The following is a 72,089-nucleotide window of genomic DNA, read 5'->3' as shown; positions in this document are numbered from 1 at the left end:
TTCCTTCTCCAATTTCAGTATCTCCCATATGATATTTATAATGCACATTTTTATTGCCTGCGTGCGGTACCTTACACTTTTCTCTATTAAATGTCATTTGCCATGTGTCTGCCCAGTTCTAAATCTTGTCTAGATCATTTTGAATGATCTTTGCTGCTGCAACAGTGTTTGCCACTCCTCCTATTTTTGTGTTGTCTGCAAATTTAACAAGTTTGCTTAGTATACCAGAATCTAAATCATGAATGTAGATTAGGAATAGCAGAGGTCCTAATACTGATCCCTGTGGTACACCGCTGGTTACCACACTCCATTCTGAGGTTTTTCCTCTAATCAGTACTTTCTGTTTTCTACATGTTAACCACTCCCTAATCCATGTACATGTGTTTCCTTGAATCCCAACTGCGTTCAGTTTGAGAATTAATCTTTTATGCATACTTTGTCAAAAGCTTTCTGGAAATCTAAATAAACAATGTCTTATATGCTTTGCAATTATCCATTATTGATGCTGCATCCTCAAAAAAAAATCAAGCAAGTTAGTTATACAAGATCTCCCTTTCCAAAACCATTTTGGATCTTATAGTTTCCATACGTTTTCATATAATAGAAGTCAGGCTTATTGATCTGTAGTTACCTGGTTCGGTTTTGTTTCCCTTTTTGTGGATTTGTATTACGTTTGCAATTTTCCAGTCTGTTGGTACATATATACCCCCTGTGTCAAGAGACTGCTGCATGATCTTGGTCAGCGGTTTGTAAATTACTTCTTTCATTTCTTTGAGTACTACTGGGAGGATCTCATCCGGCCCAGGGGATTTGTTTATTTTACGAGCTCCTATTCCCTTTAACACTTCTGCCTCAGTTATGCTAAGGTTCTTTAAAACTGGATAGGAACAGGTTGACGTGGGGCATGTTGTCTTTATCCTCCTTTGTAAAAACTTGTGAAAAGTAATCATTTAATATATTTGTTTTTTTTTCTTCGTCTATGATTTTGCCATTTTTATCTCTTAGACATTTAACCTCCTCTTTGAATGTTCTCTTGCTGTTGTAATATTAGAAAAACATTTTAGAATTCATTTCTATCTCTCTTGGCCTTTCTAACTTACTTTTTAACTTGCGTTTGCAGTTCCATGTACTCTTTCTGGGCCCGATCTTCGAAAGGTTTGTGCACCGCAAATGGCTGTTGTGCTGAAATTGTGTCAAGTTGCCATATTCGAAATGTCTTTTTGCATCACAATCCATTCTGCTCTGTGCAGAAATAAAATGTATGCTTTGTGCAATATGGGGGGAGTGGCCAACAATATGTGTAATCCTGATATATTCAAAGGTATATGCGCCAAGCACATACAGTTTGTGACCCGCAGAATAGGGATTGTAAAATGACTGCGTTAACTCCGCTCACACTACCATTCCAGCACAGACTACAAACAGGCAACAATGGGAAACGTGGGTAGCATGCAGCATGTCCATCGACATTTGGATGTGAATGATGCAAGGCACACCCAGCAACAGCAACCCCGACATACGAAGATATGCTGAAAGGGTGTACTGGGCTCGGCACACATGAGGAGCTCAGCAATGAGCAAGTAGTGTCAAGGTATAGTCTCGACTGAGACATGCTGACTCATCTATGTCACATGCTGCATGATGACCTGGCCAGAACAAACCTGCGCAGTCATGCCTTGTCGGAGCAATTGGTAGTGTCTGTCTGTATGCGTATCCTGGCTACTGGGACCTTCCAGAAGGTAGCAGATGATACAGTGGGGATCACCCAGTCAGCCGTGTCCTGCCACCTCGACAGGTTCATAACCGTGTTGCTGTGACGTGCTGAGGAACATATTAAATTCCTTAGTACCAGAGTAAACCGTTAGGAGATAATGCAGGTTTTTTATGAGGTCCCGCACCTGCCATGCGTGGTAGGTGCAATTGACTGCACCCATATTGTTATCCGGGCACCTGTTCCAGTTGCTCTGTTCTATCAGGATTCTAGTTGTATTCGGAATAGTGGTAAATTTGAATAGCTATTCCACGTCATGTAAACAGGGTATTCTGTATGAATCCGTCCGTATTCTGGATACCAGTTTTCTGAAAACGTGATACCAAGTACCCACTTAGTATTAGGATACTATCGGAATACTAGCCTTTCTAGTCACCTTATTCAGAAAACCTGTTTTTTTCTAGACACGAGTCATCGTTTTATAATCTATAATACATAAGACGACGGCTTGTGTGCCCAACAACAACAAATACACAATAAAATACAACTAAGACACAGGCAAATCACATTTAAAACAAAATACACAAAAGTAGTCAACTATTTAAAACAATTACAACTCTCAGTCATGAAATCATGCAGTTTACTCTTAAATTGCAATAAAGATATCTGGGTCTGCAGCTTTAGTTTGGACTGGAACTCATTCCAGGACCATGGGGCATAATAAGCAAAGGATCCTTTACCAGATCGATATTCAGTATTTTATTTTTAAACACTGAAACTCAGAATCAATTATTGTAAGGTGACATTGGTTTTATGTTGGGAAATATTTTTAAGAAAAAAAACTGAAATATCTTGCTTGCATAAGTATTCAACCCCTGTGCTGTGGAAGCTCCCAGTTTGCACCGATGAAAGAAATTACCCTAACAAGGACACAATTACCTTGCCATTGGCCTCCACCTGTGAACCATTAAAGTTGCTGTCACATTTTCTGGATAAAAACCCCACTGTTGAAGGATCATTGGTAAGGCTGTGAATCTGAAGGAAAATGAAGACCAAAGAGCATTCTACAGAAGTTAGAGATAAAGTAATACAAATGCATAGATTAGGGAAAGGGTACAAAATAATATCCAAATGTTTGGATATCCCAGTGAGCACAGTTGGATCAATAATCAGGAAGTGGAAGCTGCATCACACCACCCAGACACTGCCAAGAAAAGGCCGTCCCTTAAAATTCAGCGCTCAAACAAGAAGGAGACTTGTGAGAGAAGCCACAGAGAGGCCAACAATCACTTTGAAGGAGCTACAGAGTTCAGTGGCTGGGAGTGGAGTAATGGTGCACCAGTCAACCATATCAAGAGCTCTGCATAACACTGGCCTGTATGGGAGTGTGGCAAGAAAGAAGCCGTTACTCAAAAAGTACCATCTGAATGCACGTCTGGAGTTTGACAGAAAGCATGAGAGTGACCCAGCTGCGATGTGGGAAAATGTTTTGTGGTCAGATGAGACCAAGATAGAGCTTTTTGACCAAAACTCAAAGCGCTATGTGTGGTGCAAACCTAAAACTGCCCATGCCTCAAGACACACCATCCCTACAGTGGTATGGTGTTGGCAGCATCATGCTGTGGGGATGCTTCTCATCAGCAGGGACTGGGCATCTTGTTACAATTGAAGAAAGAATGGGTGGAGCAAAATACAGGAAAATACTGCAAGAGAATCTGCTTCAGTCCACAAAAAAACAGAAGCTTGGGAGGAAATTCACCTTTCAGCAGGACAATGATCCCAAGCACAAGGCCAAAGCAACATTGGAGTGGCTCAAGAACAACAAGGTGAATGTCCTACAGTGGCCCAGTCAAAGTCCTGATCTCAATCCCATTGAGAATCTGTGGCACTATTTGAAAATTGCTGTCCACAAGCATCGTCCAACCAACCTGAACAACCTGGAGCAAATCTGCCAAGAAGAATGGGCCAAAATCACTCCGACACTGTGTGCAAAGCTGGTACATACTTACCCCAAAAGACTTAAAGCTGTTATTGCAGCGAAAGGTGGCTCTACCAAATATTAATGTGTGGGGGTTGAATACTTATGCAAGCAAGATATTTCAGTTTTTTATTTTTCTTAAAAATATTTCCTAACATAAAACCAATGTCACCTTACAGTAATTGATTTTGAGTTTCAGTCTTTTAAAATAAAATATCGAACAGAACGAAATTTCAATGTACTATTTGTAATTCAGTAATATGAGAGAATTGGTCAGGGGTCTGAATACTTTTACAAGGCACTGTGTGTATATATATATATATATATATATATATATATATATATATATATATATATATATATATATATATATATATATGCCTACAAGTGAAGAAATCCTACTGCACAAAAAGCAGTCAGTCGGCAAGGTTACCATTTGCAGATGCTGCAGTGCAAAGCACTATCATCACGAGAGCCACAGCTCTGCAGAGCATCTTCATGCCTCAACACCACCCACTTCCTTTTGAGAGTCGTCTCCTGAGGCAAAGGCAGACATGTCAGCCGATTGGTTGCACAGTATTTATAGATGTGGCTGAAGTGATGTGTATACAGGCAAGGGGGAAAATTTCAGAACATAAGATGATGCCGCGCAACGGAATTTTACGTGGTTGTTTATTGCATGAATACAACAACAATGTCCGATGCAGTTCTATATATTAGTATATAAAACAATACCATATGATCTGCATAAAGAAACAACTCCCTCTTATTAAAGTCTCTTCTGCAGTAGGGTTTATTATTGAATGATACACCACCAGTCTGCCATTAATAACACTATGTAACACAATTTTTGTTCCTGGGTAGTAAGTGTTATTTCCTAATTGCTTATGCCTCAAAAGTATAGAAAATGGCTATTATTCCCCACAAACTTTACTTTTGTGACCAGGACAGTGATATTTCAAAATATCACTATTTCCAATGGGAAAACGGGCAAATTTGTGTCTTTTCGTTCACATAAAGTCAGAAAAAACAACATATGAATCCAAATTAACATGTATTTATACTAAAGTAATACACAAAATGACTACAAAAGTTTTAGAAGTGAGTAGTTTTTCGAGATTTACGATTAAACTGTAAATACAGTATTATACATTATTATTATTATTATTCCTTTTTTTTTTTTCTTTTTACTTGGTGGTTCAGACGTCGATTTGGCAGAAATACTAGTAGAATTATAACTTGTTTCGGGCGGCGTACTTACACTTGTAATTGACATAGATGGATTTGTTTCCGAACTTCTTTTTCTGAAAACAAAACGATCCATTCTCCGTCAGTTACCCAGCAACAGCAAACTGACAATGTTTGGATTCAGAATGCAGTCTCTGTGACGTCGTTAGGTGTGATTAGCTACATTGTTTTCTTTGCAGCCAATCACAGTAAGAATAAGAAAGTCTAGCTACAAGTCCAAGTGGCACCTGCTAAAAAAAAGTGCCTATAATCTTAAACTGCTTTAGAACTTAATGGATTTCCTTATTAAATGTATCTGTATGGTGTTATATTGAAGTTTTAACATGTTCACTGAGTTTAAGAGTGTAATTAATTTGCAGCCAGTGTGATACCTCAAATGCATAGAACACATTCGTGATTGTGCAGTTGTTCAAAGTAGCTTTGCAGTTGAAACGGAATGCCCTTTTTTATTCCTACTGCATTACCGTTAAAGATTGTACAGTACCTTTTATCGAGATTGCAACATTACCTTGAAATGAGTATTTTACCCCCTAAAAATATTTTACTCTGTCTGTATTAAAATTAAAGGGTAGGTTACTCCTAGACCAAAAATCTTATCTGGAGCATGAAGTACAGTAGTATTTAATGTTAGATTTTGTAATGTCATTTAAGTGCAGTTTTTCAGTAAGTATATGGGAAAACTACAAAGCGGTGTGTAATCAGTATGCTAACATAACCTTATTCAGCAGGTTTCATTCCACTTCATGAAGCAACATTGGTTCATTGTATAGGGTGATGCAACACTTTTGGCCTCAGCTGTACACTGTGGCCACTCAAGCTTGAATTAAAACTAGCGTTCAATAAGGAGCGTTCTCGTGGCGCCCGTAACACATGTTAGCAGTTATTGGACGGACAGATTTTTAAGTTTTATAAATAGTCCATGTTTCCTTTTCTAATACAATCGTCACTTTAAAATAAATACCATAATCAGTTTTAAAAAGCCAAAAAGGACAACAGAAATATTACTTATCACACATGTGTTGGTCATACAAATCCAAATCCATTCTGTCTATGAACACACCTGTGAGACTGGAGAGACACTGCTATGCAATAAGAGTCTTATTTCCTTCTCTGAGAAACTGCTAATGTTTCAAATCCTGAATCTGCCATGGGTTATTCCCTGTGTTTTACATTGGATCAAAAGTTCAGCAAGTCTAGTCTTGACTAGAATGTAGAACACCTGTAGAATAACTAGCACTGCACTTGGAACCCAGTCTTTTGTCGTTTTTGTAGTTCCTTTCTCATTATCTTGATACTACTATTGTAATTTTGCTGGTTTCTTTTTTTTAGTTTATCCTGACTTGCCATGTTTGAGAATAGGCTGTACCAAACCTCACTGTTCTTTAACAATGCTTACATGTGCTTTATTCCACTTTTGGTTTTTATACAGGGGAAAGGGTAGGAAGCAGTGCTGTGCCATTGAGGAGACCCCAGAGGACAGTGAGGAGGAGCCCATGATCCACAAGGAGCCCGAGCTGGAGAACAGCGCGGGGGGCACCACAGGAAAGGAAGGGTGGCGGTGCATCGGAGGACAGGCTGATGAAGATGTGCATGATGCAGCTACTGGCTCGCACCTCTGGAACTGGGCTTCCTCGGGGGGGAGGTAGTACACCCTGTATGGTTTTGAGGTGTCCACCACCTATGTGTGTGATCGCAGCCCCTGCTCCCACAAGGTGGACTGCTTTGTCTAGCTACCCACCGAGAAGACCATCTTCCTGTTCATGTACACAGTTAGCCTGGCCCTCAACCTGTGGGAGATGCTGCACCTGGGCTTGGGCGCCATTCACAAGCCCAGATGTTTGAGGATTCCAGATGTTTGCTCAGTTACAGTACAAGCACATTTAAATGCACGGTTATACCTCTGTTCGGCAGGGGTTGTGGGTAGCCACCGCTTCAGTGGATGCCAGTTGTCCCCTATCAAGCAGCCTCTCTGCCCTGTCGTCCCTGTTGAAACGCAGCTGACACCTACAAATTAGCGAGGATATAAGAGTCGTGAGCAGAGCCAGGATTATTTGCATAGACATTTGTGATGTAGTTGTTGGCATCACACACTATTTGCATGTTGACAGAATAGGTCCCCTTGCGATTTATGTGGAGGTGCCCTTGTGTTGGTGCACGTACATAAGAACATAGTAGCTTATTGATCCCAAAATCTCATCAAACAGCTTCTTGAAGGATCCCAGGGTGTCAGCTTCAACAACATTACTGAGGAGATGATTCCAGACCCTCACAATTCTCTGTGTAAAAAAGTGCCTCATATTTTCTGTTCTGAATGCCCCTTTTTCTAAACTCCATTTGTGACCCCTGGTCCTTGTTTCTTTTTTCAGGCTGAAAAAGTCCCTTGGGTCGACACTGTCAGTACCTTTTAGAATTTTGAATGCTTGAATTAGGTCGCCACGTAGTCTTCTTTGTTCAAGACTGAACAGATTCAATTCTTTTAGCCTAAAAGAACCTACGTAGCTGCACGTTTGCAGTCGATGGCTCCCAGGAAACCCGTTCCCTCCCATGAGAACCTTACTTTGTGCCCCCATGTGCACCTGATTTTGGTGCACTAACTGTCCGCAAAAGTGTTTTGCGATTGTCTTAGGGTTTTGTGAATGTTGCTAAATAAGGTGCCATGTGTGTCAATGTTAAACGTGTGTTTTTTTTTTTTAGGGCGGGGGGGGGGGGGGTTGTGAAAGCGTTGTTGTCTTGTTATCTCAAATAATTTTATTCAGTGTGGAAATGTATCCATTTTAGTGTCGTACGACCACAAAACTTTTTGTCATATGGCTACAGAATCTCCTGTGGTGTTTTTTTGCATACTTCTTCAAACGGGATTCAAGGTGGGCTTTCTTGAGTAATGGCTTCCTTCTTGCCACCCTACCGTACAGGCCAGATTTGTGTAGTGCCTGGAATATTGTTGTCACATGCACACATTTTGATATTTAATAAAAACATATATATGCAGCAATACCCCCCTTTCGCAGCTCAATTCTCGTCTCCTCTCTATGCAAACAATGCTTACGTAAACTCAAATGGGCGGAACCATTTGCATGTCAACTCTGGATTTAGCAAATGTTATATAATGTGCTTGCCGAGTGTAAAACATATTTAAAAACTGACATTTAGCTGAATGTGCTTGCCGAGAGTAAAAACTGAGCTCTTTTTCTCTGATTTATTTCACATGCTGGATTTCATGCGTGAAGAATATGGGTTGGTATTTAGAGGCTTAGCTTCAAGTGAATGATGATGGCCTGCGGGCCAAGAGTGCTTATTTTGAACTGTTAATGGTCTGTGGGCCAGGGCAAAGGACAGGGTCCGGACTTTATATCGCAAGAACCTCGTACCTCGGAGGCTGGCCCCATAGGCCCCCGGGACCCCCTGAAAACATAGAAATCCTCTGACACTGCAGAGAATCGGTGCTCGATGCTCGGCGCGTCGCTGCTTGATGCTTCGGCGCTCGACACACGCACCTTAGGTGCTCGATGTTTCAGTGCTCGGTGCTCGATGCACCTTCGGTGTTCGTTGAGCCACGCTCGACGGAGATGTTGGGCTTTCATCACTGCGTGACCTGTCAGGCAAAGCTGCCTGCCAGCGATCCGCACGATGATTGTGTGGTGCGTCTCGGGCCAGAGCAATCCGCATCCGCATTGACGGATAGGGCTTTTTGCCATCTCTGTGCTGGCTTCCAGGCATGCACCCTCCACCAAAGAGCGAAGAAAGCAGTCGGTGGGCACTCTCCTTCCTCGGGGTCATCCCATACCATTTCTGCCCCGCCGTCATCTACGGCGACTCCGCCAGGTCGGCTGCAGCTCTCCAGGAGCCTGTCCTCCCAACTAACAGCTGGTCAGAGGTCCCCTACCAGACTTGCTCGGGAACGCAGCCCTTCCCCGTGTAGGGTACGCCCCCGTCGGGAGTCTAGCTCGCACTCCAGATTGCCTCGACAGAGAGGACGCTCTCGCTCTATTCGTCGGGATAGGTGATAAAGAGACAGGTCAGGGGTGGTGGAGCTAACCTCCAAAATGTCTCAATTTATGGAGGTTATGATGGGACAGCAGTCCTTCCTCATGTCCCTAGCCAATGCGGTGCCCCGAGTCCCAGAACAACCAACTGGGCCCATTGTTAGCCAGCCAGTGGCTCCTCCACAACCTACACCGGTCGTTCCCCTTCCACTGCAACCTCAAAAGGAGTGGGATATCGATGCAGTTTCCAGGGACGCATCTGGCATCCTGGAGGGGGACAGTATAGAGGCTGGTAGCCTCCCAGCACTCTGAGCACGACACTGCATGGCCGTGCCTCAGTGGTCTTGTGTGCTGCTGTGCATGGCCGCGTCTCGTCGATCTTGTAATCTAGAGTTCCTGTTTTTAATTCTGTTTGATATAATTTATGGCAGTATTCTTTTAAAGGTGCTATTCATAGACATGGTGTCTGTATGTAGCTGTCCAGTCTCCTGTAATTGCTGGAATACTGGAGTTCATTTCTATATTTAAGTTGGCGTGCTGGTAGTTTGCTTGCTTTTTCTGATTCATAATGGGCTTGTTTTAATATATATAGTGCATATTCTTTTTTTTTTTTTTAATATACATTGAAGTGATCTTTAGCCTTTGTCATTTTATGACGTTTTCTACAGAAAGATTGCTTCCATATGCTCACTCTGATTCCTTGATTTCTCTTTCAAGTTTGCATACCTTTTCAAATGTGTCATTTTAATCAATTCATCCTATTTATATATGCTTTTAAAGGTCCACATACCACTAAGCTGAATTGTTGAAACCTTTGTTAATATTATAATAACATTTCCTTTTCAAGTCTGGCTGTTTCAGCCGAGTCCTGTTATATACTTGTATTTAATCGCCATTTCTGTAATTTTCCTGGCTTTTTCCTCACATCCATTATAAGATCCACATTCGCATGGTCAACTATTGCAATAACGTGTGTGTGTGTGTGTGTGTGTGTGTGTGTATATATATATATATATATATATATATATATATATATATATATATATATACTAAATGACTGTCGGTACTGATCTAAAAAACAACTAATTTTTTGTTGAGTCAAAACAGTTACTGTGAAACAAATGACTCGTTGTGCGTAGCAATCGCATGGGAAAAACCCTTTCCATAATTACGATAATGCGTCACAGTGTTCCCTTATATACGCTGTAGCTCGGGAGCCCTAGTCCTTTGCAGTTTGCTGTTCTGCCTTATAACGGCAATACAACTGATAGTGTAATGGCATTATGGGGCAAATGGGAGCCTTATAAACTGTTCCACAGTACAAAGGGGAACACTGTATCTAACAGACCTAGCTCTCTACTTAGTTCTGCCAGAGCTTTACAGTTACTGTGGTTGAGGTTAAAATCTCCTTCTATAACTACGGACAGGTCTCCCAACTCCAGAATAAGTTTCCCTGCATTAGCAAAGAACACTGGGTCCACCACATTTGGCACATATATATTTACCAGAATTAAATTATGATTTTTTACTGTTGCCACTAATATCAAGAATCTTATGTCACTTATTTCCTTCTGGATTGCCACATTTAATGACCTTGCAAAAAGTATTGATACTTTCTTAGTCTCATATGTATTATGATAGAAGGACCCTAACCATGACTGACTGCGCCCGTGTACGTCTTCTTTCATCAAATGTGTTCTTGTAAAAAAAAAAAAAAAAAAAAAAAAAATCTGCTTTCTAATGTTTAAGGTAGGTTAGTACTTCTTTCCTTGTATCATATGTATTGAGACCATTAACACTAATTTTAATATTATTGTGTAGCATTTGTTAAGCATCATAAATGGAATTACCACTCTTCTGGGAATCCACCACACTGGTATCTCTCAGACTCATTGCTCTTGCATAAAGTACTAGACCTTGTGTAACAGGGTTAGGAGCACTGTACATGTATTTGTTTATTTATTTTTAGAACGGGGTCTCCCCCTCCGCCTGTGTCGTATTTGTGTTTTGTATTATGATTTATTTGTTTTATATATATATATGACGGCGTAGCCATACGTTTGTTTGTTATTGTTTTGTTTTTATTTAAACATGTTCTGGCAGAGGCAAGGTAGGCAGCTCGTCCTCTGCCAGGAATAATAAAAAAAACCCTAATGCAGAAGAGTGCTATCTCCCAAATTAATTAACGGATTAATTTGTTGCTAAATTGGGAGATGGTCACCTGTATAAAAACCTACAGCACTCTGCTGAGGGAGAGGGGATTCTGTCAGAGTATTCAAGACAAAACACAAAGTGTGTGTACTGATTCTGTCAGAGTATTCAAGACAAAAGAACACAACGTGTGTGCACCGATTCTGTCAGAGTATTCAAGACAAAACACAAAGTGTGTGCAGATGATTCTGTCAGAGTTAATCAAGGAAAACAAAATGTGTGCACTGATTATAAAGAGTATTCAAGACTACAGCACTCTGCTGAGGGAGAGGGGATTCTGTCAGAGTATTCAAGACAAAACAAAGTGTGTGCACTGATTTTGTCAGAGTATTCAAGACAAAAGAACACAACGTGTGTGCACCGATTCTGTCAGAGTATTCAAGACAAAAGAACAACGTGTGTGCACTGATTCTGTCAGAGTTCAAGACAAAAGAACACGACGAGTGTGCACAGATTCTGTCAGAGAGTATTCAAGACAAAAGAACACAGTGTGCACTGATTCTTCAGAGAGTATTCAAGACAAAACAAAGTGTGTGCACCGATTTTGTCAGAGTTCAAGACAAAAGAACACATGTGTGTGCACCGATTCTGGCAGAGTTCAAGACAAAAGAACACAACGTGTGTGCACCAATTCTGTCAGAGTTCAAGACAAAACACAAAACGTGTGCACTGATTGTCAGAGAGTATTCAAGACAAAACACACGTGTGTGCACTGATTCTGTCACAGTATTCAAGGCAAAAGAACACAACGTGTGTGCACTGATTCTGTCAGAGAGTATTCAAGACAAAACAAAGTGTGTGCACTGATTCTGTCAGAGTATTCAAGACAAAAGAACACAAAGTGTGTGCACAAATTTTGTCAGAGTATTCAAGACAAAGAACACAACGTGTGTGCCCTGATTCTGTCAGAGTATTCAAGACAAAAGAACACAACGTGTGTGCCCTGATTCTGTCAGAGTATTCAAGACAAAAGAACACGTGTGTGCACTAATTCTGTCAGAGTTCAAGACAAAGGAACACAACGTGTGTGCACCGATTCTGTCAGAGTATTCAAGACAAAAGAACACAACGTGTGTGCACTGATTCTGTCAGAGTATTCAAGACAAAAGAAAACAAAATGTGTGCACTGATTGTCAGAGAGTATTCAAGACAAAACACTGTGCACTGATTCTGTCATAGTATTCAAAAGAAAAGAATACAAAGTGTGCACTGATTCTGTCAGAGAGTATTCAAGACAAAACAAAGTGTGTGCACTGATTCTGTCAGCGTATTCAAGACAAAAGAACACAACGTGTGTGCACTGATTCTGTCAGAGTATTCAAGACAAAACAATGTGCACTGATTTTGTCATAGTATTCAAGACAAAACACAAAGTGTGTGCACTGATTCCGTCAGAGTATTCAAGACTAAACAAAGTGTGTGCACTGATGCTGTCAGCGTATTCAAGAGAAAAGAACACGTGTGTGCACTGATTCTGTCAGAGTATTCAAGACAAAAGAACACAACGTGTGTGCCCCGATTCTGTCAGAGTATTCAAGACAAAAGGACACAATGTGTGTGCATAAATTTTGTCAGAGTATTCAAGACAAAAGAATACAAAGTGTGCACTGATTCTGTCAGAGTATTCAAGACAAAAGGACACAATGTGTGTGCATTGATTCTGGCAGAGTATTTAAGACAAAAGCAAAGTGTGTGCACCGATTCTGTCAGAGTATTCAAGACAAAAGAACACAAAGTGTGTGCACCGATTCTTTCAGAGTAATCAACCTAACCCCATCATAAGTCTATTTTAAGTAAGCAATAAATCATGAAAATCCCTTCCAAACATTAAACTGAAACTCATACCTGTCCTAATCAACCTAACCCCATCATAAGTCTATTATTATTATTATTATTATTATTATTATTATTATTATTATTATTATTATTATTATTATTACTGATATGAATGCTTTCTTTGGGTATCTGTATTTCTGTGGTTCTGCCCTGCAACTACATGCTTTCTGCTTGGAAAAACATACTGGCAGTGTTCCAGGTTAGGGTGTGTTCCTGCTGTTCCTACATATGTACAGAGCACATACAACTGTTGTAAACTTATTTCTTTATTCATCAAATTAAAAACAACTTTTATTTTCAAGATATCCAGCAAGTATGTTTGATTTGAAGACACATACCATCATACAAGATAACTGAGTGGCAAATTACTTAGACTAAATAAACTTAAATCAGGAACAAGAATTTTAGTAAAATATAAAACAATAAAACACTATTTATTTTGATTTGTTTAATACATCATTGAAAAATAAAAACAGATTTAAAGTTACTGTGATAACTGCATAATATTTTACCGGTAGCTCATTTTCCTGCTAAGCAATGTTAAAGTACATGCTTGTCCTGTTCATTTAATATGTTCGCTGCATTTTAGTAAGCCCCCTCAAGAAATGTGTCCCAAAATACGTACAAATATATTTATATAGCTTATCCTTACAATCGCAATTGTTGACATACATATATATTCATTATTGTGTTTTATGTTAAAAGACAATACGTGAAAACAACATTTAACCCCAAGACACAATCCCCATTCACATCCAGCGACGCTCTCCAGTGTTGGAATTAAAGAGATACTGCTGGCCTGTAACTAAAACAATACAACAGGTCTGTTAACAGTTTGTATAACTAAACTAATATTTTAAACAGAAAGCTTGTTAAAAATAATGTGAAGACTCAATCCTTTCTTATTTTTGAAATCTTAAATGAGCTCACAGGATAGAAAGTGTGTAGGTTCAAACCTGGAACACTAATTTCCATCTTTCACTTTGCCTTCTGTAAGGTGCATGAGGCTAGGTGTATAAAACAATCCTGTTCAGGAGTTCAAGTGCAAACTGCACTGGTTTATTTTAATGCTTGACACATACCCACACACACACCAAATAAATCACAATTATAATTCTGACAATCCTGCAAGAAAACAACAAACCAGGTTTCCACAAGTACTTCCCTTTCAAGTGGAATGACAACCATTACTGAATGTGAAGAGCCTCTCTGACCCATCAATCACTGAGCATATATAAAAAAAGCTGCCCTATCAGGGTCCTGCTGTGAGGAAGAAGTGCCTCCCACCTCCTGCTGAAGAGGGGCATCCTCACAGTAGCATATCACTATTTTCTCCCTCACCTCACTGAGACAACACATAGATTGCCTTGTGCTCTCATTTGTGTTGGAAATTGGCTCATTTGTACAGTTTTACCTGCAAATTGGATTCATTACGGTAAGCTATATTCTTAGTGTTTTTGAGATTGCTAGTGGCCTTAGTCTCACTTCGGTAGATTCTACTGATTAGAGTTGATTTTGACCCCTTTACAGAGATTGGCGCTAAGCTTTTATTTTCTTCTATTACCTTGTGTAGTTTAAAATACCGTTTTCTGAGTCGTGTGAACTACTGTTGCTGTAGAATGACCCCACGGGCTCGTGGCGCCGTCCCCTACGCCGACTGACTCAGCTCCAGCTACCATCCAGCTCGGGCCTACGCGTTCTTCTCAGCCTTGGGCTCTCCTAGTGTTTACCATGCTTATCCTCGATGCCAACACCAACTGACTCGGCAATAACAGCTTGGCACCGACCATGCTCTTCTTCGGTGCCGACACATAAGCTGATTGACTTGGCGCCAACTACCACAGCTCGGCACCGACGCCAATTGAACAGCGCCGGGCGACTGGTTCACATCGATCAACCTGCAGGATGCCTACTTCAATGTCCCGATCCGTCCCACACACAGAAAATATCTACACTTCACCTTTCAAGGCAACGCGTACTAATTGATAATGGATAACTGCAAAGCATATGACATGGTTTATTAGTCCCTCATAAAAGATTAATTCTCAAACTGAACGCAGTTGGGATTCAAGGAAACACATGTACATGGATTAGGGAGTGGTTAACATGTAGAAAACAGAAAGTACTGATTAGAGGAGAAACCTCAGAATGGAGTGTGGTAACCAGTGGAGTACCACAGGGATCAGTATTAGGTCCTCTGCTATTCCTAATCTACATTAATGATTTAGATTCTGGTAGAGTAAGCAAACTTGTTAAATTTGCAGAAGACACAAAAATAGGAGTGGCAAACACTGTTGCAGCAGCAAAGGTCATTCACAATGATCTAGACAAGATTCAGAACTGGGCAGACACATGGAAAATGACATTTAATAGAGAAATGTTTAAGGTACCACACACATTATAAATATCATATGGGAGACACTGAAATTGGAGAAGGAATCTATGAAAAAGACCTAGGAATTTTTGTTGACTCAGAAATGTCTTCATCTAGACAATGTGGGAAGCTACAAAAAAGGCCAACAAGATGCTCGGATACATTGTGAAAAGTGTTGAATTTAAATCAAGGGATGTAATGTTAAAACTGTACAATGCATTAGTAAGACCTCGTCTTGAATATTGTGTTCAGTTCTGGTCACCTCGCTACAAAAAGGATACTGCTGCTCTAGAAAGAGTGCAAAGAAGAGCAACCAGAATTATTCTGGATTTAAAAGGCATGTCATATGCAGACAGGCTAAAAGAATTGAATCTGTTCAGTCTTGAACAAAGAAGACTACGTGGCAACCTAATTCAAGCATTCAGAATTCTAAAAGGTATTGACAATGTCAGCCCAAGGGACTTTTTCGACCTGAAAAGAGAGAATCGTGAGGGTCTGGAACCAACTCCCCAGTAATGTTGTTGAAACTGACACCCTGGGATCCATCAAGAAGCTGCTTGATGAGATTCTGGGATCAATACTAACAAGCAAACGTGCAAGATGGGCCGAATGGCCTCCTCTCATTTGTAAACTTTCTTATGTTCTTATGAATTCTGGGTGCTGCCGTTTGGCCTCTCGCTGGCGCTCCGCACATTTTCTGGCTCCACTCAGACTGCGGAGTATTCAGATCTTGAACTACCTGGATGATTGGCTAGTTTGCGCGCGTTCCAAAGCATGTGTTGAGGCGCAGACCAGACAGGTCATAGATCATGTGACTAAGTTAGAGCTCTCCATACATCAACAGAAGAGCAACTTCGTATATCTCAGTCCACAGTGTTCCTGGGAATCAAATTTAACTCTGTGAGCATGCTTGCCTCTCTGTCGGAAGACAGGATTCGGTCATTGGAAGTCATGTTCTCCCAATTCAGAGAGGATTCTCTTCTACAGGTCAGCATATTTCAAAGGTTGTTGGGGCTGATGGCAGCCACCTTGAGAATCCTTCCCCTAGGGCTCATGAGAATGCGCCCGCTTCAAGCTTGGGTGAATACACTCAGGGTGCACCCGGTCCGTGATCAATACCGGCTGGTGCGAGTGTCCAGACAATGTAGGAAGACATTGGAGTGGTGGCTCTGCCGTGGCAATCTGCGCCTCGGATCTCCCCTCGGCTCCCTTCACAGAAGGGAAGTTGTCACTAAGGACGCCTCCAGCCTGGGCTGGGGAGCGGTCTGGAATGGGAGGGGAATAAGAGGTCAATGGAAGGGACCTTGGCAGCAAGCACATATAAATGCCCAAGAACTGCAAGCAGTAGCCTTGGCGTTATTTCATTTTCGCCAGCAGTTACCGCACAAACACTTGCTGTTCCAGACGGACAACACAACAGTGGTAGCCTAAATAAACCACCAAGGCGGCCTGCGCTCATCGGGCCTTCACCATGCAGCAGACAGACTCCTGTCCTGGACACATAGAAACTTGCGTTCCATCAGGGCGGTTCACCTGCCCAGGGTGGATAACAGAGCAGCAGACCTCCTGTCCAGAGAAGCTCCAGACAGCTCGGAGTGGAGGCTGCACCCTCAGGTTGTGAAACAGATTTTAGAGAGGTTTCGTACAGCACAAGTCGACCTCTTTGCCACAGCCAAGTCCACTCATTGCCCCCTATGCAGAAAGACGGGGGCTCCCTGGGAGTAGAAGCGCTAGCTCACCCCTGGCTACAGGGGCTCTTGTATGTGTTCCCACTGCTACCGCTATTACCGCTGACACTAGAGCTGCGCCCTGTTTCCCTCAAACTGCCAGAAGAGTAAATTAGCTTTATGCGCTGTCCATCGATGAAACATGTATGGCTTTCACTAGTAATGACTCGCGAGTAACATTAAGAACGCAACCAGCCTTTTTGCCAAAGGTGGTCTCCTCATTCCATATTAACCAACTAGTGGTTTTAGAAGCTTTCAGACCTCCCCCGCATCCCCAGTGTCAGAGGAGGACCGTAGACAGCACATGCTTTGCCAGGTCCAGGCTGTTACCTGGTTTGGACAGTGCCCTGGAGACAGTCCAACCAGCTGTTTGCTGCTATGGGTCCCGCTCTAAAGATCAAGCCCTGTCGAAGCAATGTTTAGCGCACTGGGTGGCAGATGCCATTCGCTTGGCGTATAAACAGATGGAATCCACAATATATGCTCAGTGATTGACAGGTCAGACAGGCTCTTCCCATTTGGTAATGGTTGTCATTTTTTTTCAGTTAACCAGGGTTATGGTAATAACCTAACGTTCTGTTTACTGAAGTAATACCTCTGTTTCTCTGGGCTGTATGTGTAAAGGTTGCTGGTAACCTAATGCTGTCATGTATAAACCTGTCTTATTTCTGTAGCGGTTACTGTAAGTTGTGAAGGAATATTGAACAGCAATATAGCGGTTCATGATACACTAGCTTGCTTTATTAGCATATATTAATTGAGGTAAAATAGGACCATTCTTCTATTCAAGTACGACTTGGCTCCCAAGTTTGTATTATATTGCCTTGTAACAAATGCCATGGTGTATGTTTTTATTTTTGGTGCTGGGACCTTGAAAGTGGGAGCAGGACACATTCTAGTTCCCAGCCTAAAACAAACCTCTCATGTTGGGTCATAAATAAAAATCCCCAAATCTATTTAAGGTTGACTCAAGGACTGATATTTATAGATCACACAGGTGCCATAATTTATACATCTCTATAACCTGAATGGGTCTCAGATCAACCACTCTTCACTACCTCCCCACACCTCTTATATCGTCTCCTATGGATTTTAATGCATGGAGTCACATGACCACCCCCCTTAATGGTACAGATCACTATCCTAACAAACAAAAACTTCACATTTCACTAAATAAAATCTTAACAAGAAAAAAACTACTGGCCAGATCTGAACAAAGAAAAGATAAACAAAACATGTAAGGATTACATAGAAAACTTACCAGGGTCTTCTGCTTTTCCATCAAATTTCTAAAAAAAAAAAAGGATATATGAATAATAATTTAAACCACTCAAACAACAACACATAATAATCTCAGTTTTGTTGTGCTGGTATTGATCTACATTGCGTTTTTTTTGCCTTCTGTTCTAGTCTTTAACTATACACATTTGCCTATTTATTATGTAGATTGCTCCTACAAGTTTAGACAGCAGGATAGCAATACTCCCTTACAAATGTCACCCCTAAAACATGTTATTAAATGTAGTAATGGCATGCAGGTATAGTAAAAGGGCAGTGAAAGCATGGTAGCGTGTAGGCAAGCATGGTGTATCATTGCAGCTATGGTTAACCATGGTAAACCATAACCATGGTGCTGATATGCCAACCTGTCCTGTAGGTTTAAATGTATACAGAGCCCTCTAGAGTACCCAGTGTACAAAATGCCCTTAATAATTATCTATAGAAGTAGCGCCTGCAAACAGAAATGTAAATCGTTTCCCAAAGGAAATGCAGCAAACAGACTGGTAATGATATGTTTTATGAATCAGACACTTACTGTGCTCTGCTGGCTCATAGACTGCATACTTGATTTCTCCATCAGAGTGTCATCTGGTTTGGGAGGTAGATCTGACAGACCTTTTGGATCAGAAGACCTAAGAAAATGTAAAAAAAAAAAAAAAAAAAAAAGTAATATTTAAATAGCTGTTCCTAGTAGATGATTGTCAAGTTGTGTCTCAAAGGATCCAAATGATTCTGCCTCAGCAAGATGACTAGGTAGCCCATTCCATAAACTCACAACTGTGTCTCCTTCCCTCTGTCCTATTATCCCCCAATCTAAGAAGTTTATAGTAAAAAAGATAAGAAACATCAGCAGTCCACGTGGCCCAAGTAAGAGGTTTACCCTCTCACAAGTAATCTGCTTCCTGTGTTTTATTAGATTCGCATTCATTTGTTTTACCTTGTATTCCCAAGAAATGCAGCTTGAGGATCAGCCCTTTCATGTGGCACTTTATCAAAGGCTGTTTGGAAAATCAAGTACATACAGTGCATGATGTGTATAAGAAGCCTAATAGGTTTGTCAGTCAGGAGAGTCTTTTCTCATTCTGTGTTGGCTGTCTCCTATGATGGCATTCCTGTATAGATACTCCTTTCGTTTCCCTCACAACTTGTTTATGGTATGTCACAATGACATCAGAAAAAACAGCTACTCTGCTTTCTTCTATGACCTAGCCCACCATCCGGCTCACTGCGGCCCAGCACTCTTACACACTTACTTAATTCGCAGAATTGGCTTAGATTCTTCAACTAGAGGCTTCCTACACAGGGAAGACCTGAAAATCAGAGCCAGAAACGGGGTGGGACAAAGATTTGGATTAGTAACTAAAAATACAGACAAGATAGCCACAAAACACAATTTCCAAAAATGTACTTTAGCAAATCAGTCCTCCTCTTAATTGACACACACAGCGTCTGAAGTGACCCTTTTTAATGTTACTGGATTATTGTGGTTTAACTCAAACAAGAAAAGTGGATCTCAGTTGAAAGACCTCAAGGAAAAAAAATAAAAATAAATTAACAACACAAAAACCTCAAAAAATATCTTATCTTTATTAAGACAAAATCACTATCCTCTTACAGGAACATATATTATTGTTCGCTTTTCCACATAATGCACAGTAAAAGAAAACAGTAACTTCTTTGTCAGGCAGTCAAAAAGTCTATGAACAGACTTCCTCTTTCTTTTCAAGTCATATCCAACTTGACATTTTCAGTGACCCGGCAGTTGGGATTCTCAAGAAAAGCTCAGCAGGTAAAAACAGATTTTGAGAAAAAAATATAATTCTGTATTGGAACAACAAAACCTAGAACCACTCAGTTAAAACAGCAAACAAAATGCCATTGAGGATACTTATTGTCTGTAAACATCAGGATAACTTTCAGTTAGCAAATTAAAACTATGCCTTAATTTAAGAATATGAAAAGGAGTAAACCCTTAAGAAAATGATAATAATACCTTTTGAAACATTTCCAGATCAGCAGTGATAGAACCAAAATGAGGAGAGCTCCAGTTACAGTCATCACTGCCACAAACCAGGGGTCCGGAGCCCAGTAATGCTCCATCACTCTAATGATCCTTGTTGTTCTTGTGGTTGTCTGGGTGATAAGACGAGTCCATGTTAGAGGAACAGACAGTCCCAAGAGAGGGATCTGAACAATCTGCATCTATAAAGTACATTTCACATAATATAACATGCTTTGGTAACTGTCTTTTTTAACATTATTTAACCAGGTGGATGACTTGAGATCATCTTTTTTCCAAGGTAAAATATCTGAGGCAAGATGCTTCAAGTTCCACAGTGAATACATATAAAACTCAGAGACTCGTCCCCCTCTGACGTGTGACTCTCTTGGTAGCTGTTCATACCGCAGTAGTGGTAGTGGTAGTGGTGGTGGTGGTTGTGCAGTATGCCACTTGCACTAACACTGTTGCCGTGGCGGAGAGCGTTGAGGCTGTGTCAACGGTCACTCTAACTAGCAGCTCAAAGGAGGTGGGGTCAACCACCCCTGGAGTGTAATAAGTGAAGGCGTTCTTGGTGAATATTGTAGATCCTCTCATAGAAAATTGTTCATTGGTGTTACCTAGCAATGACACATTTAACAAAATGCATGTATTTGTTTAATTGGAAGATGTTTACACAAACCCTTTTACTTAGATAGCACATGGTTTAATACATAAAAGCATTCATGAAAGTGGACTAATAAATTAAATTCAAATTACATGCATAATTATATTTGATTCAATTAGGGATTAATAATATATAGAGCAAATTGCCTAATTCTCACATAACACAATAGAAAACAATACTCAAGATCCTGTCCACCTTTCAAAGTTGTTTATGTCTGGTAAACAGTGTACAGTATATTACAGGTTCATGTACTTGTACATATTTCATTAAGGGAGGTCACATTCTTAGGTAAGAAGATGGTGGCTCCTGTGTTGAACATACTTGGTATTTTTATTGCTTTAAAACAACACTGTATTGCTGCACTTTATTTTGCTCAGATGCATTTGCAATAACAATGAAAAGTTCTACAGATATGTTTACAATGCAACCTCTATGTGTACCTGAAACTGCCATCATTACAAACCATGGGAATTCATGCATCTACTATCACTGTTTGACGGAACTCAACTTTTCAGTAAAAAGTTCTGAAACAGCATCTTATGTGTGTTAATTATTACATCAGGGGCTAAATAGCAAGCTTGTACATTTTGCATAGACCAAGCTTGAGTGTAAGGAATGGGTTACCAAGCCATGTTGCCAATGCTGAATCTTTGGGACGCTTTACGATATACCAGCAGCCAATATATACACACATACAATATACTTATGAATATCTTACCTCCCACAATTTCATAGGAAACAGAGGCGTTTGTAGAAGTGCAATAGAGAGTTACCACTTCACTTTCTGGTGAATCTGTGGAGCAGATGGTCTTTACATAGTACCATGGTTTACACACAGGGTTGGTATCCTGCAGACACAAGTAAAGCATTGGAGAACTTTGATATATGTGTTTACTATGAAAACTGTTAATGTTACAGAATAAGTAAGAAGCCAAGATTTATACAGGCCATTTTACAGATATGAGACAGTGATTTGTAGTTTGTTTTCTTAATGTTATATAATATACTTGGGTGACTTGTACTTTTAATGAAAATAAACAAATGTCCATAATAAAATTGCTGTTGCATTGTAACATTTAATGTTCATGTCTTACTAAAATGAAAGGGCCTCACATCCAATCTAGTTTCTTATCAAAATTCACATTTTTTGTTGCATAAATATTTTAACATCTTTTTAATAAAGAATGTTAATCCCTGATGTCATTGTGAAGATGCCTGATGACTGTGAATATTATGGAGTAGATTACCAAAGAACTGGAAATACTTAGGGATGTTTTACAGATATCAAATACATGTTGAAATGTTGTCGATAAAGAGTGTCATCCGCTATAAATAAAGATGCCTGGTATGCTACAGTGTATTTGCTGAGGGTCGTGGTAAATTGTTGTACCAATGATGATTCATGTGTATTTGAATATGAAATATTTACAATTTCTGTACAGTTTTTAGGGTATGGAAGCCTGTATAATAATCCTGTTGATTTGTGCTTCTTTATATATACCACGTGGTGCACATGGTATTCAGTGCACCCGGTGCGCATTATACTTGGTGCTGCACGGTACTCTGTGCATGTGGTGCTCGGTGCACTCGGTGTTTGGTGCGCATGGCGCGGTGCTTGAGTGCACGCGGTGCGCACAGTATTTAGCATTGCACGGTACTCAAGGCATGTTGTGCGTGGTACATGTTGAACGCAGAGCACATATACCCAGCTATGACGGGCAGGGATGGGTACCATGCTTGTGAGGCCTGTGGGACTAATATCCCACAAGAGGACAGGCACGCCATGTGTGAGCGGTGCTTAGGCCCTGAGCACGCTTTTCAGCCCTGAGTGCTCGCCAGTCGCCTGGAGAGAGTTGCACGAGAGCATTCTTTGTCTCCTGCAGTGGGCCCCTCCCAGCCACGCCTCCCTACGCTGTCACAGAGCCCCTCCTGGGAGATCCCTTGTGCGCAGGCGTCGGTGTCCACCCGCAACCGCTCTCCGTCGCCTATGGCGAGATGGATGAAGAAGTCCCGGTAAGCACGGGATATTATGGACATAAAGGCTCAGATCAGCCGCATCTTGGAGCTTTTAGAGAGGCAACAGGCTTTGCTCTGACGGGGATGCGTTCTTCATCGCTGCCTCATGGGGGGAATCTTCTTTTCCAGTGGAGATGGAGGTCGAGGCGGAACCGTTCCCAACGGACGCCGTCCCTAGTTCCCAAGGTCACCTCGATTACTAGCGTGCCACCGCTGTCAGTGTCAATGCCCACGTTTTTGGGGTGCACGGCAGTGTACCTGCAGGTCCCCTGGACAACAGAGGTAGAGCCACGTCACTCTGTCTTTTGGCCGCATGATGTGGCTACTCGACCCCAACCCTTCCCCGCTTTCCTTGATTTTATGGAGGAGGTGCGCTCCTCCTGGGACCACCCAGCCATAGCGCCTACCCAATTGAGTCACGGTTCTCAACTGGCCTTGCTGGAGGGGGCTGAGATGCTGAGTCTGGCAGGGTTTCTCATTGTAGATTCCACTATCACAACTTTGGTGAAGGCTCCACCAGTCAGCCCAGGGACCCTATGTGTCCGAACCTGCAATGCAGGGTTACGGAGACACACGTCCGGAGTAACTGCTTGGTCAATACATCCAGTATGCTGGTCACATACATGGATGGTATCTTGCGTGACACCCTGGTCCCAGAGCCGGTGGCCACGGAGTTGCGATTACTATTGCACACGTTGCTCCAGATGTCCAGCCTGCAGGGGCAGGCCCTGGGCCGGAGCCTGGCAGGCCTAGTAGTCGCGCGCAGACAGATGTGGCTGTCGCAGGTGCGGGTGCCTGATGTCGATAAAGCTGCCCTCTTGGACGCGTCTATATCACCAGGCCACACTTTTGGTCCGGCAGTGGAGGAGATCCTGCAGCGATCTCTTCAATAACGCGAGGGGTCTAGGCAGGTAACCGTGTTGCTCCCTCGTGTCGAGCCGCTGGCACACACCCCCAACGCGGACAGTCACCAGGATGGTGCCAGTTGCCACAGCCCCTCTGGGTGACCTTAGGCGTCGCCTACCTTGCCATCTCAGGCAAGGAACGTGACTCTCCTGCAACGTGGAGGGCGAGGCTGTGGCCAGGTAACGCATCAGCAACCATGAAGGCGGTTCCAGGGCACTCACCCTAGGCAACCACCTCAGCCTCAGCCACCCCAGCAGGGCCTCAGAACCAGTTTACGGCACAACAGCTGCACTACTGGCTTGCTTGCACCTCCGATGCATGGGTGGTTGCAACCATAGAATACAGTTACACGCTTCAGTTTCGCCTGGGACTACGTTCGTGACGGATCCGCTTCAGGCCTCGGTACTCCAGACCGAAGTGGCAGCCTTGCTAGACAAACGCGCCATTCATCTCGTAGACCCCACCTCTTTCGGGGAGGGGTTCTACTCGCGATACTTTCTGGTCCATCCTGGACCTGCGGTTCCTCAACCGGTTTCTGAAACAGAGGAGGTTCCAAATGCTGACTCATCGTCACATACTCCAGGCTCTCTGGCCGGGCAACTGGTTTACCATGGTGGACTTGTGGGACGCATATTTCCACGTCCCCATTCATCCGCAGCACAGGAAATATCTCTGCTTCGCCTTTCAAGGCAGCGTTTATGAGTTTTCCGTTCTGCCGTTCAGCCTCTCCCTGGCTCCCCATACATTCTTAAAGTGCTTAGGTGTTATCCTCGCCCCCTTGCAACTGCAAGGGGTCAGAGTGATGACCTACCTTGATGACTGGTTGATCTGTTTCCAGTCGTGGGAGGGAGAGGTGGCCCACACGGCGCTGGTGACGGAGTATCTAGTGAGGCTGGGCCTCGCCCTCAATGATGCCAAGAGTCGGCTGACGCCGGTGCAGTGCACAACGTATGTGGGGCTCCGGCTGGACTCCACTACATACCTGTCAGACAACAGGGTAGCAGCTCTCCAGCACCACCTCTCCCTGTTTTGACAGGAATTGAGGGTGCCCCTTTTTTTGTACAAGAAGTTACTGGGTCTGATGGCAGCAGTGATATCAGCCATCGAGCTGTGCTTATTGCACATGCGCCCGATGCAGGAGTGGCTCAAACATCCCAAGCACCACAAGTACCGTTGGCTGACAGCGTGTCTTGTGTGCGCATCGGCCCTGCACTGGTGGAGGATTCCCTCTCACCTGCGCCAAGGAGTCCGAATGGGAGTGGTCTAAAACCGCAGGGTGGTGACGACGGACGCCTCCAACTCAGGTTGGGGAACGGTCTGCGAAGGCAGAGGAGTCAGCGGACCCTGGTCGGGTCGTTGGACGTCCCTGCATAACAATATGCTGGAGCTTGCCCTCCAGCGCTTCCTACCCGTAGTACAGAACAAGCATGTGTTGATCCGTACGGATAGCACATCTGTGGTGGCGTACGTCACCCACCAGGATGGTCTTCGGTCCCCCGGGTTGCACCGCATCACCTTCAGGCTTCTGATTTAGGTCCAACGGAACCTGCTGTCCCTTTGGGTGATGCATGTCCCAGGCGTGGACAATGGTGCGCAAGACCTCCTCTCGAGGGAGGGTCCGTATCTAAGTGGCGGCTCCACCCTCAGGTGGTGGAGTGCATTTGGAAACAGTTTGGGAAGGCGCAGGTCGATCTCTTCACCTTGGCGGAGACAACGCATTGCCCCCTGTGGTACTCCTTTCACCGCTTAGGAGGTCCAGTCTGCCCAAAATGCTTTGTTATGCGTTCCTGCCTCTGCCATTTCTCAAAAAAGTCCGATCAGAGAAGGTGTCAGTTCTCCTAGTAACTCCCAGATAGCCCAGTAGAGTCTGGATCTCAACCCTGTGCCAGCTATTGAACGGCCTGCCCTGGGAGATCCCTCTTTCTCTCCCAAAGTTTCTGCAACCCTGGATGTTTAATATATACATATTTAGGGAAAGTAAAAAAAAAAAAAAAAAAAAGCACAAGTGCCTAGCTGCCAAATCTGAATCTGGAGAGAAATGCATTTAAAAAACGTGATGCGCCAAAAGACCGCTCCGGCATTTCTAGTGTTAATACATAACAAAAACAAACTAAACTAACAACTAACCTATATTATTTAATACATATTTGTTTTGTAGTCTCCAAACCAAAACTGCCCAGCATCTTGTTGCAGACACGCTGTTGCTAACATCAGCTGTAAACAGTGCAGTGTGGACTTGGGTCAAAACAGTGTTCATATAGGGTGAGTTTGTTGTTTTTTTTTTTTATTTTAAATCAATGTCAGAGCTCTGGCATCTTCTGAATGACTTTCAGGTTTTTGTTATTACATTTTAGGCTTTTTAAAGGCAAAAACCATAACAATACTGTCTACTGAGGAAAACAGTTAAGAGGCTAAATGTATACTGGTATTGCCTCCCCTGTGCTCTATGGGTTAGGTTCCTACGGTGTCAATCAAGCCTCAGTTACAAAAATCAAGTGCCTGCAAAAAACGACAAAAAATACATACCCCCCTCGCTGTGTGTTACCTGCACATAGACAATGACTTTGATGCTGTTACCTGTGCATCAATGACTCTGATGCTGTTACCTGCGCATCGACAATGACTCTGATGCTGTTACCTGCGCATCGACAATGACTCTGATGCTGTTACCTGCGCATCGACAATGACTCTGATGCTGTTACCTGCGCATCGACAATGACTCTGATGCTGTTACCTGCGCATCGACAATGACTCTGATGCTGTTACCTGCGCATCGACAATGACTCTGATGCTGTTACCTGCGCATCGACAACTCTCTGATGCACCTGCGCATCGACAATGACTCTGATGCTGTTACCTGTGCTGTTACCTGCGCATCGACAATGACTCTGATGCTGTTACCTGCGCATCGACAATGACTCTGATGCTGTTACCTGCGCATCGACAATGACTCTGATGCTGTTACCTGCGCATCGACACCTGCGCATGACTCTGATGCTGTTACCTGCACATCGACAATGACTCTGATGCTGTTACCTGCGCATCGACAATGACATCGACATCGACAATGACTCTGATGCTGTTACCTGCACATCGACAATGACTCTGATGCTGTTACCTGCATATAGACAGTGATGGCACAACTGCCGGTCTTTTGATTCTTGGGGTCCGGCTCAATATCCTGGTTTAAATCCACTATTTGGATTTCCAGGTTGAAGGTTCTCAGTTGTTCATATTCCGGATTGTTGAGGAGATGGATTATCCCTATAGTTGTCATTGAATGAAATAAACTGGTTAGTTCCAGAACAATCTGCAGATTTTTGTTTTGTTAATAATACAGCAATCTTATATTACGGCTTATTTTAGCACCAAAAAAAAAATAAAAAAATAATTTTTACTTGAAAATATAAAAATTCTAAAAGTAGTAGTCACTTAAGATTTAAAAAGCCACACTGATACCTTGCACCACTTGAAAGCTTTTATTTCAATAGCATACTTAATTTCAAACAGAGAATACACTCGTAGCAAATAGGTGGCACTCTAATGCGCGCACACACACACACACATACAACAGTATGTGCTCGATAATGCCCCTAGTCTCGGTTGTTCACCCGTAATAATATTAGTGCCCAGTTTTAGTGGCCGAAGGTGAATAAGCACCCAAGCAAAGTATACATTTTGTCGTATGTACTAAGAGAAAATTTTTTAATGAAAAGAGCCGCAATATATGAATTTAAATATTTGTTGCTTCTTCTTAGCTTGATTTCTAGCACACATTGCGTGAGTCGTGCGACGTTGCTCATATAAATAGCGGGAGTTGAGTTGTGGTTTACTGCAGCAGAGAGTGGCCTAAAGATAACGTCTTCAATCTGGTTGAAGCTTGGATGAAAGCGTCAGTAATAAGCTGCTTCTGTCACCCAGGTCAACTCTGCTTTAACAAAAGCAGTGTGAAATCACGTGCCTGACCGGCATACACAGGGTCCTGACCCAGGTAGGTTCTGACCAGGTACAGCATGCCAGTGTGAAAGGGGCTTAGGACTTGTAGAATTGGAGAAATTATGTTTGAATTGGTGCGTATCAGTGAAACTGCAGTGAACAGAGCCAACATGGCAGCTTCCACGTATGGGCGACAAGTGTAAAGAAAGCACTAATATTTTAACAGGTGTTTTTTTTCAGACTTAATGTACATGACATATTTGTTTTTAGATTTAACCAAAAAAAAAAAAGTCCAGATTTAGCTAAATACATAAATGTTAACAAACACATTCTTAAACGCTTTGGGGGGATAACATGCACAATTGAAAGTCGCAGATGTTTCATTTGAACTAATAAGCTAATGAGTTTTGTGTTTGTTTAATAGCAAAAATAAGTATTTTTCATGGGTAAAATTTAAAAAATTAAAATTGTATGTTAATGCAAACAATAAACTGGTGTTATTGTTTGCATTAACATACAAGAGCTGTCAGACTGATGTGTTAATGTGTACAATAACACCTATTTCTTTAAATGTCCACATACCTGTGAACAAGACACTTGCACATGGATTTTAAAGCAATGTGTGTTATTTACATGTCAGAGGAGTCTGACAAGCAGATGGTACCCAGGGGTTAATTTGTAAACAGAAAGCTATTGGATCTCATAATTATGGAAGAGGGACAGCATTTCCTAGACCTGATATACTGACCTAGATTTGCAGTAGCTTTCATATATATTTCAAATTCTCATCTGCTTGATGGCTTCATGCTTTACTGCTGGTGGCTGTGATCCTTTGTGTAGCCATGTTTTGACATAATTTTTAAAGTTTGTACAATATCAATGGCGGCCCAACTAATCTGATGAACAGGAGCGACAAGAGCTTGTTTTTTGGAGGTTCACCTTTTGGGTTGTGAAAAATAAGAGTATTTTTCTCACTTATTTTTCTCACTCACAGATGTCACATCCTAAAACATGTAATTATAGAACACGGCTGTCATTCAATTCATGGAACAGTGAAGGGATTTTACATGTACAGAGTTATTTTTTGCAACAGAAAACAAGATTTGTTTTTTTCATACGGTTCATCATTTGCAAACTCTCTTCTCTGTCAGACAAAGTACTGGATCTGGGACCCAGTGCGAGCCGACACACATTAACCCCTGATGGTACCGATATGCAAGTTCTCAATGTATCGCTCCATTTCTGATGGCAAAATGTAATCTAAATTAGACAGACTTGTTCTTGATTTAAACAAATGTCTACACAAAAGGGGTGAGGTATATGAAATCATTGGACACACACTGCAGTGCAGGGGCTATGCGCACGCATACAAGTGCTGAGCCAGCTTAGGTCTGTGCTCAGGTGTAAACGGATGGCTCAGACGATAAGATTCTTTTCATCTAATCTACTCTAAAGCAGCTCAGGTCCATGCTGTTGTAAGTGTAAACGCACTAAAAATCATCTGCTGCAAGTCTAACTAGGATTATAGCTGACCTTAGCCACAAACTCACATACAATATACAGAAAGATAGTTGGTTTCACAAAATCGGCCGTGTGTTATATATATATATATATATTATATATATTATATATATATATATATATATATATATAATATATATATATATATATATATATATATTTACGACTGAAATATTACAGGTAATTTATTCCCCAACGTAAACCGTTAAAACGGCGAGTGTTAAAATACGCCTTGCATGTACGAAGGCATTGCAGCACAGACAGGTAATGAAGTACCTGCTTTTCAGATCACTGATGTATGTATGTATATATTTACAGACCCCAAATAAAAACAAAACCACACACTTGCACAGTGTTTCACTTGCTGTTTTCATCTATAATCATATAATCATTAGCTATTGCCTAATCAAAGTTGAACCAATTTCATGTCCATTCAGGGCATAACAGTAAAAGATGCAATCATGCAAACAAACTTAAATAAATTGTCCCTCTCAAATGGCGGAGTCACACCAGAGTACACTTGGGGTGCATTTGACAGACGTTCAGAACACACTGAAAATAGCCCTATATATGAATAATAGTAGAAGCAGTTCCCCAGGCTGGGTTCAGAACACTCACCAGTGTGACGATCTATATAAAACAGAGGTGGATCGGGATTGCCTCCAATTATGCTGTACTGGATGTTGTTGAATTTCCAGTCACGGTCAGTAGCATTCACTGTGCCCACAACAGTGTTTATTGGACTCATCATTTGAACAGGAAACTCGTAAGGAGGGTGACAGACTGGAGCATACTGATTGACTGGTGTCACAGTGATGTATATGTTGACTATTGCTATTAACAAAAACATGAACGTAACATTTTATTTATGAACATTTGAGATATTTATAAAGATTCTGCTTACTAAATGCATTTGGAATTTGAAATGTCTGAAGTGTTTCTTATACACAGTAAAATATACTGGCATTTTTCTATTTAAAAAAAAAAAAGTAGTCCAAGAGTGTACAGGCTGGTTATTGGATTTTTTGATGCATTCAAGTGCTAGCTTTTTAAAATTGAACAGATACCTTTTTTTATATATCTTTTAAGATTTTTTGTCATGTTTTCTATGCTATTATATTTGTCTTGGAGTAACATAGCATCAGCACAAATGTTTTATAATATCATTTTTACAAATAAAAAAGCCTGAGCTGATTACACACTAGTCAATTTTGTTGTATGCCACAGCTACTTGACCGATTGTCAGGTCTGCATCAATCTGTTACAATAGTTCCCTGTTTACCAGGGGTCAGGACTGGCTGTGTACTACTGAGTCATCTAGTTTGCAGCTTTAGAATGCTGAACCTCACACAATCAAATACTGTCATACAATGTGCAGCTATGGTCAAAGGTTTTGCATCACCCTAAATGTTTCATAAAGTCAAATGAAACCTGCTGAAAAATGTCACATTAACATATTGAATTATATATCGCTTTGTAGTTTTACCACATACTTAACAAAAAACTGACAAAAATAGAAGAATGTGACATTTCGAAATCTAACATGAAATACTGTACTACTATAATGGTTTCCACTAGACATTTGCAATATAATTTTGTAGTTTCGTTGATTACATGATGTTAAATACAATATCTAAATTGTGTTTATATGTTTGGGGCTTTTTTTGTATTACCTCTCAATCTTACAATACTACGGCAGAACGTTTGGCCATAGTTGTATGACTTAAACTGAGGAGGGGATATGTAACCATAGGAAAGATAAGCTGGTTCAGTCTTTTACTACACTCCTCTGTAAATACACATACTGGAAGTGCTCTTCAGACATGGCAGCACTTTCTAAGGCTAAAAACTATTTGTGTCACTCATGCATAATATCCTCCCCCGAGTATCCAGCCAGTTTGTATGTCTATTTTTAGCTAGCGATACTGCCCGTGTAAGGATTAACTATGATTACTATTTGAAGTGCTGTATAAAGAAATTAATTTATATACATCACTATGCATTACTAACATTTTCACTCTTTTCAATCAGTAAAAAAAATATTTTCAGAAGCACAATATCCACAGGTAACAAATCATTTTTGGCATATAAAGATAAAGTGAATACATATATAAAAGTAATGAGCTACCAAGACAGGTTGAAGGAATTGAATCTGTTTAGCCTAAGCATAATTAGGACTTGACTGAAGTCTTTAAAATTTTAAAAGGAGTTCAAAACGTTACCCTATCAATATTTTAAGTGCAACACAGATACCAGGACCAGAGGACACAGCTGTAATCTAAGGACAGAGTAGATTCTTTAGGGTGTGGTGATTAACTAGTAATGTTGTTGAAGAGAATGTAGAATTTACAAACAGTTCCAAATCATAAGCTGTGTTATTTGACCTTATAAAAAATTGCTTTATATATTTCCATGTTTTTCTATGGCATACATAGTTACCAATATGTCAGTGGTATACAGCGGCAGTTATTTGTATCTACAGTGTCTATAGAAAGTCTACATCCCCTTTTAAATTTTTCACCTTTTGTTGCCTTATAGCCTGGTATTAAAATTCATTTAAAATTTTTTTTTTTTTTTTCATTTATCTATACAACCTACCCCACAACTTCTAAGAGAAAAAAATATTCTAGATATTTGTAGAAATAAAATTAATTAAAAATAAAAACTGAAATAGCTTCGTTGCATAAGTGTCCACCCCTCCTTGTAATAGCAATCCTAAATTAGCTCAGGTGTAACCAATCGCCTTCAAAATCATACACCAAGTTAAGTGGCCTCCACCTGTGTTAAATTGTAATGATTCACATGATTTCTGGATAAATTCAGCAGTTCCTGTAGGTTACCTCTGCTGGGAAGTGCATTTCAAAGCAAAGACTCAACCATGAGCATCAAAGCACTTTCAAAAGAACTCCGGGACAAAATTGTTGAAAGGCACAGATCAGGGGATGGTTATAAATAAAACATCGAAGGCCTTGAATATCACTGGTAACATGGTCAAGATGATTATTAAGAAGTGGAAGGTGTATGACGACAATATCCCAAGCACTCCACAAATCTGGCCTATATAGTAGGATGGTAAGAAGGAAGCCATTACTCAAGAAAGTCCACCTTGAATCCTGTTTAAAGTATGCAGAAAACAACTCAGGAGATTCTGTAGCCATGTGGCAAAACGTTTTGTAGTCTGTCAAAAATAAAATTGAACTTTTTGGCCTAAATGCAACGCGTTGGCGCAAACCCAACATAGCGCATCATCCAAAGAACACCATCCCTACTGTGAAGCATGGTGGTGGCAGTATCATGTTATGGGGATGTTTCTCATTGGCAGGGACTGGGGTACTTGTCAGGATAGAAGGGAAAATGAATAGAGCAAAGTACAGAGAAGTCCTTGAGATAAACCAGCTGCACTCTGCAAGATAGCTGAAACTGGGGCAGAAGTTCACCTTTCAGCATGATAACAACACAAAGCACACAGCCAAAGCTACACTGGAGTGGCTAAGGATCAAAAAGATAAATGTCTTTGAGTGGCCCAGTCAGAGCCCCGACCTAAATCCAATCGAAAATTTGTGGCATTACTTGAAGATTGCTGTCCATCAACACTCCACAAGGAACTTGACAGAGCTTGAACAGTTTTGTAAAGAAGAATGGTCAAATATTGCCATATCAAAATTGTGTGTTCACAAACTATTCTGATTTTTTGGTTGCTCTCTGTGTTAATACTACTGATAATTACAAGTGGTTTAGGTTTAACTGTTCTCACTGATTTTTGCTCCTGTCTGTCACTCATATATTTCAGTACTGCATTCTGATTGGGAAAGAAAGTGGCCAGTAGAGATTCAGTATTGGTGCTTACTCTGTGGCTCAGTCCACAGTTTTAAGTAAAACACAAAGAAAAGTATTAAAATGTGACATTTAAAGAAAAAGGTATATAAAGGTATGCATACAATTTAAAAAATAACATGTGTACACATCAGTACATCCAATAACCTTAAGTATAGTAGAGCTTTATTAGTCTATTAATCATTTTAATATGTATTTTTATAAATTTGTTAAATAAATGTGACAGTTAAGTGTACCCTTTGAAAATGAGGATTATCCTTGTGGGTAACTTCTGACTATAACTAAACAACTTGAAGAGAATTTTGACACTTACTTGAGAATGAAGGCACTGTGCTGCTGTCTGTCACATTGATGGAGGCAACATATTGGAAATTGACGCTTGCCATTTCAGCAGAGTCATATGTTATAGTATTATTCACCTGGATAAACAGACAGTTATGAAATTCATATAGATATTTCTGTGTGGTAGTGTTACAGAAGACAATCTGACTTTTTATGAAGTTATTTATTTTTCCTTACCTGTGGGCTGTACATTTTTGCTAATTGTATTAAGTTCAGGTTTTTTAAGTACAATGAACATACTGTACGTGACTGATATGCAAAGTTAGTAAATAGTAGCTAGTCACCTGAAACTCCCCGTTCTGAAGTCGGAACTTGTAGAGGGAGTTGGCATTGGTAATGATCTTATAGGACAGTGTCTGTTTTTCCTGATCCTTATTACATTTTAGGTTAAAGAATGAATACCCAATGGGTGTGGTCTCAGGAACTGTATCCCTGTATATTGAAACAAGACAGCAACAATCACAAAATTATATTATTAACCATCAACAGTTATAAAATATTTCCCATACTATCTGATTGCTGACAGCAATGAGTTCATTACAACATCAAGCTTTTTTTTCTCTTGCTGGGCCATTTCTTGATGTTTACTGTTGGTATTTGAACTTCTCATTAGTTGACATCAAATTTAATTTGCCACGTATCTTCTATATCCTTTTGGATTTCCTGCATGGCTGAAATTGTGTTGTGTCTGCTTTTACAAGTTTGATAATTAAAGTATCCCTGCGTCACCCCGCTGAGTACTAGCCTCCAATATGACCGATCCCTGAGTCACCCCGCTGAGTACTAGCCTCCACATCAAACTTCTGCTTCCTATTCATTAACCACTTCATTCAGTTGAATATACTTCCTTGTTTTCCTATTAAACACCTTTTAGAATATTTACATTAAAACGGTGCTGCTGCTGGTGTAGGCTATTGACAGTGCTGCTGCTGGTGTAGGATATTGACAGTGCTATGGCAGGTGTTTCTGATTTTTCCTCCACCTATGTATGTTACAGTGAGCTCCTTTCACACACGCCTGTGAACTGTGGTCACTGATTAACCAAGTGGAGAGCATTTATTCAATCAGATTAGGCACACCTTGCATTGTAACTGTTCTCCATTTATCTGCCTTGTAAATACTGGATACTGGACTTTAGGCTGTAGTTTGGTCAACTAGTCCTACTTAATGCATATTCCCATGTTCTGTGGCACTGTAAAAAAAAAATCCCTGACCCGCCCCTAACACACCATGTAAAAAAAGCCTATTGTCTGAACTCCTGTGTATTTGAACCCCTATTTAAATCCCACATATAGTTTTCTTACACAAAAACAGCAGGAGTGCAGAAGGGAGGAATGTCATTGGCTTCCAGCACAGTGATGTTGACGAGGGTTGTTGCGCTGACCTGATGGATCGGGTCATATGCTCGGACATATAATTTAACAGATGGACTTTGATTTTCCAGATCCAGATTGTAGGTGGTCCTGATCTCACCTGTAACTGCATAGCAAGCAAAAGACAAAAAAAAGCCATAAGGGAATGTAAAATGACTGTGATTATAATTCTCTGAACACACAGGCACATAGAATAGTGTCAACAGGATTGTTGTGTGTACCACTGGGTCAATTCTACTGACCCATGACTATTTTTCACACCATTGAAAGATATTAACCTTCCAAAACAAATGGAGAAGATCCCTTAATAACATACCTTTAATAGGGGATTCTTTTGAGGATTTCTTACCTTCGTCAATCTGAAAGGTGTTGGTTGACGGGCTCTGATCTATTATCTCATAATGCACACACACACCATTTGCTGTCACTGTCGTTACAAGTGCCATAGGCCCTGTATTCTCCCGAATACTTGCAGAGTATGATTTCTTCCTGGGGGGAATCAGTAAAAAGTTTAAAGAACTAAAATGGTGTCTCACACAGCAAGTTACGTCTACGTGGGAAACTCTGTACATATTTCGTATTTCCTGCACTTATGATGGAGGATACCATTTTTCAAATCATAATCACAATTCCTTTGATACTTTTTTGACCCACATCCTGTGTCATAAATGAGTGCATCCTGTTTATATCCATATGAACACTTTTTTTATAACAACCCTGGCACTGATGGAAAACGTGTGCTGGGGTAGTTTCCCATTCAAATAGCCCAATTCTCATGGAATATTGTTGAACCGTAATCATAGGTGAAAGTACTGCACTGTGATTGTTGTGTGTAATTGCATTTCGTTGTGTGTAATTGCATTGTCCACCCCAGTGTTGTGTTTTTAAGGGGCAGTACAGGGGACACCACCCCCTATTCGCATCCTACTGCATGTGAACAATACATGGGCTAGGAACAATATGAACAATAATGGATTATGGATGGTAGTGCATATGAAGTTCTGAACATTTACAGATCTGCCCTTGTTAAGAAAAAAGTTCCAAATTGCCATTGGGTCGCTGTGTATTTTAAGTACTTTAAGTAAATTGATGTGTCAATGTACTTCCCAACAAGGATGGTGAATAACTTACACAATTAATTATCATCATATGTCCTACTTATAAAACCAATGTAAATGTATCTCTTATTTTTCCTTTTGTTTGCTTCATGCTTGACACTTGGTGTAAATAGACCCTTAGTCTAACAGTTGTACTGATAAACAGGGACGCAACAACTAATAGCTTTTGCTTGGAGCGTGTCATTTGATGTCTCTCTCTCTCCCTCTCTGTGTATGTATGTATGTATATATATATATATATATATATATATATATATATATATATATATATATATATATATATATATATATATATATGCGCGCATTGGCATGAATTATAGAGCAAATTATGCTGATAATGTGATACTTGGAGCACTACAATAGTGTTGGGACAGTACATTACAATCACTCTACCAGGGGGAGAGGAAAAAAAATCAAACAGCCTTTGAAAGAGTTATTATAAAAAAACTCCAAAAAACAAACAAACAAAAACACTTGGAAGCCCCTCCCTCAAGTGCTAGTGCAGTGTAGTGTTTGGCTGGTTCATGAATTTGTTGGGATTCAAGGAAACACATGTACATGGATTAGGGAGTGGTTAACATGTAGAAAACAGAAAGTACTTATTAGAGGAAAAACCTCAGAATGGAGTGTGGTAACCAGCGGTGTACCACAGGGATCAGTATTAGGTCCTCTGCTATTCCTAATCTACATTAATGATTTAGATTCTGGTATAGTAAGCAAACTTGTTAAATTTGCAGACGACACAAAAGTAGGAGGAGTGGCAAACACGGTTGCAGCAGCAAAGGTCATTCAAAATTATCTAGACAAGATTCAGAACTGGGCAGACACATGGCAAATGACATTTAATAGAGAAACGTGTAAGGTACTGCACGCAGGAAATAAAAATTTACATTATAAATATCATATGGGAGATATTGAAATTGGAGAAGGAATCTATGAAAAAGACCTAGGAGTTTTTGTTGACTCAGAAATGTCTTCATCTAGGCAATGTGGGGAAGCTATAAAAAAGGCTAACAAGATGCTCGGATACATTGTGAAAAGTGTTGAATTTAAATCAAGGGAAGTAATGTTAAAACTGTACAATGCACTAGTAAGACCTCATCTTGAATATTGTGTGCAGTTCTGGTCACCTCGATATAAAAAAGATATTGCTGCTCTAGAAAGAGTGCAAAGAAGAGCGACCAGAATTATTCCGGGCTTAAAAGGCATGTCATATGCAGACAGGCTAAAAGAATTGAATCTGTTCAGTCTTGAACAAAGAAGACTACGTGGCGACCTAATTCAAGCATTCAAAATTCTAAAAGGTATTGACAATGTCGACCCAAGGGACTTTTTCAGCCTGAAAAAAGAAACAAGGACCAGGGGTCACAAATGGAGTTTAGAAAAAGGGGCATTCAGAACAGAATCGAAAAAAAGGGCGTTTCCCATAGCCCCATCCACCACAGAGATAACACAGACATAATTAAAGGAGGTAGCTGCTTCTGCATCCAGGGGTCAAAGAATATCACGGACATTTGCAGAGCTTTTTGAGATGTTATAGTAATAAAATAATAACTTGGATCGCATTATTGAGTTTGGTGATAAAATGAGTGATCAGGAGAGGATTTATCAGTATGCATGTCTATAAAGAGGTATGTGAAAAATACAGCGAACAAGGGGAGGGGTTTGGCTGTAGATACAGTACTGAGTGTTTTTTTACGATTCAATGCCTCCTGAACCTGTTTTACTGTGAAAAAAAAAAATTTTAAACAGCGTGTGTAAAATAAATTGGACCTGACGTGTCAGATGAGCGCTGAATAAATGGACTGCTTAGGGTTAATAGCATTCTGGTAGCCTACTAGTCTTATTTGCTGAGGTCCCTCTCTGATTGTCACATGTCCTCACTACAACAACTGGATGAGCTGCGCCTGGTTAATAAGAGCCTGCTCCATCTTCCAAAAAAGCGACCACCCCAGTGCACAAACCAGTGCAAACTAGCACCCCAGGCCCCAGTAGCCTCAGGGACTGACGTAGCCGACTGCACTTGCTGCCAGAGATTGTATTCAGAACTGGCCCGTGGAGGCTATAATAAGTTATGTTGTCCGGTAAAGAAGCAACAGCCTCAGGCCAAGTCACAAGGTGAGCAGTAGCCCTAGGGGTTTGCTGCCATGCGCTCAGGACACCTTCTCAGGGAGCAAATTCGGAGTACTGGCGACAGTACATCATGGACAACTGGGTGCTTACTACCGTTCAGACCAGCTACCCACTGCACAAGCATGGTCCCCCTCCCTTTCGGGGTGTGACTCCAACCTCAGTCACAGACCCACAAGACCCGCAGTGGTGTCTCAGGAGTTAGCAGCTCTACTGCAAAAGCGGGCTATTCGTACGGTACACCCCCTCCAGTTGGCAGAAGGGGTCTACTCCAGGTACTTCGGAGTGCCCAAGTGGGATGGTGGCCTCGGATCGATCCTCCAACTCAGACAGGTCAACCTGTATCTGAGCCAAAGGAGGTTCAGAATGTTGACAATGGAACAGCTGTTGCAGTCAATCAGGCCAGGCGACTGGTTAACCATGGTGGACCTCAAAGATGTCTATTTCCACATCCCCATGAAGTCAGCGCACAGGAAGTACCTGTAAGGTATGCCTTTCAGGGAACAGCATTGCTATTTGGCCTCTCCCTAATTCCCTGTGCCTTTTTGAAGTGCACGGAAGCTATCACGGCCCCACTGACGTTCAAGGCTTCAGAGTACTCAATTATTTGGATGACACAGGCAGATGCCTACACAGAACTTGTCATCGGCCACTTGAATCAGGCGAAGAGCCAGCTCCCATCTAGGAGTGTGCTTGGACTCCAGGTTGATGCTGTTCAAGGAAGGCAGAATGCACAGAATATGCATGTGTTACAGCTCTTTAACTCAACTGGGAGCTCACAGTAGTAAAGTTCCAGAAACTTCTGGGCTGAAGGCAGCAGCTTCTCAGACCCTACCTTTGGGTAGGCCTGGTTCAACCGCAAGGTTTTTCAGGCCGCGTTGAGCCGCAACCACCTATTGACAGTGTCTCGCCATTGTCTAAACAGAGGTCTCCAATACTGGTCCTGGAGGGCCGGTGTCCCTCCTGGTGTTTGTTCCAACTATACCCGAAATTACTCAATTGGACCAATTAAGTGCTAATTAGAAGAGTTTATGTTGACTCGGAAATGTCTTCATCTAGACAATATGGAGAAGCTATAAAAAAGGCCAACAAGCTGCTCGGATATATTGTGAAAGGGTTGAATTTAAATCAAGGGAAGTAATGTTAAAACTGTACCATTCATTAGTAAGACCTCATCTTGAGTATTGTGTTCAGTTCTAGTCACCTCGCTACAAAAAGGATATTGAGTGCAAAGAAGAACAACCAGAATTATTCTGGGTTTAAAAGGCATGTCATGTGCACAGGCTAAAAGAATTCAATCTATTCAGTCTTGAAAAAAGAAGACTACGCACGACTTGATTCAAGCATTCAGAATTCTAAAAGGTAATGACAGTGTCGACCCAAGGGACTTTTTCGACCTGAAAAAAGAAACAAGGACCAGGGAGATTAGACAAAGGGGCATTCAGAACAGAAAATAGGAGACACTTTTACACAGAGAATCGTGAGGGCCTGGAATCAACTCCCCAGTAATGTTGAAGCTGACACCCTGTGATCCTTCAAGAAGCTGCTTGATGAGATTCTGGGATCAATAAGCTACTAACGACCAAATGAGCAAGATGGGCCGAATGGCCTCCTCTCATTTGTAAACTTTCTTATGTTCTTATGTTCTTATCTGTCAAGGACATTTGCAGTGCAGCATTGTAGGCTACTCCCCATACCTTTACTGGGTTCTATAGACTTAGGCCGTGGATCCTCAAAACCCTGATTTAGGAACTAGAGTGTTACTGAATGGCTTCTCAGTCGACCCTTACAACACAGGCATAGAGGTGAGTTTCTAGCCTTGCAGCATTTTAAAAAGTTGCAATGTTGTGGTGTAAGGGACTGGGTGCTACTTTGTCAATATGGGTTTTAAAGTCATTCTCAGGCATAGTTATAATGCTCAGTTGAATTTCTGTATTGTGCAAAACAAAGAAAGCCACAAGTATTTTTCACTCATTTTCCAAGGAATATCACAGTGCATCTCCAGAACTGCACAAACACCTGAAAAGCATTTTAAGAGTCATCCAACTGTCCAAACACATTTCAGAATTTAAATACGCTCGGTGTTTTTGTCTGTGCCTGTTGGGTGGAATGTCAGCCACAAAGCATTAAGTGTAGAAATTTCTGCAGCAAAAACACCCTCGTTATTTGTTGCTGGTAAGAATAGCAGCCTTCAAATACAGTAATACATGGATGACTTAACTGTAACCCTTAAATTGTACTGGACCCAATTATTAAGTTTAAAGTTAATGTTTCCATTGCAAAAGCCTTACTAAGAATCTCCTCTGATATAATATGTATTATGGCATAAGGATAATACTTTGAAGTAAGAGTATATTACTGTAAATAAACTAAAAGAAATGTAATACATTTAATGATAAATGTTTTTGACTAAATGTCTTTTTCTGTGTCTCCAGTATGGATATATTAATGCACTGTAGACATAACATGCAATTCCAAATGAATATGTTAAACCCAATAACGACATTTTTGCTTAGTACACAAGAACAAAAAAAAAAAAAAACATTTTTGATCTTACGTGAAGTTTACAAAGTATACCGGAAGCACATTGATATTCACTAATCCAGTGCACGATGCTCCCCCTGGTTCCTCTTCCACTGTGATGGCCAGCTTATACGTCTGTAGAAACAGAGTAAAGAGCACCCAATCAGAGTCACATGCATCTGTGACCCGCAGTGATCTAAATACTAAAACAAAACTTCATTACAACATAAGAACGTTTACAAATGACAGGGTCTTATTTTAAGTGCATCTGTCACTAGGAGCTAATTGATCTCAAAAGCTAATGTGGTACTGTAGCTTTACTTGGAAGACCAAAACGCACTTTGACATTGCTGCTCACTGCTTCAGTTAGCTTGTGTCTGGGATGTTCTTCAGATCGGGTTCGGGCTAAGTGAATTTTCTGCATTGCGATGGGGGTCATTCACAGGACAACCCTACCCTAAACATGAAAAGTTTTTGGGGTTCTAAAAATGAATTAACCCTATATATAACTTTTTTTCACATTTTGTTGTGTCAGTGCCTCAGAGTTTCATGCATTTAAATGAGAATTTTTTTCCCACTTATCTACACACCATACTCCACACTGTTAAGGGGAAAAAAGTTTTTATTGAAAAAAAAATATATATTAAAAATACAAAACTGAAAGATCATAATTGGATAAGTCTCCACCCCACTGAGTTAATACTTGGTGGAAGCACCTTTGGTAGCAATTACAGCTGTCTGTTGGGATAGGTTTCTACCAACTTTGCACATTTTGATATGGCAATATTTGACCATTCTTCTTTACAAAACTGTTCAAGCTCTGTCAAGTTCCTTGTGGAGTGTTGATGGACAGCAATCTTCAAGTAATGCCACACATTTTCGATTGGATTTAGGTCGGGGCTCTGACTGGGCCACTCAAGGACATTTATCTTTTTGATCCTTAGCCACTCCAGTGTAGCTTTGGCTGTGTGCTTTGTGTTGTTATCATGCTGAAAGGTGAACTTCTGCCCCAGTTTCAGCTATCTTGCAGAGTGCAGCTGGTTTATCTCAAGGACTTCTCTGTACTTTGCTCTATTCATTTTCCCTTCTATCCTGACAAGTGCCCCAGTCCCTGCCAATGAGAAACATCCCCATAACATGATGCTTCACAGTAGGGATGGTGTTCTTTGTGTGATGCGCAGTGTTGGGTTTGCGCCAAACATAACGCTTTGCATTTAGGCCAAAAAGCTACAAAACTTTTTGCCACATGGCTACAGAATCTCCTGAGTGATGTTTTGCATACTTCAAACAGGATTCAAGCTCTTGCAAAGTTGCCATTTGCCTCTTGGTAGCCTCTCTGATCAGTTTCCTTCTTGCTTGGTTATCCAGTTTGGAGGGACGGCCATACACCTTCCACTTCTTAATAATCGTCTTGACCGTGCTCCAAGGGATATTCAAAGCATTTGATATTTTTTTATACCCATCCCCTGATCTGTATTGTTGTGGCAAAGTGCCCGCCCCTGTGTGTATTTTGTGTTTTATGTTGTGTGTTAATGTTGGTGTATAGTCATTGGTACGTGGGATATAAACGGGTCTGTGTAATACAAGTGTTCAAATGTATATTTGTATTTAGGCAGGAGGATTGCACAGCACCTCACGTGCAAGTAAAATGTAATAATATGTGGCACTTTATTAATTCACGTGCAGTTGTACCGCGACTCCAATTGAATGATTGATTAACAATCGAGTCTTGGTACAGCTGCATAAAAGCAGCATGTTTTCACTCACTCGGGTTTGTGTGTTCAGTGAGTGGAGAACAGGATTGGAGACGGAGGTAATAATAATAATAATAGTAGTAATAAGTAAAATATCAGCTCACCGTGTTTGTTTAGTGTTAGTCCGTTTTGTTTGTCTGTTTATTTTGGCTACTGAAAATCCAATAGTTATTTTTCAGATACAAAAACCTTTTTTTTTTTTTTTTTTTTTTTTTTTTTTAAATGTGACGTGTGTCATCTTATCTATCTAGATGTAAAGTAAATTCATGTTTAATTTATTTTTATCTTCAGGAGATCGTGTTTTAATGTGTTTTTCAACATATGGCTGCATTTCAATATGCAATTACATGTTTTTACCAACAAATAAATAATATCATTTTAAAAACTCAATGTACAGTGTTTTTGCAGTTTTGCAATAGTTATCCTGTGCATTTACCATGTTTTTAATATGCTGTACCATTAGGGCTGCCAACAAGGAATTAAAGATTAATCTCCCGGACACTGCTACGAGTAACCCGAGAATCATAGGGAATTCTCAGAATAAATATTGAACGGTGAATCAGGTTGATCTTCTTCATGCTAGTTTCATACATTCCAGGAGACTAGTCCAAGCTCCAGCCAGTGTTTGAATTGTCAAGGCAACTCACGCTTGAATGTCATATTGGTGTACTGGTGCTGCAACGTTATGTAGCTACCATAAAGTAACTTTGGCTCGTGAGAACAATGTTTGGCACTTGCAAAAGGAAAAGATTCATTTTTCAAAATGGATGAAACGAAAAAATTAAAAGGCCAAAATAATTTGAAAAAATGTGTCGACAAAAAAGAGTGAGGGAATACGGTACTCTTAAAACATGTCTGTGCATAAAACACATTCAAACTGAGCTTCGGAGTTTGACAAACTGCATGAAAACAGACTTTAAAATGAAACAAGGGTAATGTATACTCATAGCATTTCCACACTGAAGTCTTGTTAGACAATACATTACCTGATCTGCTTGTTTGGAGCTGTAGCCACTCTCTGGAACAAGGATTTCTCCATTTGGGTTAATGTAAAACAGAGACGATGCAGATGGAGGCAATGTACTCATTTTGTACTAAACAGAAGAAAAGACAAGACTTTACCTCACAAGAGAAGTGACCTACCATGTTCATGTCAGTCTGTAAGCAAAATGAGCCTGGCTGTCTGACCAGGAGAGAATACTCATGAGGCTGGCTGTCTGACCAGAAGAGAATACCCATGAGGCTGGCTTTCTGACCAGGAGAGAATACCCATGAGACTGGCTGTCTGATCATGAGAGAGTACACATGAGACTGGCTGTCTGATCATGAGAGAGTACCCATGAGGCTGGCTGTCTGATCATGAGAGAGAACCCATGTCCAGGAGAACCCTGCTATTGCGTAGCTCACACTTTTAACAAGTAAAGGCTGTCCGGAGTAAATGTACTTTAAACATGATTTGCTATTACCTATAATGATATTACTATAAAAACAATCTTCAAAATTACCCACCTTATCTATTTTGTTAGGTATCCTAGTGTTGTTATTATTATTATTATTATTATTATTATTATTATTATTATTATTATAATAATAATAAATAATAATAATCTTTATTTTATATAGAGCCTTTCATAGTGGACCACCATCACAACGCGCTTTACAAGACACGAGACTAGGATGTGTGAACTATGCATCAGGTCACACGAGTCAGTGGCTGAGCTGGGACTTGACCATACTGACATTTTCAGTTATCAACTATCAACTGTAAATTATCACACTAATCATGATTATCGGCTGAATAAATAAATATATAACATTTCTTGTAACATGTCTTGTAATTGCTAACTTACAGCTATCACAAATAATACAATCAAATTGAAGTCTGTTTGGCTCTTTCTAAATTTCAAACACAGAATAAAAAAGAAAAAAAAATGTTTAAAAATATGCTTTCCAGTTCATACAAGTTCTAAATTGTGATTAAACAATATCAGCTGTTGAACAGTTGCAGCACAAATATATATATATATATATATATATATATATATATATATATATATATATATATATATATATACACACACACACACACACACACACAGCTCTGAAAAAAATTAAGAGACCACTGCAAAATTATCAGTTTCTCTGGTTTTACTATTTATAGGTATGTGTTTGGGTAAAATGAACATTTTTGTTTTATTCTATAAACTACTGACAACATTTCTCCCAAATTCCAAATAAAAATATTGTCATTTAGAGCATTTATTTGCAGAAAATGACAACTGGTCAAAATAACAAAAAAGATGCAGTGTTGTCAGACCTCGAATAATGCAAAGAAAATAAGTTCAGATTCATTTTTAAACAACACAGTACTAATGTTTTAACTTAGGAAGAGTTCAGAAATCAATATTTAGTGAAATAACCCTGATTTTCAATCACAGCTTTCATGCATCTTGGCATGCTCTCCACCAGTCTTTCACATTGATGTTGGGTGACTTTATGCCACTCCTGGCGCAAAAACTCAAGCAGCTCGGCTTTGTTTGATGGCTTGTGACCATCCATCTTCCTCTTGATCACATTCCAGAGGTTTTCAATGGGGTTCAGGTCTGGAGATTGGGCTGGCCATGACAGGGTCTTGATCTGGTGGTCCTCCATCCACACCTTGATTGACCTGGCTGTGTGGCATGGAGCATTGTCCTGCTGGAAAAACCAATCCTCAGAGTTGGGGAACACTGTCAGAGAAGAAGGAAGCAAGTTTTCTTCCAGGACAACCTTGTACTTGGCTTGATTCATGCGTCCTTCACAATGACAAATCTGCCCGATTCCAGCCTTGCTGAAGCACCCCCAGATCATCACCGATCCTCCACCACATTTCACAGTGGGTGCGAGACACTGTGGCTTGTAGGCCTCTCCAGGTCTCCGTCTAACCATTAGACGACCAGGTGTTGGGCAAAGCTGAAAATTGGACTCATCAGAGAAGATGACTTTACTCCAGTCCTCTACGGTCCAATCCTTATGGTCTTTTGCAAACCTCAGCCTCGCTCTTCTTTGCTTCTCATTGATGAAGGGCTTTTTTCTAGCTTTGCACAAATTCAGCCCTGCCCCTAGGAGCCGGTTTCGAACCGTCCTCGCCGAGCACTTCACTCCAGCTGCCGTTTGCCATTCTTTTTGTAGGTCACTTGATGTCATCCTACGGTTGCTGAGTGACATTCGAATGAGTTGGCGGTCATCCCGGTCAGTGGAGAGTTGTTTTCGCCCTCTGCCGGTCTGTAGCTTTGTTGTCCCCAATGTGTGCTGCTTTACCTTGTTCTTATGAACCGCCGTCTTTGAAATTTTAAGGATGGAAGCAACCCGACGCTCACTGTATCCCTCTGCCAGTAAAGCCAGAACTGAACCCTTCTTTCCTCACTCAAAACTTTCCTTTTCAACTCTTTGGGCATGGTCAGCAGAATGAGGTCTGCCTGTGCTGGAATTCAACAGACACTGGAATGGAATGGCTGCCATACATGTAGAGATGCTGATTTAAGAAAAAATTGCAGTGGTCTCTTAATTTTTTCCAGAGCTGTATGTATGTGTGTGTGTGTGTGTGTGTGTGTGTGTGTGTGTGTGTGTGTGTGTGTATATATATATATATATATATATATATATATATATATATATATATATATATATTAAATGGGAATGTTTATGTTATAAATATTTAGTATTACATTGTACATAGGGCTTTGAACAAAACAACACCCCTGATCAAAAAAAAAAAAAAAAAAAAATTAAATCAGTGTATATCCAATAAACACCGGAAATAGCACTGGAAATGTTTAAAAAAAAAAAAAAAAAAAAAAAAAAAAAAAAAACACATTCCCAGTGCAGTTAAGCAATGTCCCTCCTTCCTGACTTGTATCTAGCATTGATTCATTTTGAATACAGTCGAGATTTAAAATGAGATTACATTTAGAAATGGCGGATTGTTCTTGCTTGGGGTTTGAACTATATTACAGTTAGATAGGGAGAATTTACATGCTTGTGGGCTTTAAAACAAAATTGCAAATTGTAAAAAAATGCCTACACTGTATTACTTGCAATTTTTTTTGCACAATGCAGGATCCTCAGTGTATCTTTCTAACATGTATTCTACTGGTTCCACCCCAGTCTGTTGAAAATAAATGCAAATATTCTACAAAATGAAACAATGCTCAAACAAATACTTCAGACTGGAACATCTTTTTGCAAACTGTAGATAAATGAGAGGTTTGTCTGCTTTCTTGTCTTTTTTTCTCTTCTACCTGTGATTGCTCCCATGAGCTGGAGCCTGCAGGGGCTGCAAGAGACTGCCTCAATGGACAGACATTGATGCAAACCTGCACCGGTGGTGACCCCTTGCCGGTGCGGTCAAGGGATTCAGGAGATGGAGAGGTGCAACTGGACTGAAACAAGGGGCTGGGGGCTGTGATTGGGCAGAAGTAATACGCTGTAATGTTGTAATAAGGGGCTACTGAAGGGGAGCCTGTGAGCATCTTGGGGAAGAGTGTATGCAGGTGTGTTGTGTTGTACAGCTGTATGCAGTCGGTGTTGGTTGAGCAGCTGTCAGAGTTGTGTACTGAATAAAATAATTGCTGTTTTGACCTGAATCATCTCGTCTCATCTCTTTTCCTCTATTCCTTCTTCACTCTGAATAGCTGGGACGCTATAATATACAGTAGTCTCTGGCCACTGACTGATTGTGTGACCCTGAGCAAGTTGCTTAACCCTCCTTGTTGTAAGTGGCTCTGCAGCTGATGCATAGTTCATACACCCTAGTCTCTGTAAGCTGCCTTGGAAATAATAATAAAAAGAATACAGTCCTGAAATAATATGATGTTGTACTTACTGTCAGGTTTTTGGAAGGCTGGCTAACAATTGTATAAAGTGTAGTGAAGGGACGCACATTTTGAAGAACCGTCACTGTGTCACCACCTGCAGAGAAAAACAGACTGTTTACGAAAGCAAAATAGTCTTTCAAATTCCAATGTTCAAAATTGAACTTATTTGATGTATTTACTGTATTCATTTAAAAAAAAAAAAGTTTCCAATTTTATCCCTATTTTTTCTGCATGACTAAACACCAGCGAGGAGCCAACTGACATCCCTTGTCGTTCCCATTATTGGGTTAGTTCTGATTGTAATGACAAAGTACTATTGGCCGACACATGAACATATAGCTTTCAGCCTAAAGCAAATGGCAACTGTACATATGTTACAGTTACTTTGTAAAATTGATCAGTTTATTTAAAATACAGTACATTTATAAAGTTATCAAGTCGTTAGGGAAAATATTTCTAGTTATTAGTAAATGTATAATAAACATTCACTTCAGGTAAGTTAGGTTAGATTAATGCATACAATATTTCTGCCAAATCTGCATGTGGCACAGCAGAGCTCTGCCCTGTATAGATTGGCAGGGATGGGGTTAAATTCCCCTACCTGCCTAGGTTTATTGTGTTCAGGAGGATGGGGGTTGATTGGTGTAATTAACAATCAATCAGCACCCAGCCACCTGACATAAAAGGAGGTCTCAGCTTCCCATTAGAGAGAGGAGGGTTTTTTGGTTTGCTTGGGGTGGGGTTTTTTCTTTTTTTTTTTGTAATTTTTAGTCCAGTGAAGGCATCGTCCAGCCTGGAAACCTTTATTTTGTAAGTTTTGATTTGTGTTTTGTTATTTGTGTTTAAATATCTTTGTTTTGGCCCTTATGCCCTTTTATTTTGTGTTTATTTGTTAATAAAAGTATTATTTTTTAACTGCAGTCTGTCTCTGGGCCTCAATACACTTGCCAGCCTGTCACACTGTAATACGTTGGGTACATGAAACAAAAATATAAAAAATGTCCCTAAATATAAAAATAATTATAGCAGTGGCCTATACCAGTGGTTTCAGTTCAAGTATTCCTTTACAATTTCCGCTCTCTCTGAATGGTACCACAGTTGCAATAAAAGGCAGAATAATATGATTAACATTTGTTTTTCTGTTTATTTTATATATAACTTATGTCACGGTTGTTTTGGACAGACAAACGGCTGGTTTAGGACAGAATACCAAACAGTACTTCTTAATGTTAGGTTACTTACCGTAACCCTGGTTCCCTGAAAGAGAAGACAACCGCCACTACATTAGGTATGGGATATTCCTGCCCTTCAGGTAGGTATTGCTGAGCTCTCTATACCAGATATACTGGGATGACACACTTGGTTTCGCATACCGAGGGAATAAAACTGTCACTCACAGGAAGATCCTCCTCTTTTTCCATCGAACCTGTGAGGGCGACCGAAACGAACTCGCGGGTGGTGGTCATCTTCTCTTTCAGGGAACCAGGATCAGTAATCCAACGTTCCCTTTCAATTCGAAGACGACCACCACTATATTAGGTATGGGATCACGTATACCAAAGCCATCGCGAGGGAGAAGGAACGGCAGCATATGAGGGACGCACAACACTGTCTAACCCAAAAGTTAGTGGTGTGAACTTACTCTCTCAAGGACCCTTGTTCCTACAGAAGGCAAAGCAGGGTCTAGCACATTAACACAATAGAACCTGGAGAAAGTATGTGGCGCAGCCCAGCCAGCCGCAGTACAAATGTCAGACATGGTGGCACCTTTGAAAAGAGACCAAGTAGTGCAGAAACACCCTGCTGCCATCCTCCCAAATACGCATGCAGGAGCTGTGCACATACAGCGCCAGCAGCTCACTGACCCGCTCAGCGGAGGTGATAGCCAAGAGGAAGATTGTCTTCAGGCAAGTACTTCAGCTCTATGCAGTGTATGGGCTCAAACGGGGCCTTCGTCAGAGCCTCCTGTATAATATTAAGGCTCCATTCGGGGAGAACAGTCCTCCCAGGAGGGCATAATCGCCATGCGCCTCTAAGAAAATGGGTAGCCAAAAAATGCGCACCTGGAGATTGAATCTACAGGGGCATGGCAAGCAGAGATAACCTCTAAATACACCTTCAAGGTGGAAGGCAATCTTCCTGCATCAAGCAGTTCTTGCAGAATTTGCAAGATGACAGGCATAGGACAAGATAAAGAGTCATGCTTCTAGCCAGGCACCAAGCCTGAAAATACTTCCACTTACAGGTATACAAAGACCTAGTGGAGTCTGCTCTAGCGCTCTGCAGAGTACCTACAACTGCATCCAATAGCCCTAGGGCTACCCAGCGGTCCCCTTCAGGGGCCAGACCGATAGTCGGAACCAGTTCCAGGTGTCCAAAGGAGCCTTTCGTCTGACTGAGGAGATCCAAGCGAAGTGGAATCTCCCAGGGCTGGCCATGCAACAGCTGGCACAGGGTCAAAAACCATACTCTCTTGGGCCACTTGGGGTCCACTAGGAGAACTGACACTTTCTCGAGAAAAGCCTGGGGTAGCGGTATAGGCGGGAAAGGGTACAAAAATGCCTTCGGCCACTCATGGGCTGCTCTCATTGACAGTTGAGTATCATTCCTATCCTTGCACCTTAACTCAGATGAGAGGCTTGCCTCCACTAGCGTCAGCAGACGGTGTCTGTCGTGCTTGGGGTGCAGCCGAAGGCAATGAACCACACTTGGATCAGGCGCTTGTGGAGTAACCCTAGTTGGGTGGGTGATGAAGCCGTGGCCATCAGACCCAATAGTTTTTAACACAACACCAATTGTACTGTGAACCCTTGTTGAACAGGGCCAGACAGTTACAAATGGCAGCTACTCTGTCGTCCGACAGGTAGGCTTGCATCGTAAGGGAATCCAGCCGGAGACTCAAGTAGACCGTACTTTACACTGGTATTAATTGGCTCTGGCATCACTGAGGTTGAGACCCAGCCTCAAACAGATGCTTCATCACAAATCGTTGTGTAGGCCAGTGCTTCTTCCTGCGACTGGGCAGATCAACCAGTCGTCCAGGTAATTCATCACTCTGATCACAAGCAGCCGCAAGGGAGCTAGGATGGCATCCATGCACTTTGAAAACTTGCAGGGGGCTAAAGAGAGGATGAATCACATCACAGAAAACTCAGGACTCTCCTGTAGGGCGAAGCGGAGATGTTTCCTGTTTGCTGAACGAACAGGAACACGGAATCTGTGTTCTTTCGGTCCAGTGTGATAAACTGTTCGCCCGGCTGGACAGCCTGGCGAGTACACCAGGCTCCAGCAACTTGTTCTCTACCTGCCGAGACACCTTGCATTCTCGGTTGGAGCGCTGCATTGGAGCGCCTTGTATTCTCGGTTGGAGCGCAGGAATGGTCAGGGGAGGTAGGGGGCTGCTTTTGAAGGAAGAAGCCACTTTCCCATGACGCCACGACATAATCGCATCATGGTCCTCCTCAACAAAGCTGAAATCCGGTTCTGTAATTGGGGCAACCACTGGTGCAGGCGGGGTCAGCTCCGGGGCTGGTGTTATCAGCTGAGCTGGGGCCACAGCAAGGGCTTGAGCTTGCTGCCTGGCCAGGGGCTCCCAAAAGCGTATACAGTTCAGCAGCGTATTGATGCACTCAGGCCCCAAGGGTGCAGATGCACCGAGGACACTGAGTGAGGTACAATACACTATTGATGCACTGAAGTGTCGGAGGCACCAAGTGCAGGTGTTATTGACACACTGTGGCGCGAAGCACTGAGGCATAGAGTGTCTAAACACTGAGAGGCGCCCAGTATTAAACGCGTGAAGTCAACACAACCCGGGGTAGCGCATAGCATATGCTGAGTGGCTGTGGAAGGCAATCAGGAGAGCAGTACAGGAGAGCAGTACAGGAGAGCAGTACAGGGGAGCGCATGGTGATGTACTAAGGTGCAGCGCGGCGATAACCTGGTTCTGGACCACATGGAGTCAAACAACGTGACAGCGCATAGCGTATGCCAGAGTGGAGCATAGGCTCAAGGAGCTGCAGTGTGTTAGACAAGAATAAAAGTGTACTGCTATTTTTTTTTTTTTTTTAAACTGCAAAAAGGAAGATATACAGGCTTATACATACAGCCATTCAGCTATGGGAGAAACACATTCACCATGCCAGGCGGGTGACACACACCCAAAAGCAAGTTGTGAGGGTGAAATAGCAGTCATCACGGCAGCGCATCCGACTGTGTTTTTTTTTTTTTTTTTTTTTTTTTTTTTTAAACAGCACGAGTAAGCGGGCTGAAACAAGCCGGCGTATGTAATTCAACAGCGGGGCACAGCAGAGCTGTGTCCCGATGGAGGAATCACACGTGTAATATTTTTTATATCTAAACTGCAAGGCAGTGAAATAAAACCACACATACACGCACACAACAGCAAGCTGTGAGGGTAGTACACCACGGCGTTGTGGGTGAACTGAAATGTTTTAAGTGCACCGAGAGGGCGGTCTGAGGTAGTCCAGCACAGTCAATTCTACAGCGGAGCACAGCAGAGCAGGGCTCCGGTGGAGGATCACGTGTCTCTTTTTCTTTTTAAACTGCAATAGCAGAGGAAAACACAAAACAGCGAGCGCTGTAAGGTTTTAAGCAGACTGCAATCGCAAACCGATGTAGGCTGTTACACAGAAAGAGTAAACACAGTGTAGTAACTGGACAAGGATGTCTAGCCTGGACTTTGTGCAGTCACATGAATGGGGCAGCGCATAGCCTTTAGCGGAGTGGAGCACCGTCTACAGGCAGAGGGCAACGAGGCACCTTATGGGATCCCAACATGGGCCTGGCTTTGTGCATTAGCACTGAAGCACTGCTTACAGTACGTTGAACACTGGTGTTAATGTTGTGTGTACACCCACTAACGTTGCAGCAAGGGCATTAACACAGCGCACTGTGCACCTCGTACCACGCAGCACCTTATGAGCACTAGTGTAGTACCAGTTTACGTGTGCACCGTGCACTATGTACACCGTATATGCTGACCCATGCACACCGAGTATCCTGTTTTACACTGGATACTGTGCAGTACTGTAAGCTATACGCTAGGTTGAGCAGTGCCTACGCAACTAGCACAACGTGCACCACCCAAGCGCTGTGCGCACCAGGTACCGTACACTAAGTAAACTGCGTACCGTGCAGCACCTTGCGTTACTGCACTAGAGTGGTAGAGGTATCAGCACGTGTGCACACCTGCACTGTCTGTACTGAGCAACACGCACACCGAGAACTAAGGGCACTAAGTGCACCAAGTGCACCGTGTACCGTGCAGTGCTGTTGTGCACTACCGCTGAGGCGCTGGGCACTGTGTTCCGCTTATACTAAGCACTTGTGCTCCAAGATAATATATATCACAGGCTATGCCTGTGCTGCGGTACAGCAGCACCAGGGAGGCCGCTACGCAATGTGCCTGCCATAACCGCGTGGTCAAAACACAGACCTGGTCAGCAGGTAGCATGTACCAGGGGAGGACGCAGGCTCGAAGCCACGGTGGGCGAGTTTAAGCAGACAATAAAACACAGTAGAAAAATAGCAAAGGAAGAGAGAGTACTCCGTTTGTTTACAAGACCTGACTCATTGAGGTGGGCAGGCCTGTGCGACCGGTAGGGTATATTCAACAGCAGGGATGCGGCAAGGCCTAGCCCCTTGGAGGAGAGTGCAGCTGGGGGGATAACTCGACAGCGGTGATATGAAAAGGCCTAGTCCCGAGGAGTATACTTGTACTCTCAGGAAGAAAATATAATCATTTGCGAATGACTGCACAGGCAGTCGCTCATATACGATAGGCAGATATAAAGAGCGGCCTACCATGCAAGCGAGGAGGCCGCTGAAAGACAGAATGGATCGGTCTTTTTTAAGTCGTTGATTCCAGGAAAGCAGCAAGCCGGCTTTCAGCACGAATGCAAGGGAAATACAACCGACTCAAGACGCTATTTTCTATCGAGACGCTCAGCTCAACACAGAGCTCTTACCTCTGAGAAGGAAAAAGAGGAGGACCTTCCTGTGAATGACTCCCATAGTAAGCGGGGCCAAGTGCGTCATCCCAGGAAGGGGCTTTCGGTAGCTCTGGTATAGAGCTCAGCAATACCTATCAGAAGGGCAGGAACATCCCATACCTAATGTTGAGAAGGAAAAATCCCATATCCCATACCATCTTGAGAAGGAAAAAGAGCTCAGCAATACCTATCAGAAGGGCAGGAACATCTCATACCTAATGTTGAGAAGGAAAAATCCCACATCCCATACCATCTTGAGAAGGAAAAAGAGGAGGACCTTCCTGTGAATGACTCCCAGGAAGGGGCTTAAGCGGTATAGAGCTCAGCAGTACCTATCAGAAGGGCAGGAACATCCCATACCTAATGGAAGGGGCCCATATCCCATAGCTCTTGTATAAGGAGCAAGAGCTCAGCAATACCTATCAGATGAGAAGGAAAAATCTCCCATAGTAAGCGGGGCCAAGTGCGTCATCCCAGGAAGGGGCTTTCGGTAGCTCTGGTATAGAGCTCAGCAATACCTATCAGAAGGGCAGGAACATCCCATACCTAATGTAGTGGTGGTTGTCTTCGAATTGAAAGGGAACGTTTAATTACAAGTCTTTGGAGGCACAGAATCAAAAGACAGTATTTGAGAACTTATTCAGAAATGGACGTAATCACTTTCTATTCAGAAAAGTTATTATAAACAACCAGTAATAGTCTGGACTGTAAATGTTTATCACGTTACCATTTACTTCCCATCTCAGCATAATTATGTGTGCTATGTAAAATTATTACAACATCAGAAACATTAACGTCAAGACTGAACTATAACCAACAAACGTTCTATTAAAGCCAACATAAAAATTATCCAAATGTACTTGTAGGAAGTTTCTCTCACCTCTTGTGTTTTCTTCCTTTGTTTTTCTTTTGCAAGTAAGAAATGTGTCAATTTTTGATTTGTAAAACTATACACATGGCAATCTGGATGTACTCTATCAAACACAGAAAACAATTCAACCAGAAGCTACTGCTGTTACTAAAAATACAGCCGCGCCTAATATGAGGGCAAGCCGATGTATCAAATTCAGTTCCCTATGAAATACGGTTTCCCTTGTCTTCTTATATAAGAGTCACGTTAGGTGCAACGCAGTGTTTATAGGTGCTGTTTACTTAGAAAAATATTACTTTTCAACTTCATTTATTTTATTTTTCCTTAATCATTAAAAGTGTATGGAGTTGGCGGAAGGTTAAAATGAATGAGCTCTGCGCGTATCCGCGGAAGATTCAAAATCGCCGGGAACCCGCTTTGATTAAATGAGCAGGGCGTGTGTTGTGACAAGCGAAAGATTGTTTAGCGCATGCACACAACAAACAGACCGCACTGAATTTCATGGGGAATTTAATTTTATACTACATCGGTGTGGTATATAATATTTCCCACTCCATCGTTCGGTTCCGTCACAGGATTTTTTTGCCGCAAGGGAGTGTTAATCGGGAAAACGGTATTTATACTACATTTATTCACTAGAGTGGCTGGTTTTATTCTGTGTAAAAGAAGCAATGCTAACGGAAATAAGTAATAAATAAAAAATTATACAGTAAAGTAATAACAAGCTTAACACTGTCTAAACGGATTATATATATATAGCATATATAGCATAGCATTTTGTATAGCCTGGAGTGGCGATTAAAGTAGTGTGTCAGTTGTGTCTGTGTGTAAGAAAACGGCATGAAAACAAAGTACTCTAACCAGCTAGTAAAAAAAAAAAAAAAAAAAAGCACACCTTTGCTAAGATTAATACTGTTGCTGAATTACTTGTTAATAAATTAACAGAAAATAAATAGCGATATTAACTTATTAGTGGCTGCAAGTAATAATAAATAATAATAATAATAATAATAATAATAATAGTAATGAAAAAATGAACATTTTAATTATTATAATTATACGTATATAATATTATACATTATAAGTATTAAGCACTGATATTGATTTGAACTATATACACATTTACATTTGCAGTACAATTTTTACACCAAAAAAACAAACCAAAAAAAAACTTTCATCTCAACCGAAACATAAAATAAATTGCAGCGTTCAACGAACATAAGAACATAAGAAAGTTTACAAACGAAAGGAGGCCATTCGGCCCATCTTGCTCGTTTGGTTGTTAGTAGCTTATTCATCCCTGAATTTCATCAAGCAGCTTCTTGAAGGATCCCATTACTTCAACAACATTACTGGGGAGTTGGTTCTAGACCCGCACGATTCTCTGTGTAAAAAAGTGCCTCCTATTTTCTGTTCTAAATGCCCCTTTGTCTAATCTCCATTTGTGACCCCTGGTCCTTGTTTCTTTTTCAGGTCAAAAAAGTCCCTTGGGTTGACATTGTCAATACCTTTTAGAATTCTGAATGTTTGAATTAGGTTGCCACGTAGTCTTCTTTGTTCAAGAATAGATTAAATTCGTTTAGCCTGTCTGCATATGACATGCCTTTTAAACCCAGAATAATTCTGGTCGCTCTTCTTTGCACTCTTTCTAGAGCAGCAATATCCTTTTTTTAGCGAGGTGACCAGAACTGAACACAATATTCAAGACAAGGTCTTACTAATGCATTGTACAGTTTTAACATAACCTTGATTTAAATTAAACACTTAATGACATTTGCTGCTGCAACAGTGTTTGCCACTCCTATTTTTGTGTCATCTGCAAATTGAAGAATTTTGCTTACTATACCAGAATCTAAATCATTAATGTAGATTAGGAATAGCAGAGGACCTAATACTGATCCCTGTGGTACTCCACTGATTACAAGACTCCATTCTGAGGTTGCTCCTCTAATCAGTACTTTCTGTTTTCTACATGTTAACCACTCGCTAATCCATGTACATGCGTTTCCTTGAATCCCAACTGCGTTCAGTTTGAGAATTAATCTTTTATGTGGGACTTTATCAAAAGCTTTCTGGAAATCTAAATAAACCATGTCATATGCTTTGCAATTATCCATTATCGATGTTGCATCCTCAAAAAAGTCGAGCAGGTTAGTTAGACACTATCTCCCTTTCCTAAAACCTGTTGACTGTCTCCCAGGATACTGTTACCATATAGGTAATTTTCCATTTTGGATCTTATTATAGTTTCCATAAGTTTGCATATAATAGAAGTCAGGCTTATTGGTCTGTAGTTACCTGGTTCAGTTTTGTTTCCCTTTTTGTGGATCAGTATTATGTTTGCAATTTTCCAGTCGGTACAACCCCTGTGTCAGGAGACTGTTGCCTGATCTTGGATAGCAGTTTGTAAATAACTTCTTTCATTTCTTTGAGCTCTATTGGGAGGATCTCATCTGGCCCAGGGGATTTGTTTATTTTAAGAGCTCCTAGTCCCTTTAACACTTCTGCCTCGGTTACGCTAAAGTTATTTCAAACTGGATAGGAACAGGTTGACATGTGACGTGTTGTCCGTATCTTCCTTTGTAAAACTGAAAAGTAATCATTTAATATATTTGCTATTCTTTTTTTTTTTTTTATCTATGATTTTTCCATTTGCATCTCTTAGACATTTAACCCCTTCTTTGAATGTTATCTTGCTGTTGTAATGTTGGAAAAACTTTTCAATTGGCTTTATCTCCCTTAGCAATGTTAATTTCTATTTCTCTCTTGGCCTTTCTAACTTCCTTTTTGACTTGAGTTTGCCATTCTGTGTACTTGTTCTGACTACTTTGTTTTTGGTCCCTTTTAAACGCTCTATAAAGTGCCTTTTTTTGCTGACTCTTTTTATTAATTGATCTATTAAATCATTTTGGCAATTTAGTTTTACATTTGGTTTTGTCTACTTTAGGGATGTAATTGTTTTGGGCCCATAGTACTACATTTTTGAAAAACAGCTATCCTTTTTCTGTGGATGTTTTCTCTATTTTACTCCAATCTACTTCTGTTAGTCTCTGTTTCATACCTTCATAATTTGCCTTTCTAAAATTGTAAACCTTAGTTTTAGTCATTACTTTGGGGGTTTTAAAAAGCACTTCAAATGAGACCATGTTGTGGTCTGAGTTTGCCAGTGGTTCTCCAACCTCTGACCTCTAAGGCCCTATTCACATTTGGCTCATATTCCGTTTCCTGGTACGGTTTGTTTGAGTTTGGAACGTTTGCCCTTAAGTGTGAAATCAAAGTTCATAAAATGAACCATCCCCGGACCACATGAAAGCTGGTCTCAGCACGCTGCATCCTTTCTGGGGACAGTTCGCTTAGTTTTGCTTCAGTGTGAAAGAAAAACATTCTCAGTTCAGTTGCGAACGTCAAGTGTACCAAAGTGTCAATTCAGTAACTGATGTAACTCAGAACTAAAACCAGAAGAATCTTATATACAATAATATTATTACCATCATTGTAGCAAACCTTAAAATTGAAGATGTCACTTCATGGAAATGAAGAAAAGCATTCCATTGCCTCTTCTGCAACTGTAGAAATATTGTACTTATGCTTTAGCAAACTGTGATATCGGATGGTAAACTTTAAAAGTTATTTTTTAAAAAATATTTTAAAAAATCCGTGCCACATTTAAAACAATCGAGAATTAAGAATATTTAACTATGCCATATATGTTATATTAGGTGAGCCTATATAATAAACAAATGATAACTTGAGATTCCCTTTCAATTCATTGATATGGGATATACGTAAGTATTCTTGTTAAGAATTTTGTGTGTTTTTCACCCCTTCTTACTTCGGAGAGCACTATTACTCCACGGGACAGGGCTTGCCTTGTTCCCATTGTTGAGTTTGCCTACCAGCCACCTGCGGGCCGTGGTTGGGACTTGTTTTGATTGTAGCTGAAAGAGTCCCCGTACTCGCATAGAGCGCTAGCAGCTCCACGGTTTCTTACACCGGGCACGGCCATATACTCCTCACCGAGGCTTCCCTCGTTGTTGGGTTGACACGTAAACAGGCTGTATGGGCCTTAGCCTTGGTATAGGTCACTCAAATCAATAGACAGAGTACTCTGCCCCATCTGTTCTGTAATATTGAACTGTTTTTTGAATTTTAGCCCTTTGCGGTCCTTTTATTCAGTGCCTGTCAGGCACGTCGGGTCCAATTTATTTTCATATGTGCTGTTTATTTTACACGTGCTGTTTAAAATATATATTTTTTCAGAGTAAAACTGGTTTAAAGGGCATTGCTAAGTGACATCAGTACTGCATCTCCCGCCAAGCCCCACACTGTGTTCGGTGTATTTTTCACATACCTCTTTATAGATCACTCGTTTTATCACCGAACTCTTCAATAATGCGATCCAAGTCATTATTTCATTACTATAACATCTCAAAAAGCTCTGCAAATGTCTGTGATATTCTTTGAGCACCAGATGATCCCCCTGTACAAGAGCCTGTGGCCACGGAGCTAGACTTCCGTCACACATGTTGCTCCAGATCTCTGGCCTGCAGGGTCAGACCCTGGACCGGAGCCTGGCTGGCCTACTGGTCGCGCGCAGACAGCTGCGGCTGTTGCAGGCCTGGGAGCCTGACACTTATAAGACTGCGCTTTTGGACTCGCCCATATCTCCAGGCCACAACTTTGGTCCTGCAGTGGAGGAGATCCTTCAGCAGAGTCTTTGGGAATGCAAGGCATCGAGGCAGGTAGCTGCGTTACTCCCTCCCCCAGCTCTGGCGTGGGTCAGGTCGAGCCAACGGCACCCAGTGAAGTCGTGTACGGTCACCTCGATGGTGCTGGTTCCCACAACCCCACCGGGTGACCTTAGGCACCGCCTACAGGCCTCATCTCAGGCAAAAGGCAGGACCCTCTCTCAGCGTGGTGGATGTGGCCTTAGCCAGACCACACAGCAACAACCGCGAAGGCGGTTCTAGGGTTTCCACCCAAGACAACTGCTCACGCTAGCCCCACCGCAGTCTTAGCCACCCCAGCAGGGACCCTGAAGGCTGGTGGCTTTAGACCAAATTCACGGCACAACAGCTGCACTATTGGCACGCTTGCACCTCCGATGTGTGGGTGCTCACAACCATATGCACTTCTGTTTCGTTTGTGACCCCCTCCTTTTCGCGGCATCACTATTATGTTCATAACGGACCCGCTTCAGGCCTCTGTGCTCCAGACAGAAGTGGCAGCCTTGCTGGAGAAGCGCGCCATTTGTCTTGTAGATCCTACCTCTCTCAGAGAGGGTTTCTATTCGAGATACTTTCTGGTACCGAAGTGAGATGGTGGCTTTTGCCCCAGCCTGGACTTGCGGTTTCTAAACCGGTTTCTAAAGCAGAAGGGGTTCCACATACTGACTCATTGTTACTTACTCCAGTCTGTCCGGCCGGGTGACTGGTTCACCACGGTGGAATTACGGGACGCGTATTTTCACGTTCCCATTCATCCACACCACAGGAAATACCTCCGCTTCGCCTTTCAGGACAATGTGTATTCCGTGCTGCCGTTCGGCCTCTCCCTAGCTTCCCGTACGTTTTCAAAGTGCGTAGATGCTATCCTCTCCCCCTTGCAGCTGCAAGGAGTCAGTGATGAATTACCTCCCCCAGTTGCGGGAGGGAGCGGTGACCCACACGGCGCTAGTGACGGAGCATCTAGTGAGGCTGAACTTCACCATCAAAGATGCCAAGAGTCGGCTGATGCCAGCGCAGTGCATAATTATCTCCTATACGTGTACTGTATTAACTCCTTTACGTGTTCCCGCCACTGCTTCAGTCAGACAAGAGGCACACTTTGGCACCCGGAGCCGGGCAGGCTACAGCTATGGGTCTGGTCCCTGAAAGGGACCGCTGGTCAGCCTTAGGGCTTTCAGACGTGGTCATGGGTACGCTGCAGAATGGTAGGACACACTCCACTAGGTCACCGTATGCCTGTAAGTGGAAACGGTTTCAAGATTGGGGCCATTCTAACGGTCATGATCCAATCTCCTGTCCATGCCTGCCATCTTGCAGTTTTTGCAAGTCCTGCTTGAGGCTGGTAGTTCACCTTCCACACTAAAGGTTTACCTAGCGGCTATTTCTGCTTGTCATGCCCCCGTTGACTCTGTGTCCCCGGGCGCGCATTTTTTTGGCTACCCGAATTCTCCGAGGCGCTTGGTGATTGCGCCCTCCTAGGAGATTGTACTGGAGGCTCCATCGAGTTGAAGCACCTGTCCATGAAGACAGCCTTCCTCTTGGCTATCACTTCCGCAAAGTGGGTTATTGAGCTGCAGGCGCTATCTATGCATAACTCCTGTATGCGTATTTGGGATGATAGTAGCAGAGTGTCACTGCGTGCAAACCCTGCTTTTTTCCCCAAAGTGGTCACAGCCTTCCACGTGAATCAGTCCGTGGAACTGGAGTCCTTCCATCCTCCTCCATTTACGATGGACGGGGATAGAAAGTTGAACCTTCTCTGCCCAGTTCGGGCATTGAGATGTTATATGGATAGGACAAGAGCGCTGCATCAATCTGACCAGCTCTTCGTCTGCCATGGAACACAGACCCTAGGACAGCCCCTTTCGAAGCAGCGACTGTCGCATTGGATTGGGGACACAGTCTCGACTGCATATGATAGTGCTGGCTTACCCCCACCTGGGCGGATAGCCGCACATTCAACGAGAGATGTGGCTATGTCATGGGCCCTCTTGCGAGGTGCCTCCATTGCTAAAATTTGCAATGCGGCTAGCAGGGCTACCCCGCATACCTTTGCCAGGTTCTACTGCCTGAATGTGATAGATCCCTCGTTGCCCTCTGTGGGCACTAGGGTTCTCGAGGTTGCACGCTTAAGCCGCTGACCTTGGTCAGGCAGGACAGCGTCCCTCGTATGCTGCCATTCTTTTCTCCCTCGCAACGGCTCTGGTACACGTTTCCTATAACGATGTTTGTTGGCCATCTTTGAATTGAAAGGGAACGTTAGTTTACCAACCATAAACCTGGGTCTCTGAAAGAAAAGATGGCCACTAACTGCAAGGTCACTTCGGTTGACATCACAGTTTCGTCACGAAAGAGGGTGGTTCTTCCCCTCCCCTCGGGAGGCGGGACCGAGGACGTCGCTGGGGAAGGGGGCCTATCAGCATCTTTGACATCGGAGCTCAGTGACACCTACCAATAGGCAGGAGTGTGTCCCATAACCTTGTTTGGTGGCCATCTTCTCTTTCAGGGAACCAGGTTTATGGTAGTTAAACTAGTGTTTGTTTTCATAGTAGTGCCAGTAGCTGAGAGACTACAAACTCCGAGTGAGATTTTTGCAGATCCCACAAGAAGATCTGAACAGTCTGAACATGAAGTAGACTATAATAATAATACAGGGTTTTATTTCATTCATGCTTCTCTCATGTAGTGGTTTCATTTGAATGGTAGTTTTACTTTAATTTGTAAATTCTGTGACGTGAATACATTTTAATTAAGATGTGTATTTGTCCCAGTGATACAAAGAAAACAGTTGCGTTGTATTCGGTTTTGCCAAGATCGTAATATTGCTACTGTATCACATAGATCAGCTGCATAAGGAGCTTTCTACCACAGAACAGAATATGTTTAAAAAAAAAAATGCATGAGGTAAGTGCCTTATGAACAGTAAGTGCAAAACATTTTATTATTCTATTAAATTATATTATATATTAAATTAAGGCTGCCAAATGTTAAATTCACATGTTTTTACCATTCATGTATCAAACTGTACCGAGTTTTGTTTTATTTGCTATTTATTAGCTATTAGCTGTTTTTTTGTGTTACAATTGCAGCTGTGTAATGTGAAAGGGAAGTGTTCTTGGTACACTTGAAAAGATGGAAATGAACTTAGTACATTGCCAAGTGTACTCGGCACACATCCAGTGTGAAAGAGAAACGATCCGAAGAGGTTTCCACTGAAAAGCGCCGAGCACACTTGGTAAGTGTACCGTACTCAGTACACTTAAAAATGTTCCCAGTGTGAAAAGGGGATTAGTTTCACTTCACCCTCCGGAAAAGCAAAATCAAAAACAAAACCTTGGATTTCAGTTTATGCTCCAGTCGGAGCTTTCTGCTATTGTGGTATCAAATCCTGCGACAGAACCGGACGTTGGGGTGGGAAAATTTGTACGGTGGGAAATATTGTATACGATGCCGGCTCAGTCCAAAACACACATGGCTGATCATTTTGAAACGTCTGACTGCAAAATCCCAGGCCTATATTAAACAGTAAAATGCTGTACGTTTATTGGTGTTGTTGAAGTGAGTTAAAACTATAACCTTAAATGACTAAAAAATAAAAGAAATGTAAAATATTTGAGAAAAAAAGCCTGTTTATATTTACAAACATAGATAAGCAAACATGAAGTAATATTTTCACATTAATATTGAAAAAGAAAGGAATTTATCTTACCTGGTCTTGTAAACAGACTGCTGCATGTCAGATTGGAATCTGATGTCTGACAAACAGAAACAAACCGAGTAAAAATGCAGTATTAACATGTCCTTGCAGCTTGACTCTAAATCCTCTTTAACTGTGTCACATAAATACAGTATTGTAGCTTTATCCATTTAACATCTTCGTAGCACTTACTCTTCTGTAAGGTTCAAACAGGTGGTTTATTTGAGCCTGTTTGAAATAGGTTCCCATATCCGTTAGGACTCTTTGAAACAGGCAGAACCATTTTGATGGAAAATACTTCTGATTTTTGCACGGGATGTATGTTAATTAGATACCCACTTAATTTGCATAACATTCCTCATGCTGTCAGAAATGGGGCTGTCATCTTTCCTGGCATTTTTTATTTTTGCTCGGAACATGAAAAACAGTCGGAAAGTTAAAACCCTGCCACAAAAGCCCTCCCCGATGCTCGAAAAAGCTTTGATATGCATGACCAGTATAATTTTTATTTAAAAACTAAAAATGGCTCAACAAGGAAGCACAATTTAACATTCATGTTTAATATAAGTTGTTTAAAACATTTCTTTCAAGTTGTATTTTTGTTACTTTAAAGCAATAATAATGTGAAATACTGTGTATTATTACATGCTGTGTATGATTTTCTGTGACTAATCATTTGTTCTATGAGATTAAAATGTTATTTATGATTTTATTATTATATTATTAGACATGATTCACAGAGAAAATATACTTCTGAGATATCAGTATTTAAACAATCATTGATTTACTTAAAGTAATTAAAATTTCAGAGTACAATTAAAACATTTTTAGTCGTACCTGTATTTTAAAACAGAGTGGGTGAAAGCCAAACTAATACACAACTGCCCAGACGGGGCCCTAATGTGAGCCGTCTTGTAAACTATAGCATATTATTTCTTCACCTCTATAGTCTACAGCAGTGGTTCTCAACCTCTATGGACCGCAACCCGCTGCCTCTTGTCTGTGGTACTTGATGCCCCCCTCTACACACATGTAGCAGTAAAAAAAAAAATCCAACATGCCATTAGCTTCTTTGTATGTCACTGCTGTTCCGCATATATATATATATATATATATATATATATATATATATATATATATATATATATATATATATATATATATATATATATACACACACCTCTGGAAAAAATTAAGAGACCACTGCAAAATTATCAGTTTCTCTGGTTTTACTATTTATAGGTATGTGTTTGGGTAAAATGAACATTTTTGTTTTATTCTATAAACTACTGACAACATTTCTCCCAAATTCCGAATAAAACTATTGTCATTTAGAGCATTTATTTGCAGAAAATGACAACTGGTCAAAATAGCAAAAAAGATGCATTGTTGTCAGACCTCTAATGCAAAGAAAATAAGTTCAGATTCATTTTTAAACAACACAACTTAGGAAGAGTTCAGAAATCAGTATTTGGTGGAATAACCCTAATTTTTAATCACAGCTTTCATGTGTCTTGGCATGCTGTCCACCAGTCTTTCACATTGATGTTGGGTGACTTTATGCCACTCCTGGCGCAAAAATTCAAGCAGCTCGGCTTTGTTGATGGCTTGTGACAATCCATCTTCCTCTTGCTCACATTCCAGAGGTTTTCAATGGGGTTCAGGTCTGGAGATTGGGCTGGCCATGACAAGGTCTTGATCTGGTGGTCCTCCATCCACACCTTGATTGACCTGGCTGTGTGGCATGGAGCATTGTCCTGCTGGAAAAACCAATCCTCAGAGTTGGGGAACATTGTCAGAGAAGAAGGAAGTAAGTTTTCTTCCAGGACAACCTTGTACTTGGCTTGATTCATGCGTCCTTCACAATGACAAATCTGCCCGATTCCAGCCTTGCTGAAACACCCCCAGATCATCACTGATTCTCCACCACGTTTCACAGTGGGTGCGAGATACTGTGGCTTGTAGGCCTCTCCAGGTCTCCGTCTAACCATTGGACGACAAGGTGTTGGGCAAAGCTGAAAATTGGACTCATCACAGAAGATGACCTTACTCCAGTCCTCTACGGTCCAATCCTTATGGTCTTTTGCAAACCTCAGCCTGGCTCTTCTTTGCTTCTCATTGATGAAAGGCTTTTTTCTAGCTTTGCACGACTTCAGCCCTGCCCCTAGGAGCCTGTTTCGAACCGTCCTCACCGAGCACTTCACTCCAGCTGCCGTTTGCCATTCTTTTTGTAGGTCACTTGATGTCATCCTACGGTTGCTGAGTGACATTCGAATGAGTTGGCGGTCATCCCGGTCAGAGGAGAGTCGTTTTCACCCTCTGCCGGTCTGTAGCTTTGTTGTTCCCAATGTGTACTGCTTGACCTTGTTCTTATGAACCGCCGTCTTTGAAATTTTAAGGATGGAAGCAACCCGACGCTCACTGTATCCCTCTGCCAGTAAAGCCATAATTGAACCCTTCTTTTCCTCACTCAGAACTTTCCTTTTCAACTCTTTGGGCATGGTCAGTAGTTATTTTTTTATTCCAATTACTTTTGAGGTACTACTAGCACTGTTTTGCCATCCAGCTGGTCCTATTGCGAGAGGATAGTGATGACCACAGGAGTGGTTTTTATACTTTTCCTCGTTAAATAAGATTTGTTTTCCCCTAATCAGTACTATATTCTGTAGAATGAGGTGTGCCTGTGTTGGAATGGAATGGCTGCCATACATTTAGAGATGCTGATTTAAGAAAAATTTGCTGTGATCTCTTAATTTTTTCCAGAGCTATATATATATATATATATATATATATATATATATATATATATATATATATATATATATATATATATATATATATATATATACACACAGGTTAGGTTAAGATGCACATGGTAATTTGTATTTTTTTTTTTTTCCCCCTGAACCATCTGAATGAATAAATTAAAATACTTCCAGGCAAAGACATAACTTCCCAGATGGGGCACTAAAAAACTCTTATAATGATATATATTATATGCAATGGACCTTTCCAGTTTGATCATTTGATGAAGAAAGGTATTAGCACTGACATTAAGACAGAAATGGCACTAGTGCCAACAAAATCATTCTGTGAATTAGACCCAAAGTTGTTCAACGCTATACTGTATAATGATGCATTATATCTAGTATAATATATGGGCTGTAGTGCATTATTAAAACAAAAATGTCATGGAGAGGTTATATAACATGTGAAATGGTGCAGAACTGCAATATGAAATATTTTCTCAAAATGCACTTCAGCTCATTTTTTATATTACATGGATTTAAAAAATATGATAAAATACATTGTTTTTCAAGATATCTATCAATACTACTCAGAACAGAACGTACCATGTTGGGTTTATACTTAATGCCGTGACTTTCGTAATTCATAAATGACAATGAGTGCTGGAATCAGAATAGTATTATAGAAATCTTTAACAAGGCACCACCTACTGGGTCTATAAAGAAAAGTCAAGGCAGGTAGCTCAAGAAAAATGTAGCTTAGACAGCAATCCCCAGCCTTACAGTCTCACTGGAGCCTCTGGGGTATGGAGGATAATCTGTAAATAAATACATAAATACATACATACATTTTTCTATGTAATGTATTTAGGTTTGTATTTATTTATTTATGTATTTTTTTATTGTATTTATTTAGTTTTTAATTTTGGCACAAATTATCCTCCATACTGAGGAAGGCCTTGCCCTTCAAAGCAATGTTGCTAACAGGAAACAGCAACGCAAGGAGAGAGATAGTCGGCATTCACAACAGCAGTACACAGTGCCAGGTTTCTACTCGCTGCCATCTTTTTTGGTTAAGCAGCAAATTAAATGTGGCAGGTGTGTGTTAAGCTCAGACATGGCTTACTAGAGCCAAGTCAAATGTATTTTTTTTTTTTTTTGGACTTGTTTACATTTTCTCGTTGACTAATACAAAAATTTCAGTCATCATTGTTGGCTGGGTGTTAAACGACACAACATGTTTAGTTGTGAGACAAACGGTTTTTGCTCGAGCTAATCTTGACTGATCGAGAAAGTCACAGTGTAACTATAGCTACTATCCGTGTAATATAAAACCTTATTATAACCTCCTGATTGCATACTTTTGACTATACAGTATCTCCCAGTACTCTGCTGTACAGTTACTTTCAAACTGAATGAATAACCCTTCCATTGGGTCTGTCATGTGTTTCATCTTCAGGACTCTCACTCAGATTGAACTCTGATCGGCTTGAGGGAACAAGCAGCTTCAAGCATGTTGTGTCTCAGTGTCTGACCTAGAGGGGCATTAAACTCAGATACTCATAGGGGATTTTTGGAGTTGTATATTACCTGTTGCTTCTGGGTTGGATTCCCACCTAGAAAGAAAAAATGGCAAAATGTTGATCATTCGTCCAGGAAGACCTATATATGTAAAATACAAATGCAGATTGTGCTAAAGTCCTTAATTACCTAGGTGTAAGGGTATTTATCATAGGACTTTTTAATGAGGATTAATGAAATGTATTCAGAATATCAAGACCAGGCACTTTGGTGTACTTTGCCAGAACTCTCTATCCAGGTTTTATACCTTTTCTTTGTTTGTTTTAGTACCCCAAACTAACAGTGAAATTGTTTTTTTTGCTTTTTTAGTTATTCAGTATAATTCTTTTTTAAGTTGCTGTATGTGTTTTCTAATGACAATGCACACGTTTTCTATAATCAGAAGCACAGGAATCTTTAAATGATAAGACTAACAGGGAACTTTTAGTCTAAATCCCTTTTCACACTGGCATGTTCTACCCAGGTCGGAATCTACCCGGGTCAGGACCCGGTGTCAAGTGGGTTGGCTACACGATTTTATGCTGCTTTTAATAAAGCAGGATTAACCTGGGTGACAGACACCCATGCACAATATGCGTATTAATGCCCTAGAAGCAGTTTGTTACTGACACTTCCATCCAAACTTCTCCAGATTAAACCGTCGGCCCAAATGTTGATTAGAGCAAATGTTTCTTCATTCCTGCTGCAATCTGGCTCATTGTGTGTATCAGTCAACAAAAATATGTTTCTTGCGGAAGTGAAATGCAGGCCTGGCTGTTTATTATTTAGTCAGCTAAGAATGTCTCTCATACATTTTTTTCTCGCACAACCCGGGACAAAGTGTGTTGCCCCACACCCAGGTACGTTGCTTCACACTACGCGGGATTTTGACCCGAGAGCCAGAGCCCTGGTCAGGACCCGGGTAGGAGTGCCAGTGTGAAAGGGGCTTTAGTAGCAGTGCTGCGTAATAAAACACGTTTCCCTCTAGTTTACTCACTTTGTTACTTAAACTCATTGGTCAAAACAACAGAGTAGCATTAGTTCACCTGAAAGACAGCAGTATGTATTCCGTCAGGCTGGCATGATGGGCGATTGTATGAACACAGGAAAAAAAACAGAAAGATTCGAAATCACAAGGCTACAGCACGCAAGCACCGACATGCATGCTTCTTGGGGACTAGCATGATAAAACAGTCGTCTTTCAAAAGAATGGAAACTGTTGTTGCTAAAGTGTAGTGTAACTGTTTATTTTTTCCATGGTTACGTCTGCTCACATAATACAGTGAAAGCTATCTTAATAAAACAACAACAAAAAACAAATAAAGCTTAATAAATAAAGCTTGTAACAGTTAATGATAATAATGATTTGATATACATTCAATGTACCTTTGATAATAAATTACTCAGTGTCAGTCTTTCTTTACAAGTGCAGTTTTTCTTTAGCCCCTGTAAACTATCTGCTGTAGTTGCGTAAATGATTTGAAATAGGAACACACTCTTAAGAAAAGCCCGATAAGAGCTCTACACAAACTTTTTTTGTAGACACACAAGTGTGCCCAAGTGAAAACATGTAGGCATATATATTATATATATATCTATATATTATATATATTAGTATATATATATATATATATATATGATATAATAAGTCATTTGTGTACACACAGTAGCACCTGTGGAGTTTAATACTTTTGCATCAACATAATAAATAGACTATTTTTTCTCACTTTAATTTCTTACTTTTCAGCTGCTGTTTACCAACATATCAATTCTTTTAAATGATCTTTCATTTCCTTTAAGATGTTTTTGATTTTTTAGTATGGTCTCCAAGAACGTTTTGATTGAACAGCTAGTATGGTCAAATTCTGCCAGTGTGCCTCCCTCAGTGCAGGGCTGTGTCCTGTATCTTGTCACAGTGACAAATATTAGGCACATATTAAAAAACTCAAAAAACGACACAATCTTGTACAACAAAGTAACTGTTGCAGAGTTCATCACTCGAAGTTTAGCCACATGCCTCGCTCTTGTAGACCAATCCATTAAAATCTGCTTTCTAAGTGCAGAGACTGCGGGTACTAAACATTACCAATAGTCAAAACACCTGAGTAGGCTGTTTGAGTTAATGATACCGTTAACATTGCATTAGCCTGATAGATTATTATTATTATTATTATTATTATTATTATTATTATTATTATTATTATTATTATTATTATTATTATTTTATAAAAAGATTTGATGAATTGGTATATATAGTAGTTCTGTATGTCAGTATAGCACCTCACAGAAATGTTGTTTTATGTCCTTGGAATCATAATTTTTATATCTTCCAGTACTGTACATTAAAAAAAGGTTTGTCGATTCTAACTGGATATTAGATGAGAAACTAAAAAAAAGCTGCTACATTTTTTGTTTTTATACAATATCTTTTGGTTCTTGGTGACCTTATTTTCCAAACCATGAGTACTAAACACTGATTAAAGTGTACATTGTACTCATTGGTAAGTGCATGTGACAAACACTGATGAAAGCACCCATCATCGCATTCACTTACCGGTAACATCAGTGGTGTTATAGTTTTAAAAGCCTGGCTAACAATAGAAATAACGATAGAATGGACTACAATCGCAGGGACACACAGCGATAAAAACACATGTGTGAGTTAGAATTTATACGGAAAGACTTTATATTTGTAGTTGACAAAATTTGTAAAAGAAAATTGCTGGTCACATCGTAGAGCCCTGCCAATTTACCACTGCATATTTTACCACATTCTCACCAACAAAAAGAAATTTCTTGAAATGAAAATGATGGAATTTTGCATTATAAAAAATAATATTTAACCATATTCCATGTTTTGAGGAGCTAGTGAACCAAAGTCATTGCAAAAGAAAATAAAGATCACACGCTGGATACCATGAACTCACTGAACTGACTCTTCCACAACAAAAAGATAAAATTTTTGACTTGTAAAAGTGTTGTTGGAAGGCATGTATTCAGTGGGGTTCTACACGGCTCGGTGCTAGGACCCTTGCTTGCTTTATCAAGTATTACACCTTTAAAAGAATTGATTGAAATAATTGAAACTCAAACAGAAAGCAAGACCAGAAGACACAGCTGGTAATTATAGGGAAGACTGAGGGGGAAAAACAAGCCGATATGAGTATGTAATGGGTTACCAAGCCATGTTTGTTATTGTATTAATGTATTATTAAAGAAGTAACATTATGTCTGGTGGGTATATGGTGACAGTGCCTGCCTTATTAATAGCCAGCAGGTGAATTTTGGGAGAAACTGACATACAAATCTGCCTGTTTCATTCCTTCACCATTATGAAGCTGTATACAAATATATAATGAACACAGCCTTATAGAAATAAACCATCCATATCATAAAACTGTGGTAAAAACAGCACATTTAAATACAGCAAGAACATATTTGTTTTACATAGTCTAACCTAAGGTTTACTGTTTGGAAAACATTTAGAGTATAACACTGAAACAGCTCTTTGTATGTGAAATAAATCCAGATTTTCAGCAGTTTTTTAGTAGTCTGAATTAAACCCAAATACAGTAAAAATCTGAACATACATATATGCATACATACCTTCAGCCTTTAGAATCTGCAACCAAGGGAGAGACAGTATCCAGAACACACTTAACAGCATGGTTAGCAGGTGCCTGAGTAACACACAAACGAACCGTAGACATGAGTAAAGAATATGATATCAGCTAGTGCTTTTAATATCCAATTCATTATTGGTTTCTATGTGCCTAGATTAACCAGAAGCACAAGCTGCCACATGCTATTCAGACACAGCTAGGTTTGTTTAAGATAAGGGAACCTGAACTACTGACAATGACCATGTTTACAGTGACTCGTAGCACCTAGAGGGGAACGGATTTATTTTTGATGTCTTCATAACATCATCATACTCTAGTTCTTCAGATTTTGGAACTGTGCGTTCCTATCTGGGAACTCCTAGAAGGGGGAGGCCAGTGTCAGTCTGGCTCGACTAGTTTGTGTTAAGAAATGCTTATTGCACAATCAAAACATGAGGGCCAATGAAACTTGGTAAAATACATAAATAAATAAAGAAAGAAAGATCAAACCACAGCAGCTCACAGGGCTGTACATTTTCACAGGCATTTCATAATAGGCTTCCCTGAGGTATCCCAATGGGAGTGCATGTGCTGGCGTGAGGGTGGTAGTCGAGAGAAGAGTCATGAGAGAACAGTTGTGAGCAAGTGAGACTGGGAAATAACTAGTTAGATTGGAGTTAGTGTGCTAAATAAACCACTTGAGTCAAATCGTACTGTGTGGAGCCTGTTTTTATTTCACATGCAATGGTAAATGGTGCTTGCATTCCCGGAGTCTGTTTCATCTTGTTTTGATTGGTTGACAGTTCTGTCAACAAGCAACATGCACGAGTCACAATCTAACTGTGCTTTTACTGTTTTTCAGTTTCGAAGTGTAGAGTACAGCTCTTTAGTTTCTTTTAAAAATTGGCAAAAACAAAGAAGTCGGATGAGGAATACCATTCTTTTCAGCGGGAATAGACTGATATGTACGTCTTTGTGGAGGTCAGGATTTCCACTTTGTCTCATTCAGTGAACAACTGGCTTCAAACAAAACAAATTTTGACAAAGTCTCATGACAAAACAGGCTGCATTTGCAGCAAAATACAGAAGTTGAGACATGGAAAAAGGCCTGCAAGGAGCTGCAAAGAAAATGAAAGCAGGGCAAAGTAAACTACTGTCATGATTGAATAAAGGTGATAGTGTAAATTCAACAAGTTTCGCAGGCTGTTTACATCGTTTGCAAAGGAAAAATTTTCTTTGATGGCAAATACGTAAAGAGCTATATGCTTAATATAGGCAAAAAGCCCAAAAAGCTATTTGAAGAATTCCCCAACAAAGACAAAAACTTCCAGCAAATAAACAAATGCCTTTATCTGCAAAACTAGTTCACCATTGAGCTGTGAAAATGTAAGTTACATATTTTTAATTTGCTTTGGATGAGTCAACAGATGTCTGTAATGTTGCATAACTATTGTGGAGTATAGAAATGTCTTGCTATTTCTACACTAATAATTTACTTTCTGTATAATTTCAGTTAGTAGAAGTAGAGCACTGTCACTTTAAAGAGC

At 40.9% G+C, this 72,089-nt stretch overlaps 1 protein-coding gene across 1 annotated transcript; it reads right to left on the bottom strand.

Annotated features, from left to right (window-relative positions):
* Positions 1 to 13,281: 13,281 nt before the first annotated feature.
* On the bottom strand, positions 13,282 to 70,807 carry LOC121296768 (cadherin-related family member 4-like). The gene is made up of 19 exons (XM_041222536.1): positions 70,547 to 70,807; positions 66,971 to 66,996; positions 62,646 to 62,691; positions 47,333 to 47,418; positions 43,455 to 43,562; positions 40,749 to 40,849; positions 35,293 to 35,432; positions 34,875 to 35,049; positions 33,855 to 34,002; positions 33,542 to 33,647; positions 30,013 to 30,228; positions 27,056 to 27,201; positions 21,734 to 21,863; positions 20,754 to 20,968; positions 20,343 to 20,482; positions 19,603 to 19,659; positions 18,885 to 18,981; positions 18,330 to 18,357; positions 13,282 to 13,772 (listed from the first exon to the last, which is right to left on the bottom strand). The coding sequence occupies exons 1-19, from the start codon at positions 70,605 to 70,607 to the stop codon at positions 13,717 to 13,719; spliced, it is 2,082 nt and encodes a 693-aa protein (XP_041078470.1). The 5' UTR covers positions 70,608 to 70,807; the 3' UTR covers positions 13,282 to 13,716.
* Positions 70,808 to 72,089: the final 1,282 nt, after the last annotated feature.

The sequence above is a fragment of the Polyodon spathula genome, chromosome 22 (assembly GCF_017654505.1).
Source record: "Polyodon spathula isolate WHYD16114869_AA chromosome 22, ASM1765450v1, whole genome shotgun sequence".
Lineage (NCBI taxonomy): Eukaryota > Metazoa > Chordata > Actinopteri > Acipenseriformes > Polyodontidae > Polyodon > Polyodon spathula.
Note: the sequence above shows the minus strand (reverse complement) of the source record. Positions and strands in the feature narration are given on the sequence as shown.

Coding starts and splice junctions, on each gene's coding strand:
- LOC121296768 (XM_041222536.1), bottom strand. CDS start 70,607: ATGCTGTTAAGTGTGTTCTGGATACTGTCTCTCCCTTGGTTGCAGATT. Junction 62,692..66,970: donor ATCCAACCCAGAAGCAACAG/GTAATATACAAC, acceptor TCTGTTTGTCAG/ACATCAGATTCCAATCTGAC. Junction 30,229..33,541: donor CACAGTGCCTTCATTCTCAA/GTAAGTGTCAAA, acceptor TTTTGTTAATAG/CAATAGTCAACATATACATC.